Source organism: Papaver somniferum, chromosome 10 (assembly GCF_003573695.1).
Source record: "Papaver somniferum cultivar HN1 chromosome 10, ASM357369v1, whole genome shotgun sequence".
Lineage (NCBI taxonomy): Eukaryota > Viridiplantae > Streptophyta > Magnoliopsida > Ranunculales > Papaveraceae > Papaver > Papaver somniferum.
The window spans coordinates 86,164,269-86,236,357 of NC_039367.1; the positions used below are offsets into that span (position 1 = coordinate 86,164,269).

The following is a 72,089-nucleotide window of genomic DNA, read 5'->3' on the forward strand; positions in this document are numbered from 1 at the left end:
TATGTATCACTCCCCCTTAGTCAATACTCCATCTCACATGGAAACCACTCCCCCTTACACAATGATCCGAAAACCATATGTATTTGTAGTGTGAACTACATATTAATTCTCCCCCTTTTTGTCAACAAAATTGGCAAAGGTATAAGAACGGGATCATAATGAAATTTCCGAGAGAGACATTTCATGACAAAAAAGAAAAAAATACATACCAACTAATTTAGATGCAATCATAAAGTCGAAGCTAAATGCATTCATCAAGAAGGAGTTTAAAGATACGAGATAACTCCTCTAAAATTCCACAGCCGCACACTCCTCAAGAAATGACCATTAAGCACAAGTTTAAAATAACTCTCCCCCATTTGATGTCCTTCCCGAAGGAACAACAAGAGCGACCTTAATTTCGAAAGAAAATAAGGATTTTTATTGGACACCAAAACCATAGGAATGATTTTTATATCCAAAAACTCAATCAAATTAATCACAAGTAAACCCATAATTAATTTAATCGGAATAAACAATCAAATTAAACACAAGAAGTGATCAATTCAATTGATTATGCTCAACATAAGAGAACTTACGGAGACACGAAAATACTCAACTAGATTAATTACAAGAGAACCCATAATTAATCTAATTGGAATACACAAGCAAACTAATCACAAAAGTAATCAATTTAATTGTCATTTTTTTTGCTGGACGTAAAAAAACTTACGGAGCAATAACTAAATAACCAAACAAGATGATTAATTTAGTTCAATATGCTCGACATAGCATATCTCACGGAACACCAACTACGCTAAAAAATCAACTTGGTTGTATAGTGCTCAACATATGATACATTACGGAGCCTCACAATAATACATAAAATATGGATCAGGGATGATCAATACTGCGGAATACACAAGGATTCATTCTGTTTTCCGCCACTATTTGCATAACGATATTAATAGACATAATCCTTGAAAACAAAAGATTTTAACCTATCTTCCATCAAATATTTTCCAATATAGGCTTAACTTTTGTATTTGTCAAAAGTCCATTCATTCTTTTATCAATACGTGAATACTGATCACGAACGACTGTACTTTTGACAAAGTATGGGACAAACATAGTTCACGGACGTAAACACACATATCCCATAAAAATTGCAATATAACAAATCATAAAGATTAATACTGCAAAACATCATCCTCCAAAAAGTTTTTAGAATTTAAACCAATAAACTTAAAAAAAAAATTGAAAAATAATAGCTATGTGTAGTCATAATCATTGCTATTCAAAGCACTAGTTATTCTTCCAACTAAGCCAAAGAGAAGACATACTAGGAAACAATGTCTTTGAGAAATTCCTTATCATTCGCGAACTCCTTGTCGTCAACAGCCACTGGGATATAAGGTTCGTGGATGAAGGAGTCAATACCAACAAACTGTCTTGGCTGATGATGTCGAACCAGTCCCTTCTGAATTTCCAAAGATCTTAACACGCAATCCTTTATTTAAAAAATATCCTTTCTTGCTTCCTTCAACTCATCAAGAACATCAGGAAACTTCTAAGAGTTAGAAGGAACGGCTCTTGGCTTTCTTGCATTCCTCATTTTTCTTTTCAAGGAAGGAGTTACTGGAGATTTCTCTTTTTCCTTGATTGATGGCTTAACAATCATATTGACATCTTTTCCATCCAAATACATGATGCTTGGAGAACAGTTATAAACAACTGGTTTTTAGTGAGTGGAATTCACAATCTCAACAAGCAGTCTTAAGATATAAAGGATATCAGAGAGGAAAAAGAAGTGTAGGGTTCGCAACCTGTAAACAGGTTCGTGGACGTCCAACTCTAAACCCTATAAAGAGTAGAATTGTCGATAATAACCCTTTATTTAATAGACAGGAAAAACAAACCTAAAAAAACTTTTCCTAAAGCCTGAGCGTTACAAAATTCTTATCTCTTTTGATCAGGCACATGAGACAAGATTTACCAAACAACACAATTAATTTGTGTTGTGGTGAACGACAATTTGTACACCATTTTCCTCTTGAGAGGAATCCTCTGGCTTCTGTCTATCAAAGAAATTTTACCATACCTTCTTCTCTAATGGTCTTATTTTTTCTTTGGAAACCAACTTCTTAGACGAAGATAAAATCCTACATACCTCAGCAATCTTCTGAGCAAGTTTAAGCTTCCTTGCCAATCGATTTGCTCTTCGTTGAAGTTTGTTGGCGTGCTTCACTTGATGTTTGTATTTGTAACATCTTGATAGTTCACGACCCATCTGAGAACAAAACCAGCACGTCAATCTTGGATAATATTCAGGCATCTATGGTGTGAAAACAGCTAGACACATAGTAGATCCTGAAACATTACAAACAGAGTTTCCAAAGGATGGGTCAATTGATTCTTCCAGCTTGATTGGATTCTCTTCTTCACCGAAACCATGAAGGTTGATATATGTATTGCTGCAATTATCAAAATCAATGTTTTCACATAATAGACCAACACTTGATTTCCTATCTTCATCAGAATCATAGATCTCAGACATCTCATTAAGTGTTACATCAATACCTTTGTTCCCAGTGTATTTTCTACGATTTGGGCACTCGTTTGCAAAATGATCAAAACCTTTACACTTAAAGCACTGTGGCATATCCTCGTCATCAGCCTCGTCAAAATCCCTGTTTTTAGGAGGAATGCGATTGTGAAGTTTATCTGACGACCTAGGTTTGTCTCTTGAAAACCGTTTACTTCTCTTCAATAGAAGATACCTAAACTGTCTTGTGATAAAGGAGACTTATTTGTCAAGATCTTCATCCGAAAAATCACCCTCAGACTGATTATCCTCAGAGACATAAACACTTTTACTTTTATCAAGTAACTTAGTGTTCTTATGTATTTTAAAGGCAACACCCTTTCCGTTTTTGGATGTATGCTCATGATCAAAGATCTTTAGCTTTCCAACCAATGTATTTCTGGAAAGATTATCAAGGTTATTTCCCTCAACGATGGCATGCTTCTTAGACAGCGATCTGAGAATTTTCATCACAATGTCCTTTTCAGGAATAGTCTTACCCAATGCAAAAGATGCATTAACAATTTCAGACACTCTGTGATTAAACTCATCAAATGTATCTTCATCTGCCATACGAAGGTTCTCCCAATCGGAATTAAGGTTTTTAAGCCTAGCTTCCTTTACAGTGGATTACCTTCAAATACGGTTTCTAAGATATCCCAAGAATCTTTAGACCTAGTGCAATTTGACACATGGTGCTGAATATTTGGGGTAATGGCATGTATGATGGCATTCAAACCGTCGGAATTTTGCTTTGCAGCAAGTATCTCGGCAGGACTGTATTCACCAATATTCTTGGAAACGTTTAAATCTCCAACTGCCACAACGGGAGCATAATAGCCATTAACAACATATACCCATGATTGAAAATCACACGCTTGAAGAAAAGCTCGCATAGAAATTTTCCACCATAAGTAATTAGAGTCGCCTAAGACTGGTGGTACGTTAATAGAGATAACACCTTTGTCAATAGAGTCATATCGCTACAAACACAGACTTGTAAGGTCTTAAACGTGTTTGCCTGCTCAACACCACCCAATATTTATCTTAGAAATATGTATGGACAAACTCGAATACACTTTTAAGAGAATCAACAAGACTCAATCAATTAAAAGTATATCAACGAGTTTGTATCTCTCTTCTTGATTTGATTTACTCAAGCAAGAACTGCGAGTTATAATCAAATACAAGGAATAACTTGGATGGTACCAAAGACCAATATCCAAGGATCAATAAATATCAATCAACAACCAAAGGTCGGATTTCCAATTGATTGATTCAAATGCACAACATGTATTATTTCAATTATATAAACAAATATAATACGGAAATAGAAATAACACAGACACCAGAATTTTTTTTTAACGAGGAAACCGCAATTGCGGAAAAACCCCGGGACCTAGTCCAGATTGAACGCACACTGTATTAAGCCGCTACAGACACTAGCCTACTCCAAGCTAACTTCAGACTGGATTGTAATTGAACCCCAATCAGTCTCCCACTGATCCAAGGTACAGTTGTACTCCCTCCGCCTCTGATCCCAGCAGGATACTGCGCACTTGATTCCCTTAGCTGATCTCACCCACAACTAAGAGTTGCTACGACCCAAAATCGCAGGATTTGACAATAAACAAATCTGTCTCACACAGACAAGTCTATCAAAGGATCAATCTGTCTCCCACAGATAAACCCTAAAAGGTTTTGTTCCATCTTTTGATAATAATCAAGGTTAACAGGAGCCAATTGATAATCCTGTCTTATATTCCCGAAGAACAACCTAGAGTTATCAATCACCTCACGACAATATTAATCGTATGGTAGAGAAACAAGATGTTGCGGAATCACAAACAATGAGACGAAGATGTTGGTGATTACTTTTTATATCTTTCCTATCGGAGATATCAATCTCAAGCCAATCAATCTGATTATACTCGTACGATAGAAGATGCAAGATCAGATCAGACAACTACGATAAAAGTAGTATTGGTCTGGCTTCACAATCCCAATGAAGTTTTTAAGTTGTTAACCTGGTTTTAGAAGAAGAAAACCAAAGGTTAAAGGAGAACCGACTCTAGCACGCAAACTAGTATCACACGTGAGGTGTGGGGATTAGTTTTGCACAGATACTAGATTTCCCCTTATATAGTCTTTCAAATCAGGGTTTGCAATTAAGTTACATTGGTAAAAAAGGAATCAATATCCACCGTTAAATGAAAACCTGATTTAGATTCAACCTAATATTTCTCAACCGTTAGATCAAAAACTTAGCTTGTTATACACACTTTACAATGCACGCTTCTAGGTTTGTTAACCATACCAAAACGTATGCACTTGTTGGTTCAACAATAGTTAACCAAAAGGTTATCCATATGAGCATTCCATATCAACCGTGTTCTTCTTCACCATAACTAGTTCAAATGATTTCAAATGAACTAGTTATAGAGTTGTTCAATTACAAGGAAATCTCATGTACTACACAAGACATAATTGAAGCAAAGATGATTTGATTCACTTGAATCGGTTCATGAACTTTTATAGCCACGGTTTGCAAACTGCATTCCTTAGTCTTTTTAAGTTTAAGTTCAGAAATCATCTTTAGATATATAACCTTCTCAAGTTCGCAGACTAGGTTCGCGGACTTAAGTTACCGGGTAGAGTTTACAAACTCCCGCAGAAATTCTCAGGTATGAGAACTTCGCCGGTTCGTGGACTTAGTTTCAGCAAATAGTTTGTCAACTCCAGCAGAAATTCTCGGGTTTGAGAACTTCGACAGTTCGCGGACTTGGTTCACGCCATTCTTCCAGTTCTCTTAATCAACAAAGTTCGCAAACTTTGGTTCAAGGAATAGGACTTATACATAAATGTGTTCCCACAACAATGCTTATGTCCACCATTGGTTATGTAATCTAAACTCTCATTTCAATCATTTAAACATTCTTAGAGGACGTTATATAGTTGTTACACCATTTCTCGTCAAAGCAATTTTCAAGATGATTGAAGCATATCATGACTTTCGTCACATGGTAAAGATAAACTTGGTTAAAGCGAAAATCTTACCAACTCATATTTCGAGATATAGATAGGTGAGGTATACTTGGCTCGAAATACCAAATGTATATAATCAAAGTCTATATATATAGCATACGACTTCTTGTCTCAAAGAGTAGGAGATAGAGTAGATAGACTTTTGAGTGATAGATAAGTTCAAGTCTTCACATACCTTTTTGTCGAGAAGTTCCACCGGTTCCTTGAGTAGTTCTTCTACTTGTATGATGAATCGCCATGAAGTCCTTGAGCTCAACTACACTTTCTATCCTAGTATGAGACTTAGCTATAATAGACTAGAAATCAAGACTTATAGTTTTGATCACTAACATTGACAAACATGCTTGAGATAGCAACACATGCGAGTTCTACCGAGCAATGCTCTAACATTAACAAAATCTTGTTGTGTGCTTTTACTTTACTTTGCGTATTATAATTATTATTTAGTTATAATAAGGTAATTGCACTTTATATTAACTGAACACTCCGGTTTTGACCCTACCAATTTGGTTCTGTTTTGATACCTTTTCTATATACTGAGTGTCAACTTGTTGAAAAATAATCTCCTTGATAGTACTTGTTTGAATTAGATTACACAACATGTGTCTCAAATAGGTTGTTATCGAAAAGATTGTGATGTACTTGGTACCCTCGTCATTTCAGAATCGATAAGTTCATACACTTAATCAGTCTAATCCACTAAAAAATACCTAGAAAAATTCCGGAAGTGCCTCCTGCATGTGTCTTCTTCTGTAAAAGTATAATAATGCATATAAGTCCAGTAACCTGCTTTGAGCATTCACTAATTCTCTATGGACAATGCCTCTATTCGTGATATCCATCTTCATAGTTCTCGCAGCGTATGGATGCTTGAGCTACAACTCAACAAGCGTCTCCGGAGATTGAGAAGAAATACCATTCAAACTAAGGACCCTAATGGCATAAGTGAAGTTTCCACAACTAATCTTCTTCCGGATTGCATTCAGATTCATCTTATGTTTCTTCTTTGGCTTCTTGGATGCGGACCTGTCAGTGTGCGAAGACAACTCGAGTATCCTGTGAATCAAAGTCCCACAACCATTGGTTTCCCACTATATACTCAGTTCCTGATTAATACCGGCAATCTGCATCTTCTTACGATTGCCAGACCTCTCCCTTGAAGCTGGTGGAATGCCAAGACTACACATAGGGAGCAGGAGAAATTGAATCCATGGGGTTAAATCCAGAGGTCTAAGCAGCACACTATTAGTTGCAGAATTTAAAGTTCATGAGAAATTGAGCCTACATGGAATAGGTATGCTAGACACATTTTAAATTTGTTTTTGGTACATGAGGTTATGTAATTCCAGATTGAGTATATTAGAGTTACCTGCGTCGAAAGTGTCAGGAACTAAGCTACGTAGTACACGCCGGTCTGTCAATATCATGAATGAGAACTCATTCGAAGGTCCTGAATTAACATCACCAGCGTGTAACCTACAAACTCTGCTCAAAGCATGTGGATGCATGCAGTCAGTGCAAATTCACATTTGCAGCTGAGTTAAGACCTCCTCCAAATCACAATAAACCCCTGCCAAATTTGTAATCCTCTTCCTATATGAAGCTTTTTATTCAACAGAAGCAAAGTGCCGAGAATTTAAATTCCCAAGAATAGAACCTTTAGCAAAACCACGTCCTTCAACCCCATTACGGCATCCATCAAAATCTTTAAATGAACAATGAAGGATCGTGGTATATTTGGGTATCCATAAAATCTTTAAATGGAAAATGAACTTTTTCCATACACGATTAAACAAGATATCAGACTTATAGGTTAATAAGAAACGATTCTGGTGCATTTGGGTACCCTCCTCATTTTAAATTGCACAAGACTTGACATTGCATTTTATGTCTACTTACTACCAAGATACAGTTTTGCATCAACTAAACGCCATTTGGATTGTGTTAATCATCTTCTGCGTTGCCTTAGTGGAACAATTGATTTAAGTTTATTTTCAAAAAAGCCTAACTCAAAGTTAGTAGGATATGCTGATGCAAGTTATCGTTTTGATCCCCACAAAGGTCGATCACAAACAAGTTACTTTTTCACATATGGTGATACAAGACACTAGAAACTACCTCTTCAAATCATTTTGAACTTTTGGCAATACCATGCATGAAGTAAGTCGTGCGTGTGTATGACTGCAAAGTATAATTCATTATATCCAGGAATCATTTGCGCTTCCTTCGACTAAAAGCACTCAAACAGTATTATATGAAGACAATACAACATGTATTGTACAACTCAAAGATGGTTATATCAAGGGTGATCGAATAAAACACATTTCTCCTAATTTTTCTTCATACATGAACTTGTAAAGAATAGAGAAGTTTAAGTAGGTACGATCAAGTGATAATCTTGCCGATTTATTCACGAAAGCATTACCAACCTCCACATTCAAGAAGTTGCTTCATAAGATTGGAATGAGGCAACTCAAATACTTGTCAAGTTAAAGGTGTTATAGAAGCTTTAAAGAGAAAGTTTCCAAACTACACTCTTTTTCCTTCGCTATGGTTTTTCCCACAAGATTTTCCTAGCAAGGTTTTAACGAGGCAACATTTTTACGTGGTAGACATCTAGGGGGTGTGTTGTGAAATAATTATTTGGATATGAACCACCGCTCCACCAATTCATATTAATTAGGAACTTAATACCCACTATATGGATGTTAGTTTTATAACTCTTGTAACCCTCTCATTCTAGGTGTAATTGGTGATTTAATAGTGTAATTATTTTCTTAATGGTAGAAATCCTATATGAGAGGTCTCTTCCTCCTTTATACTACTATATTGTTCTTACTATATTGTTTATTCTATAATTCAACAATTATCTAATTACCGATTATATAGTTAATTATATTTCGAAATCTTGTTAGGCTGAATTTGACGCACATAAACTTGTGGATCTCATATAAATAATTTTTAAGTTTAGTTTAAAGTGAAGTGGATTAAATAGTAATTACTAAAATTAAATTTTTCTAGTTAAATTGTTTTATCGTGTTATACCACTTTATTTTCGGTGAATCAAGTCAAAACAACATAAGCTCGATCATTCCTGTACTAATATACATTATCTTTAAGATTGTATAATGGGTCCATTTAACAACACTTAGCATTTTAATACCAATTTATTTTAATAAAAAAAATATAAATCATTATTATTTGGTCGACTCGATTATGAATTCTTACGTGTTATTTGTTTTATCTTGAAAAATAACTTTTTTATCCATTTCTCGTTTCTTCCTAAAAACTTACAAAATAAGGAAGGAAAAACTTGATCAATAGAGAAATTCCGAACAACATTACAAAAAGGTTTTTTTTTTTTCAATTATACTTGATTGACAAAGCTTGACTAATTTTGTAAAAACATAATAATGTAGATTTTGCCATGTTTATAACCGTAGATGACACAAAGAATACTCTTTAAAAAAATCCTCATTGAATTTGTTTTATTATAATAATTAAGAAATCTAATCAATGTTAATTCGTAATATATATTATGAATTTTTTACGACCCTGATTACGAGAGAACCAAATCAATTCAAATTCATAATAAAAGAGGTTACAACTCTTACATCTGTCAGATGTCTTTGGTTAGGATGAGACCGGGATGGTCAGATGTAACATTTATCACTCAAAATGTTATCTGTTTGTACAAAGCTCAAAACCCATGTGTTTTGTATTATGGAAGAAAATTTGGTCTTGGTTCGATTTGGTAATTTAGATGATTTGATCTCTTCTTACAAATTCCTGATCTTATATTAGAAAAAACAAAGAAAAAGGAAAAGTATGACTAAAATCTTATTAGTAACTGCTTACAATATGCTCTAGTATCAGTTTTTTTTTCTTTTTCTTTAAGTTTTCTTTCTAGCGTTATTAAAACCTTTTGACCTAATTTACTTCTCTATGTAATGGAAATGATTTCGTTTTTGGTTCATAATATAATATTTTGGTAATTAATTGATTCGATCTTTCTTGGAACATAGTTAGGTTTTCAAAAGATTCCAAACTTACCGATTCTTAGATGCATTTTATTCTTTATAAAATAACAAAAACCGTAACACGATGCAAATCTTCTACAATATTGATGTCATGTTAAGGCATTTTTTTTGTACAACAAAGATATAGATGGAGGAGAAACTCAACTTGAACAGAGAATAAAATGAAGAAGAATAAAAATCAAGCTTGGTAAATGACTCAAGGTAATTTGAGAAGGGTAAAAGGGGATGAGCTTTATAGAAAAGGGGAAAACTTGAAAATTTTGAAAATATAGTTGTTGGATTTTTGAATTAGTCATCCAAAAACTAAAAGGGATATTACCATGAACGCACTCCATCCAGTACATGTATAACAGTCCTCTAATTGAACTCAACTGTGTGATTTCATATGAGTCACCGATGCACGGCGACAGAGCCGGCTCATTTACCATCTATAAATCGTGGACGGTAAGTTCTTGCACTAAGTTTGTGGTAGGCAGCTAGGATGGTTTCCGCAAGCCGTGCAACCACACTGGAGCGGAAGAATATATTGGAGAAAAGAAGGTGGTGGTAGTGGAGCCCAAAAGATAATCCCAAATTAGATCCCCAAAGCTGCTAGATTCTGATTAGGCATAAAAACATGTGCAAAACCCATCACTAAGAACAACAAAACCGGCAACGACAACTTAGTTCAACAAATTCATTATATAAATTTTCCATATTTCCTTTTTTTTTTTTGAAGCATGATTTCCTTGTTTTTTGCTGTGGTGACTCCGAATTTAACCAAACTTAACATCAATTGAAACAAATCAAACAAAACTGATTTTAAAAATTGACATCAATTGAAATAAATCAACCAAATTCATTTAGCCAAATTAAATTACACTAAAAACATGTTATTCAAGCTTAAATAAGTATTTGATCCATTTCAAAACTTGCATCATTAACAAAAAAGAAAAAAGAAGAAACTAAACTAGTGTAATGAAAATTAAAATTAAAGTTGGATTACTTCATCATCATCTGAATCATTAACGTAGGTTATATTCAATCTCTCCATTTTTTGTTTAATAATAATTCGTTCTTTTGGGTTGAGGTTACTGAGTTTCATATAAATTAAAACGGCATCTTCATCTTCTTCATCATCTTCTTCTTGCATTATATATATCATTTGTTGGTTATGTGTCAAAATGTCATAAAACTGAGCTTCTGGATGTGTTCGTTTTGTTTCCTTTTTTAGTTATTTTTGTTGGACATGCATATTCCATTATTTTGTCACTTTGTGAACCGGTAACAAATTCATCCATTGTTCTTGAACTACTTCCTTAACGATATTCTTATTTTTGGATAATCCTCTTCTTTATATCTTTTCGACGTTTTACTTCTCACTTAACTGCTTTATTTCCTATGGGCATGTCCTTCTACTTCCAATGAATTGAGTCATCTGGTAGTATTTTTATCCCAACAACCTCCAATTGGTGCATAATTAATTTTGGCTTGGGTTCACGTTATGTTGAACATGACTTCATAATCAAATCCAGGAAGATCGTCTCCCAAAAGTTCAAAACAAACATCAAGTTTAACGAGTATCTGAAGTTGCCTTTGATATTGCTCCCGACCTTTACGAGTCTGAAAATTGTGTATTATCCAATTGATTGAATGAAGAATTAACTTATTGAATAACTTACCAAGTCATCATATGAAGCAACGGTCTTACTTGGAGATATATAGTGGTAAGAATTCTCACGTACTCGATGTATTCTTTTTTTATTGCACCAAATCAATTTTGTAATGATCTATTGTCTTTGTCATGTTAATTTATGTTAGTTTGCATAAAGACTCCATGAATTCATTCATGAAAAACTGTCATTGGTTTCCCAAAAGCTGCAGCTCTGTCAAAAACTATGCAGATGTAAGCTTTTGTGCGATCAATATGTTAATAAGTAGTAAAATTCCTCACCATATTGAACTAAAATGAGTGACAATTTGAATTTGAGAAAAAATAAAATCAAATAAAACTCATTTGATTGAGGTAAATTTTATTTAAGAAAATTGGATTTTTACCGTGAAAATTCACAATGGCTAGATTTCTTATAAAAATACGCGCTGAGATTGAACAACTTGGGAAATAAATTTGTTAATGCCAAATAAAAGGCCGATATCGACCTTGGGAGGAGTGAACCGAAAAAAGGAAAAACATGTATTGAAAAGGCAGAAACCCAATCTACTTTACTTCATGGATTACCAGAACTACACATCGGTAATTCTGGTAAACCATGGACTAGTTAGCTACAATCTCGCAAATTTTGCTACCATTCTTTGCTAGCATATAGAGATGGACTAGTTAACTACAATCTCACAAATTTTGCTACCATTCATTGATAGCTTACAGAGAAATTTTGCTAAGAGCAAGGATATGGAGTGAGAGTTCTCATTCAAAACTAAGAAGTTTAATCAAATTCGATTAAATTGGGTGTTACCATCCGTAGTGGAGAAGTTTTCTTTCATCCAAACTACTTCACAAACTCATTTAAATAAAAGAGTGTCCAACAGTCGAGATTAGGAGGCAGATGTTAAACCAAGTGGGAAAAAAATGACTGATGTTCAGCCTCTTAATTCTCTTTTCTTTTTTATCCATTTAAAGATCTTTAATGGGTCCCGCACTAATTTATTATAAAGAAAATCCTACATATATCTTTTGGCAGATAAAGATCAGCTGCCCAAGTGAAATTTTAAGAGGCTGATGTTCAACCTCTTAGTTTATTTTCTTTACCATTCTATAGTGAAAAAACACCCTTTCACCCATTCTCTCGTTGGATTTTGTATTTATCCTATAAGCATCTTCAGTTGGTGGATATTCATTTATGCTTGGGTTCACGTTTTGTTGAACATGACTTCATAATAAAATCCAGGTGTTTGAGGGTGAAAACAGTTTCTGCTGATTTCGGTAATTTCGTGTGTGGGTAAGAAACGAGTCTAAACCCTAAACAATGTACTGCACGAGAGTACTTTAGATTCGAGAGATCAATCTGTACAAATCCGGCCTAAACCAAGAAATGGCCGTTCTAGACTTGCTTCGGTCACAAAAGTGAAGGAAAAGGGTTGGTCTTAAGGAGAGAAGCGAAGAGAGTGTTGAAGCCAGAATATTTGATTCTGAAAGGTGTGGTTGTTTTGTGACTTGTATTAGAAGGTAAAGATGGATAGCCAAGATGGAAAGCTACCAGGTGATTTCTGAGTGTTGTAGTGTTCTCCTGACCAAAACCTGTTGTTTGGTAGAAATAGGTGAAACCTATTTATATAAGTCGTAATAAAATGTACCCTGGCTTCGTAAGAAGTGGAAGTGGTTGAGTGGTGAAAGGAAGTGGTAAACGGGTAACGCCTGGAATTGATGAATCCATAATGAGGATAAGTTTCACCACTTATTTCTTGCCATTACTAACCGCCTCACCTTTATGACACTTTCTTGTAACGGGCGTATCGCATGCCGCACGCTGTAAACCGCCAGACCAATACCCTAATGAGCATCCCCCAGTTTGTGACATGTTTTGATGTCACGAGTATTTTCATGGAAAACGTGCAGCATGTTGCTAGCATATGGAAAGTTAAGATTGAGAGGTTTCCTGATTCGGTGGAGGCCTTCGACGGCCGACATTTGCATCTCAAGAGGAAGGGTAGCCTTTGATCATGGCTACCCTATGAGCCAGCGGAGTGGCCGCGGCATGGCTTGCGCATGCTCTTGGCGTGGCTAATTAGGGTTTGGTGTCGTGACCAAATAATTGGCATCGTAGCCAAGAGTGTGCCGTGGTCAAAAATTGGCAGCGTAGCCAAATTAGGGTTTGGTGGCACGGTGGCGAACTTGTACGGCTGAGATCTGCATCTCAGGAGGAAGGGTAGCCGTTAATCGTGGATACCTTCCGTTTGGCAGCCAGCGACATGGTGGCACGACCGGCATGTCTTTTGCGTGGAAAAATTAGGGTTTGGCACCATGACCAAATAATTGGAATCGTATCCAAGAGGTTGCCACAAGTCGTTTGGTTTGGTGGCAAGCTTGTGCGGCTGAGATCTGCATCTCCGGAGCAAAGGGTAGCCGTTGATCGTGGCTGCCTTCCATTTGGAAGCCAGCGGAATGGTGGCATGGCCGGCATGGATTTGGCGTGGCCAAATTAGGGTTTGGCACCGTGACCAAAGAATTGACATCGTAGCCAAGAGGTTGCCACAAGTCGTTTGGTTTGGTGGCAAGCTTGTACGGCTGAGATCTGCATCTCAGGAGGAAGGGTAGCCGTTGATCGTGGCTACCTTCCGTTTGGCAGCCAGCGGCATGGTGGCATTGCCGGCATGCTCGTGCATACTTTGGGCGCGGCCAAATTAGGGTTTTGGCGTAAACCGTGGAATTTGGCATTGCGGCCTAAAGTTGCCACAAGTTTGGTGGCGAGCTTGTACGACTGAGATGTGCATCTCAGAAGGAAGGGTAGCCGTTGATCGTGGATACCTTTCATTTGGCGGCCATCGACATGGTGGCATGGCCGGTATGCTCGTGCATACTTTGGGCGCGGCCAAATTAGGGTTTTGGCATAAACCGTGGAATTTGGCATTGTGGCCTAAAGTTGCCACAAGTTTGGTGGCGAACTTGTATGGCTGAGATCTTCATCTCAGGAGAAAGGGTAGTCGTTGATCGTGGCTACCTTTCGTTTGGCGGACAACGACATGGTGACATGGCCGGCATGGCTCGCATACTTTAGGCGCGGCTAAATTAGAGTTTTGGCATAAACCGTGGAATTTGGCATGGCTTGGCATGAAATGGAGATTCAAGCATCGTGCGGAGTGGCTGGCTCGGCTTGGAGCCACTAGCAGTGTGCGGCTTGGACGGAGCGTGATGCGGGTTGGACGGAGCCGCTGGCATGGTGCGGCTGAGCCGCTCTTGTGGTGTGGCTTTGACGGAGCCGTTGGCATGCCTTTGGCATAGTGGTGTGGCTGGCATGGTTGACATGCCTTTGGCACAGTGGCGTGGATGGCATGGTTGGCATGCCTTCGGCACGGTGGCGTGGCTGGCATGGCTGGCATGCCTTTGGAACAGTGGCGTGGCTGGCATGCATGGCATGCCTTTGGCACGGTGGCGTGGCTGGTGCATACCTTTGGCACGGTGGCGTGGCTGGCATGTCTTTGGCACAGTGGCGTTGCTGGCATGGCCGGTGCATACCTTTGACACAGTGGCGTGGCTGGCATGGTTGGCATGCCTTTGGCACAGTGGCGTGGATGGCATGGACGGTGCATACCTTTGGCACGGTGACGTGGCTGGCATGCCTTTGGCACGGTGGCGTAGCTGGCATGGCTGGCGCATACCTTTGGCACTGTGGCGTGGCTGGCATGGTTGGCATGCCTTTGGCACGATGACGTGGCTGGAATGGCTGGTGCATACCTTTGGCACAGTGGTGTGGCTGGCATGCCTTTGGCACAATGGCGTGGATGGCATGGCTGGTGCATACCTTTGCCACAGTGGCGTGGATGGCATGGTTGGCATGCCTTTGGAACAGTGGTGTGGCTGGCATGGCCGGTGCATACCTTTGGCACGATGGCGTGGCTGGCATGGTTGGCATGCCTTTGGCACAGTGGCGTGGATGGCATGGACGGTGCATACCTTTGGCACGGTGACGTGGCTGGCATGCCTTTGGCACGGTGGCGTAGCTGGCATGGCTGGCGCATACCTTTGGCACTGTGGCGTGGCTGGCATGGTTGGCATGCCTTTGGCACGATGACGTGGCTGGAATGGCTGGTGCATACCTTTGGCACAGTGGTGCGGCTGGCATGCCTTTGGCACAGTGGCGTGTCTGGCATGGTCGGTGTATACCTTTGGCACGGTGGCGTGACTGGCATGGATGGCGCATATCTTTGGAATTGTGGCGTGGCTGGCATGGTTGGCATGCCTTCGGCACAGTGGCATGGCTAGCATGGCCAGCATGCCTTTGACACGGTGGCGTGGCTGACATGGCTCGTGCATGCCTTTGGAACGATGGCGTGGCTGGCATGGCTCGTGCATACCTTTGGCACAGTGGCGTGGATGGCATGGCTCGTGCATGCCTTTGGCACATTCGGCTGGCATGAGAGGATATGATTCCATCCAATACTAAGGGTTCTGCTGCGGAATGTAGTATGTATATATATAAAAAAAAGGTACCCAGCGAGTCTTGCATTGGCAAGGTGCCGAAATTTATAGCGTATACGAGACGGTTGTCGCATCCGCGAGTCTGGGTAAATTTCACGTAGACATATTGAACGACTTAATAAATGTGCTAGTGGGGATATTGGTATTCACGGCTTCGTTTTCTTACGGAGTGACGTCATGTCAGACTAAGGTTTTACGATTTTGACCCTAAGCTAAAAACCACCATTAACATTAAGTCCCATGCTTAGATCGAAACAATGGCATTGTTGCGAGGTAAGCATAAGATGGTGACAAACAAGGATAAAATCGAAACGGCAAATCATGAAGAGATTTTCAGGAGGATCTGGCTAACCTTTTTCAGGAGGTAGAGAGAATCTGCGACTCTTGCATTGGCGACTTTTCGTAAATTCGGCTTGTCCATGGGATGTTGGAATCAGTGCTGGGTATTTAGCTACTGATCGTCAGAGTCAACATTGCAATTTAGCCCGTGAAGCGGTGCTATGGCTAGCTATGGAAAGGTGGATGACGCTGCTTTGGCCGACTAAGGAATGGCCTATGGCGCTGCTGGCTAGGATGCGGGCTGTTGGCGTCGGCTTGACATGGAGTTACTGGCTCGTCTTGGCTTGGCCGTACGCCATCTTGGCTTGGCTTGGCATGGAGCCGTTGGTGTTGGATTTTAAGTGGAGCCGCTAGCATTGGCTTGGATTGGCCTGGTCGTGGAGCCGTGGGCTTGGCTTGGGACGCGGGGCTGTCTTCAGTCCATGAAATGGTGGAAACTGGCTTTAGTTCGGTGGAATGATGGTAACTGGATTCAGTTCCGTGGAAGGATGACGACTGTCTTCAGTTCCGTGGAATAGTGGAAACTGGCTTCAGTCCCGTGGAATGATGGCAACTGGCTTCAGTTCCGTGGAAGGATGACGACTGGATTCAGAACTTCGACTACCGAACGGTGGTGATGGCGCTGGAAAATTGGCTACCAAACGGTAACGATGACATTACTTTTTTGACCACGGAGCGGGTGGAAAACGACGTTATTGGATCGACCACAGAACATGCGGATATGGCGCTGCTGGCTAGGTCCGTGGAAAAGTGGAGATGACACGGCAACTTCGGCCATGGACCATCGATGTTGGCGCTGCAACTTTGGCCACAAACTGTTGATGTTAGCATTCAGAGTGTTGGTGCTGGCTTGACCAAGGAGTGTTGCAGGTTGAGTCATGGAGCACAAGTGTGGTGCGCCCAGTCATCTATCCTCGTTCGTGGAACAAGAAATAATCCTTATTCTATTCAAACTCTAGAAACTCCGTCCGCATGAAAAGAGGTATCAACCCTCTTCTATTTTCTGTCGCTCGTCCGGATTTGTGCTTTTGTCTGCAGTGTCTCTCCAGTGGATTCCAAAATTTACCAAACTCCATCGCATTCTTGGGACGTATGGATGAAACACATGCTCGACAACGATCATGTCAGGGCTAATCTTGGATATTGTGGTTGCTTTATCGGTCCATCCTTGAATTTAGGTTGTTTAGTGCCTGGACCTTCTGATCGCTATGAAAATATGTTGTGGATGCTTGTATGGTCGAAATCTTCCGGAGCCACTGGATGAAATAGATGAGTTGGGAGATGTTCCGTTGCCGATGTGCTTCTATTAAGTCTTCAAGGACTTTGTTCCAAGCGACAGCCTTCGAACCATCTTCTGAATCTTGGACTATCATATGGAATGAGATGCGGTGAGCTGTCCCGAGTTATACTTCTGTTAGATCCGATGGCTCGACCGAATATGTGAATGTATCTTTGTGGCGTGCTTTTGGAGTTTGGTTGATGGGAGTGAAAGTGTCCCATGCTGGTTGTCCCCATGTGTAGCCTACTTTCATTGCATCGCCTTGAATCCACGTCCACGAGATTTGATACAAGCTTATTGTACTCTTCTGGATGTGACACTGTGATGCTCAAAATATCACATGGACGAAACATTCTGGATAGCGAAGAGGTAGAAATGAGAGAGTTATGTTGTTTATCGTGGCCCCTCTGTTTCTTCAAGAAAATGTTTCAGCCGCGTCTCCGGAGTTATCTCATGAACCTTTGATGGTCGTCGGGATGGACTGCAATGAGCAGTCCTCAGTCGCACTTTTCTTTAGTTTCTGAAGTTGTTTCCTCTGAGAAGGCTTGGGATCCACCGCGGCCTCGTAAAGTGTTGCAGGCGTCTTTTAGACAGAGAGGTGATGATATTCTTACGCTACACCCTTGAAGAGTAGATGACCTTGTCGTGGCTATGACCTTTGGTTGACCGTTTCTTATGAGTTGTGACAGTGAAGGGATTCCGTGTAGATCCTCAGTCCCCAAGTGCAGTTTACATGTTTCCATCTTGTATGGTCGGTGGGTTGACCGTGATAAAGATATCTCCATCGTGCGTTCATACTTGTGATTTTGTTACTTCTTCCACGTGAAACTAAAATATGGAGGAGTACGGGTTACCTTTGTAGTGATTGTTGCCATGATGAAGCTCTGTCTGGTATCAACAAACGGGCGGCAACAGTTCTTGGCAGCAGATGTGATAAGAAGAGACTACATTGTCATGGGAACAAAGTAGGTTGGATGGAATTGTATGGGCGTCCATGGAAGTAAAGGGATTGGCTGGATGCGTAAGCGAGCAAACTGTCCATGACCACGAGATTTGGTGGGATGGATCAAAAGGCGGCCACGACTAAGGAAATTGGCTGGCTGCGATCATGATCCTTGACATGGGGAGTGTGGTGGCACGACCGTTGGAAGGAAGGAGTGGAGGCTACGGCAAGATCCTCGGCAAGGGAGAGCGGCGGCTACGACACGATCCTTAGAAAGAAAGAGTGGCGGCTACGACACGATCCTTGGCAGGAGGAGCGGCGGACACGGGCACGAACCTTGGCAGGAAGGAGGCGTTGAAGCGGCTTCGGTTCTTGGAGAGGACGTTGAAACTTATAGAGCAAAACGCTGAAGCTTCGTCTTCGGATCCTGGAGCAGCTTATGGAGAGAACGCTGAAGCGGAGCGGCTGCTGAAGCGATAGTTGAAGCGGAGCCGCTGCTGGAGGATGTTGAAGCGGAGCGGCTGATGAAGATAACGTTGAAGCGGAGCGGCTGCTGAAGCGAATGTTGAAGCGGAGCCACTGCTGGAGGACGTTGAAGCGGAGTGGCTGCTGAAGCGAACGTTGAAGCAGAGCCGCTGCTGGAGGACGTTGAAGCGGAGTGGCTGCGCCAATCAGCGTGTTGTCAAACTGGACACCCTTCAAGCGAACAGTGGTTAGGAGTCCCCAGTTCCATCTATCAATCGTGCTTTCCAGGAGAGGTTGGGGTTTGGCAACGACTTCTCTGGCTGGAAACAACTGCTTTCCTGATGCAGTGTAGTTGAGGGCTGCAAATATGTCTTGACGCTTCGCCTTGGGGAAATATAGAATCTCACATAAATGTTTCATCATAGACTGCATGATTTTATGGGCGAAGTCCCCGGAAATCATGCAGCTCCTGACAGGAAGAGAGTCTTTGTGAACTCAGGAGGGTTGCTGATTTTCTTTGCCTCGATTATGGTGAAGTCGTTCCTGATCTTCACGTGTGATGAAATTAGATTGCTGATTCCTTTATACTGGGCGTTCAAGAGCGACGCGAGCCTCTTCGTCTATAAACACGCTTCCTGCTGAAGTGTCTGCACCGGATGTCAAAAGTATTCCTTGCCATCTCCATCTGGGGTTGACGTGACTCTTGTGGTGGCCGCTCTGTGAGTGTCTTGAGGAAAATAGGTATCTCTTTCTGAGTTGTAGCCATGTCTATCTGAGCCTTACGAGATACTTTTGTCTTTCCATCAAACCAACAATGGTAAGAGGAGGTCGGCTTTTTCTGGCTTCTCCAGTCTCTCGTCCCGATGGTGGAGTAGCAGCGGCTCTAGTGACGGTTGGACCTGTCACACTTGAAGAAACGCTGGGGGTGGCGTATTAATGCCACTGGAAAGAGCGTTAGTACCGGGGATGATTTCAGCGCTGGTGTTCTCAGGGCTTGTCGCTGATCCAGACTTGAGTTCTACTATCTTGAGATAGGGTTGAAAATGAAATCGGAAAATGGAAATCAATATTGTAACCGATTGTTTGAGGGTGAAAACAGTTTCTGCTGATTTCGGTAATTTCGTGTGTGGGTGAGAAACGAGTCTAAACCCTAAACAATTTACTGCACGGGAGTACTTTATATTCGAGAGATCAATCTGTACAAATCCGGTCTAAACCAAGAAATGGCCGTTCCAGACTTGCTTTGGTCACAAAAGTGAAGTAGAAGGATAAGGGTTGGTCTTAGGGAGGGAAGCGAAGAGATTGTTGAAGCCACAATGGTTGAATCTGAAAGGTGTGGTTCTTTTACGACTTGTATTAGAAGGTAAAGCTGGATATCCAAGATGGAAAACTACCAGGTGATTTCTGAGTGTTGTAGTGTTCTCCTGACCAAAACCTGTTGTTTGGTGGAAATAGGTGAAACCTATTTATATAAGTCGTAATAAAACGTACCCTGGCTTCGTAAGAAGTGGAAGCGGTTTAGTGGTGGAAGAAAGTGGTAAGAGGTAATGCCTGGAATTGATGTTTCCATAATGAGGATACGTTTCACCACTTATTTCTTTTCATTACTAATCGCCTCACCTTTATGACACTTTCTTGTAACGGGCGTATTGCACGCCGCACGCTGTAAACCGCCAGACCAATACCCTGATGAGCATCCCCCAGTTTGTGACATGTTTTGATGTCTCGACTATTTTCATGGAAAACGTGTAGCATATTTCTAGCGTATGGAAAGTTAAGATTGAGAGGTTTCCTAATTTGGTGGCGACCATTCGATGACCGAGATTTGCATCTCAAGTGGAAGGGTAGCCGTTGATCATGGATACCCTCTGAGCCAGCGGAGTGGCCGCGCCATGGCTTGCGCATGCTATTGGCATGGCCAATTAGGGTTTGGTGCCGTGACCAAAGAATTGACATCATAGCCAAGAGTGTGTCGTGGCCAAGAATTGGCAGCATAGCAAAATTAGGGTTTGGGGGCACGGTGGCGAACTTGTACGGCTGAGATCTGCATCTCAGGAGGAAGGGTAGCCATTGATCGTGGCTACCTTCCGTTTGGCAGCCAGCGGCATGGTGGTACGACGACATGTCTTTGGCGTGGCCAAATTAGGGTTTGACACCATGACCAATGAATTGGCATCATAGCCAAGAGGTTTCCACAATTTGTTTGGTTTGGTGGCAAGCTTGTGTGGCTGAGATATGCATCTCAGGAGGAAGGGTAGTCGTTGATCGTGGCTACCTTCCGTTTTCCAGCCAACGACATGGTGGCATGGCCGACATGGCTTTGGCGTGGCACATTAGGGTTTGGCACCGTGACCAAAGAATTGGCATCGTATCCAAGAGGTCGCCATAAGTCGTTTGGTTTGGTGTCACGCTTGTACGGCTGAGATCTACATCTCGGAGGGAAGGGTAGCTGTTGATCGTGGCTACCTTCCGTTTGGCAGCCAGCGACATGGTGGCATGACCGGCATGCTCGTGCATACTTTAGGCACAGCCAAATTAGGGTTTTGGCATAAACCGTGGAATTTGGAATTGCGGCCCAAAGTTGCCACAAGTTTGGTGGCGAACTTGTACGGCTGAGATCTGCGTCTCAAGAGGAAGGGTAGCCGTTGATCGTGGCTACCTTTCGTTTGGCGGCCAGCGGCATGGTGGCATGGCCGGTATGCTCGTGCATACTTTGGGCGCGACCAAATTAGGGTTTTGACATAAACCGTGGAATTTGGCATTACGCCCAAAAGTTGCCACAAGTTTGGCGGCGAACTTGTACCGCTGAGATCTGCATCTCAGGAGAAAGGGTAGCTGTTGATCGTGGCTAACTTTCGTTTGGCGGCCAACGGTACGGTGGCATGGCCGACATGGCTCGCATACTTTAGGCGCGACCAAATTAGGGTTTTGGCATAAACCGTGGAATTTGGCATGGCTTGGCATGAAATGGAGACGCAAGCATTGTGCAGAGTTGCTGGCTCGGCTTGGACGGGGCCGCTGGCGTGGTGCGGCTTAGACGGAGCCGCTGGCATGCCTTTGGCATAGTGGTGTGGTTGACATGGTTGGCATGCCTTTGGTACAGTGGCGTGGCTGGCATGGTTGGCATGCCTTCGAAACGGTGGTGCGGCTGGCATGCCTTTGGCACAGTGGCGTGTCTGGCATGGTCGGTGTATACCTTTGGCACGGTGGCGTGGCTGGCATGGCTGGCGCATACCTTTGGCACGGTGGCGTGGCTGGCATGGCCGGTGCATACCTTTGGCACAGTGGCGTGGATGGCATGGTTGGCATGCCATTGGCACAATGGCGTGGCTGGCATGGCCGGTGCATACCTTTGGCACGGTGGCGTGGCTGGCATGGTTGGCATGCCTTTGGCACGGTTGAGTGGATGGCATGGCTGGCGCATACCTTTGGCACGGTGGCGTGGCTGGCATGCGTTTGGCACGGTGGCGTGGCTGGCATGGCTCGTGCATTCCTTTGGCACGATGGCGTGGCTGGCATGGCTCGTGCATTCCTTTGGCACGATGGCGTGGCTGGCATGGCTCATGCATGCCTTTGGCACGATGGCGTGGCTGGCATGGCTCGTGCATGCCTTTGGTACGTGCGGTTGGCATTAGCGGAGATGATGCCAGCCAATACTAAGGGTTCTGCCGCGGAACGTAGTATTTATATATATAAAAAAAAGGTACCCAGTGAGTCTTGTATTGGCAAGGTGCCGAAATTTATAACGTATATGGGACGGTTGCCGCATCCGCGATCTGGGTAAATTTTACGTAGACATATTGAACGGCTCAATAAATGTGCTAGTGGGAATATTGGTATTCACGGCTTCGTTTCCCTACGGAGTGACGTCATGTCAGACTAAGGTTTTACGATTTGACCCTAAGCTAAAAACCACCATCAACACCAGGAAGAGCGTCTCCTGAAAGTTCATAACAAAAATCAAATTTAAAAAGCATTTGGAGTTTCCTTTGATTGCTCCCGACCTTCTCAAGTCTAGAAATGTGTATCATCCAATAAGTTAAATCATCACCGATAAGTTGATTGAATGAAAAATTAACTCATTGAATAACATTCCCAGTTATCGTACGAAGCACCGTTCTTGATTTGGCGATATATAATGGTAAGAACTTCCACGTACTCCCTCTCTTTTTTTTTTTTAATTGCACCAAATCTATTTTGTAATGGGATGGTGTCATGTTAATGTCTGTTAATTTGGATAAAGATTCCATGAATTCGTTAACGAAAAACTTTCATTGCTTTGCCAGAACCAACAACTCCTTTAACAACTATGTAGATGTAAGCTTTTGTGAGATCAATATCTTAATTAGTAGCAAAATGTAGATGTGAGCTTTTGTGAGATCAATATCTTAATCAGTAGCAAAATTCCTGATCATACTGAACTAAAATGAGCGGTAATTCGAATTTGAGGAAGGAAAAAAAAAATCAACAAAAACTCGACTGACTAAGATAAATTTTATTTGAGAAAATTGAATATTTTTTTTTGGTCACAGGAAAAAATCACACTGGCTGGATTTTTCATAAAAATATTCGTTGAGATTGAACGGCTCGGGAAATAGATTCGCTAATGTCAAATAGAAGGCCAATTTAGAACATGGGAGGAGTGTAACAGAAAAAAGGAAAAACAAGTATTGAAATTATAGGTAGAATCCCAATATTCGTTACGTCATGGCATACCAGAACTACACATCTGTAATTCTGGTAAGCCATGGGCTAGTCTATTGCAATCTCGCAAATTTTACTACCATATTGATTGCTCATTGCTAGGTTGTAGAGAAATTTTACTAAGAACAAGGGCTATGAAATGAGAGTTATTCAAAATGAAGGAGTTAAATCAAATTCAATCGAATTAGGTGCTACAATTAATATTGGAAAGGTCCACTTTCTTCCAAGCCACTTCGCAGACTCATTCAAATAAAAGAGTGTCCCAAGACTAGGAGGCAGATGTTAAGCCGCTTGGAAAAAAACGGCTTCCGGAGCTACCCAAATGATTTTTTCTCTTCAACGGCTGATGTTGAGCCTTTTACCATTCCATAGTGAAAAAACACTCTTTGGCCCATTCTCTCGTTGGAATGAGTGCAAAAACACTAATTCCATAGCCTTGCACCAACCCACGCAGGATTATTCCGGGCACATGTTTCCCCACTCCACCAATTATTACGGCAAATACCCAAAAACTATAAATACAAATCAATCTAAATCAAACTCATAGATCACTAAAATTCCCTCCCCCTCTTTATCCCTGGTCTAGGGTTCTGTTTTGTGTTTTTCAGGGTTCAGCCATGGTTCCTTTTTCTTCATCGATTTCTCTTCTGAAAGCATACTTATTTCCACTGATTTTACTTTCTATAGCTATTTTCTTTCAACTTTTTATCATCCCTTCTTCTTTTCCTACTTCACATTATGATGGTAAGTTTTTATTTGAGATTTTTCTGATCATCGAAATCATAATAATTTTAGTTAAGATTATTACTGTAAAACAAGTGTGGTTTGATTATTTTTGTTTTTATGTGTTTGTTAGTTCTTGGAATTAAACATTACAGCTCAATTGAAGAAGTTAGTGAGGCTTATGAGAAGTTTTCTTCGAGATGGTAGTGATTCGTTTCACTTGATTTTACTGAATTAAATTGTAGCTTAAGATTATAACTGCCTTTGGTTATGTAGATTGATTAATTTTGCTTTCTGAGTTTGGATAATTGAAAATTTTCAGGAGCTCAGGAGAGGAAGAGCCCGCCGTAAAGGATTTCATTAAGGTTAGAAGGATTCTTAATTCAACATTTTTGGAAGATTACATTGCAAATTAGGTTACACCGATAAGTGCAATTTTGAACTCGAATGTTATTTTAGCAACAATTTGTAGGATGACTGGCAATTAGGTTAAATCCATTGACAAGTTTAAACTTGGTCGAGTTTTGTTGAATTCAGTGTTTGAACTTTACGATTTTTTATGTATATATTCCACGCAATTCTTACATTTTTAAGCAGTGTTGGGTATTTTACTCTGTAGCTTTACTCTTTTGCTGTCTTGTGATGTTGGATCCTTTGCAGATACGTTATGCCTATGAGCTTCTAACAGATCCATTGTGGAAGAGAGACTATGATGCATTTGGCGTTGATGAGCATCTTGTAAGTTCTTACATGAAAGAGATTAAGTTTTGTTTTAGTTTACGTCATTGGCCTTACTCTTACTTTATTTTTGAATGTTTGATCTCACGTTATTTGTATGAATTACTTTAGCATACTTTGGAAGAGGTGAAAGCAAAATATGCCGAGGAAACATTCTCGAAAGTTGTGCTACCTCTACTAAATGCTTCTTCCTCTGGTGGGTATACTTGTCTCTTTTAAATGATTTCCTTCGGTTGATAAATTTGTAATTATTATATGGAAAGTGCAACTAGTCAGGACTAATTTATCTTTATGCTTGTTTTCATTTAACCTTGCAGTCCATGATTTCAATGTACTTACTACTGAAGACTTCAAATATGCAATTGGGAGCTCAAAGGGGTTGCTAGTTCAGGTTTACTCATCAGGGAGCAGCCGTTCTGACAAGTTTTTGTATAACTGGAAAAGAATCAGTATGTTTGTCATGTACTATGAGCTTATTACTCCATTGGAAGTAAATTTTGCCAAAGTTCTATATTCTGCTCACATTGATTGCTTATTTGAATAACTCTTCATAGGCATCAGATTAGGTGCTCGTAATCTCAGTTTCGGTCTAATGCATTGTCTCTATACCATTGCTGTTTCTAGTTTTGAGTTCTTATAGAAGATTATGCATGCTTCATTAAATTCCATTTGATTTTTAATCTTTTCTGTAGTCCTGCCTGCCAGTAATAATGCATGTAAATATATGTCTGTTCCAGCTAATTTATTGGACGGGATTGCTAATACTGGTATGGTAGAACTTGGTGAAAGAGAGCTTGCTACTTACCTTGCCGAGAGGACATCCACAGGACAACCCTTCTTCAGAAACGGTAGGAATTCTCTGCTATTGTATGCAAAATGATTAGTGACAGTTGTATGTTACTAATTGTGTTTTCTGGTGGTGGCTGATTAAGGTTCATGCCGTGCGCATCCCAATTCATTTTCCTAAGCACCACTTTTATTTAGATTCTATTCAGTAACTTCTTATTATGTGATAATTCTTACAGGTATCCCTTCGCTTGTTGCATTCCCCCCTGGTTGTAGAAATTCAGATTGTCTACTGAGGTGAGTCTCCGAATGACTGAATTAAACGGATTATACTTGTTTACGATGTTTCATTTTCATTGCCTATTGTGGCCTCTGGAACCTCTCCTACTAATATTTCAGTTACAAGCGATTTCCCTGCAGGAAAGACAACATTACCTCTTACAGTATCTTTCTTGGTTGTAGGTATCATGGGGATCTCTCAGTGGATGCAGTTACTGATTGGTTTGCGACAAGAATACTTGGTTTACCTCGCATAAATTACTATTCAAAGGAGACTCTGGTAATTCATGGTTCCTTTGAAGTTTCATGTCCTAGTTTTCCAGCATTTGTTTTCTATTCTTTTAGGCAAGAGATGATCTGTTAAGACACTCTTTACATGACAGTTGCACACCACTTACAATTAGGAAATGTGTGAAAACCCAAAAACGTTTACTTACTATAGCACATTAACCAACCTATCAGAGTTTTCAAACTTAAATGTTTTTTGTTATTACATCTCGAGTGGACTACTCTTTTCGTTATGCCAAATAAAGTTAATGATACGGAGTTAATATTTCAATTTCAGGGGAAGAATTTTATTGCAAAAAGTGGACATCACAAGGTAAAAGTTTGTTACTATGGCTATAGCTTGCTGCTGATTTTCTTTGTCTATATACTATAGCTTCAGAAAATTAAACGTGTTAACTCTGGGGTAAAGTGGATATGGTGAACAAGTATAGGATGCTTATATTCAGCCAATGTGTTTCTTTTGATAGCTCAAGTTTTATTTTACATACTAACAGTGTTCTCTTTACCCAAGACGGCTGTCACTTAATTGGTTAATATATACAGTATTCAGTTCATTCAGTTTCCTGATACTTAATGTTCAAATTTATGTATGGACTACAGGTAAAAGTTCTTTACTTCTCAAAAACTGGGGAGCGCGCTGCTCCATTCTTGCGTCAAGCTGCAAGAGATTATTGGGCATATGCCTCGTTTGCTTCTATTCTATGGAGGGAGGAGGAATCTTCCATTTGGTGGAACAAGTATGTTTACCTTTTCATGACTGAAGTGTGCTCTTGATATACATACAATACGTCTATGTTAGTTAGTACAAATTAATGGTGACACAATTTTGCAGGACTTTATTTCCAAAATATTCCTTCTTCCTTCCACTTTTGATGATGCTTCCAGTCTTGCCCTTGTTAAAGATCTTTTAAAATCTCTTAGATTTCTCTTCTAATTTATGCTGGATAACAGTTTTGAGGTGGAGTCTGCCCCAGCTTTTGTGTTCTTGAAGGATCCGGGTGTAAAGCCTGTTGTGTTTCATGGTAAGTTACTCCGTTTCTGGATGTGCTGACTTTTCGTTTTCAAGTTCCGTGTCTGTATTCTCAAATGACACAGTGAATTCTCTTGTTCATCTCTGCAGGAGCCATGAACAGCACATCATTTTCAGAAATCATGGAGCAAAATAAACAACAAGGTAATTCAACAAATGCTGATTTCTCCGTGTTCTTTAGATTTGACCAGTCAGCACAGTGGTGACTTTACCTGACTTTTGCTATGCTCGACGTTTATTACACATGTTCTAAGGACCTTCTAAATGTCACTTATTAATTAGTTTGGAGGGTTGCATCAATACTTGTAGAATTGTATAATCATCAAAAGATTGCTATCAGGTTTCGCAGCAATGAAGACTTCCAGTGTTAAGAAACCAACTTACGTATGCTGTTCTGTTTGTCTCCTTTTGTCTTCTTTTGGTCAGTTCTTCCCCAACTAAGGAGCATAACATCCATGGACTTGGGATGTGATGCACGAGGCTACTCTCGTGCAGGATATGAGGCAACGACATGGTATTGCGTGATTCTTGCAGGAAGGCCCAGTCTGGAACTTAACAAAATGAGAGAAGTAAGTTTTCTTTTCCATTACCTTGTTAGATAATGAAGCGGTATTTGGTAGTCACTGGACTTTGGACTTGCTATTAGAAAACAGTAATTATTGCTTACCACTAGGACTAATCATACAATATCATAGACCATGGTCAGGGTACAAGATACATTATCAAATAAGGGTGATTCAGGTGCTGATGACGAAAATAGCACTTTAGCTCCTCAAGCAGCTGCTGCCCTAAAAGAGAAGCGGTTGACATTTACTTGGCTTGATGGAGAAGCTCAGCAGGTGAGTTATTTAAGCACCAGGATTCGAAGGTCTTCATTGTGGCCGAATTTATTTTGGAAGATAACTATAAATAGAATATTGGAACTAATGTTGGTATTTTTAATTGCTGAAATAAGCATGTTATTTTTAAAACTAAATAACCATTTTCCAGTCATCTACAGTTCTGTGTATGTGCTAATCGCCTAATACTGGTTTCCAGAAATACTGTTTCTTCTACATCCATACGGAGACCAGTTTTGAAACTTGTGGGCCAAGAAGAGATATGACAGATGTACCCCAAATAGTCATTGTGCGGTACAAAAGAAATTCTACTAAGCAGGATGAACCTAAGGCTCCCAAGAGACAACCCAAAACCATTTGGGATACATTTGAGGAGGATAACGAGGATCTTGCGTCTCAGCTTGTGGCTAAGTATGATGGTGCAATGGAGACTCAAGAGGTAGGGATAGGGATGTTGATCTAATACTTAATGGGTGCATTTTCAAATTCTTTATATTTCAGCTCGTGGCTGCATATGACTTTAGTGTTTTGGATAAACTTTCTCGCAGATAATTCAATGGGTCTCCAAAATTATCAAGGATGGTGACTCAACAGACCTCCCTTTCTTTGTAAGTAAACTCATTACCAGGTTTCTAAGAAACGACACCAAGTTTTATCAAATCTATTTCACATATTGTTGTTTACAAGTCTTGACAGGCATTCACTGTGTGAGAATTGAGTCCCAATTCTGCTTATAGCAGTTCCCGATTCATACATCCCTCAGTTTTTCTAAAAGATATTTTTAATGTATTACCACTTTGCTTACTTCATGACGTCATCAATTTTTGTTCTTATATGTTAATTCTGGTCTTCATACAGAGGACAACGACTCCAGATCTTACTCCCGAGGAGTCAGATGCAATCTGGTCGAGAGGCAGTCAAACAGTTTTGTCTACAGGCCAAGGACTGAAGCAGAGAGTTCGGGGAATCATAACCAATATACATGATCATATCGGAGATCCAAGGTTGGGTCCAATCTTGCTTCTAGCAGCAGTCCTCTCTTTTGGTTCCATTTATCTGCGCAGGAGTCAATCAGGTCTAGCAAATCAGTCAAATGGGACTAGCCAATCAACTGAGCCTAACCAGTCAAGTCAGCCTACTATGGAGGTATGTTAAATTTTGTGTTTATTTAGTTGTATTTGAAATGATGTTTGGACATGAAATGAACCCATGCAATCCTGCGAATGCATCCATGTTAAGCATTAGTAGGAAAACAATTATCACGTAGTAGGAGAAAATTTGTGTTCAAGATAAACATCATTTGAAGGAAAAAATGTTTTCCTTGGCCTTGAGCGCTTACCCCATCACAGAACTGAAACTTCTCAAGTTCTGGTATTCGTCCAGTTCTTTTAAAGCCTCTGGCTCTGCACTATCTCTATGTTTGTAATAACAAACTTGTATTTGTTCTTGAATTCATGTGAGATAATGACTGTATTCTTATTCTTTCTGTGACTACATTTTTCCAGGAAAAACCCAATCGCGAAAAGAGAACTCGCAGAAAAGCAGTATCGAACAAAGATAAACCTACTTCCATCGCTGATGATGTACCTAAGGATGCTTATAACCTGTTACCTTCAGATCCAGATTCTGACTAAAAGTTTCAGTTCAAGAGCAGTTTCACCCGCTCAACAGCTACTAGATACGCATTGGGTGGCTAATTTATAGTCTCATACTAGATTTTATATGCAGTTTAACACACATTGTCAGAGGATCCTACAACTGGCCGTTGCGAGGATGACATGGTTTTGTAGATCATCGTATAAAAATAACCTACAGTTGAAATTCTTTAACCATTTAAACTTTTCAACTTATGAATCAATCGTTGTAGATTTGTACACAAATAATCGGTTAAAATTAAACTTCGTGTAAATTAAGGTTTAGAATGCGCCAGTAACGTGGAGCTCTGATTCATACATTTTACGGATTTTATTGGGGTTAGTTCTTTGAACAATAATGTTGAATAGAGGATCTGAGCAAAGTTATTTACCTACTCCTATAAATTTCTCAACAAAATAAAAATAAATTTGATACGAAAAAATTTACTAAGATTAGAAAGAATAGTTATTCTACCGGGTGGCTTTGTGATGAGTTCAGAGGTGGCCTTGCCCCCCTGCGATCCAAGATATCTCTTGAAACGAGACATTGAGGCAAAACTTGTATCTTTGTTCCATGGTGAAGCTGTTCCATGAGGAGGCAGAGTCTAGTGTCTGATGGTATTGCTAAGGATGATAGTCTGACTGATTTTAGCTGTTGCATAACTAAACTTGGGATTTCCATTGTTCCCTCTAAATAGCTTTTTGCATCTGGCTTTCCATAGCATTCAAGGGTCCCTGCTCCTGCATCCAATGTTCCATTCTCAGTTAGATGTATATAAAAGTGTCCAAAAACCCTTTAGCTTAATTAAGATGTCGTGCTTTAAGAAGTAATTTCGGCGATTTAATAAAATGGAAAATCTTAAAGCCAATTTGGAAACAAAATTTTAGAACGAGTTTTAAACATAAAAATGTTATTCCTTTCTTAACGTTAAACACAAATTTTAGAACGATTTCCGAAGAAGTAAAAGTTAACAAAAGCATTTCTGTTTTTGATACCCAGACACCCAAATATCGTTAAAAATATTTCTCTAAAAGTAGAAGTCAATTTAAAAAATCAGAAACGAAAATAATTTCTTCATGAAAGGTAAACTTTTTCCTCTTAAAGGGCAAATTTGAAATGATATTCCCGGACTATCTTCTGGCTTTTCGACTAACTTTTTAGAAGCGTCGAAGCCCTTATCAGTCAACTAGTCAGTAGATATAACTCACCTGTCTGCAATCTGGGTCCACTAAATGAACCACTTTTCTTAAACCCTAGAAAACTAAAGTAGATCGAACTCTCTCTCACTGTTCCATTTTCTTAGAACTTACACAAAAACCAAAACAGAAAAATGAGAAAAATTCCATCAGAAACCCTAATAACAAATCTCATCTACTCCTCCTCCCGTACCAGAATTCTCCATCATCTATCTCTCAGTACAGCAACAGCATCTTCAACAACAACAGAAACTCAATCGCAGAAGCTTGAAAGAATCGCAGACCAACTAATCGACTTAACAAAGTTCGAAAAACATGATTATGGGATTTTGTTCAGACACAAATCAGGGTTAAACAAATATGGTCCAGCAATCTCAGGTCTTAATGCATCAGCAGGTGGTGGTGGTGGAGGTGGATCAACAGCGGCAGCAGCAGCAGAAGTTGTTGAGAAAGTAGCATTTGATTTGAAACTTGAAAAGTTCGATGCAGCTTCAAAGATTAAGATTATTAAGGAAGTTAGAAGTTTCACTGATTTGGGATTGAAAGAAGCTAAAGATTTGGTGGAGAAAGCTCCTGTTATGTTGAAAAAAGGACTTACTAAAGAAGAAGCTAATCCGATCTTAGAGAAACTTAAAGAATTGGGTGCTACGGTTGTATTGGAATGAAATCATTGATTATCAATTTTGATTTTGTAGAATAATAATAACTTTTTTTTTTTCAATTGAAAATTATGAAATGAAGATTTAGGTTATTTCTAATTGGGGATCTGTGGATGTGGCTGATTATTGAATTGTTTGATTATGGCGTATTGATTTAACAATGTCTCCGTGTCTACATTGCGAAGCGAGTTCCTGTTTGTTATTGCAGTAGAGAGAGTGGTTGAAGAAAATGATGCACAGTCTCCAGAGAGGGGAGATTTTATTTGGATCCAAAGAATTCTGATTTTAACAGGTTTGATCTCGATTTTACATTGTAATGTTTAATTGCTTTGTTATCTGGCATGAATTTAACCTGGTAGTTTGTTCTTTTAGTATATTGATGTTTCAAATTTCAATTAACTAAAGAAACTAAAACATAGATACTTGCCACTTAGTAGGAAATCCTAACTTGCTTGAGACTTAGAGAATGTAATTCATAGTTTAGTGTTGAGAGTATATTTTCTGAATTCTTTTGTTTTTATAGGGAGTCTTACTTCCATTATCTGTTCCGTCAAGGGAGCGTTATTAAATTTGCAAAGTGTAGTTCTTTTGCCATCTCAATGGTTTCTTTATATCTTTTGGAGTACCTAGCATCTTCATTGTTCAGCAATTGCCACATTGATGGGCCAAATTTGTAGGAGGTTCAACTTGGACCAAAAATGCACTCATAATTTAATTCAAAAAATATATTGGAAGTTTAATACACGAAAATGAGCTATTTGGATATATTGATTTCAAACTGGCTATTGTGATGTTCCCAATCCTTAAAAACTTGTTATCGTGTCACTTTCGAACTTCAGATCAAATTTGACCTATTTTGTTTCAACTAGTTTTGGTGTTGTCTATGTATGTCTGATTTCTACTTCTAGTTTACAAGTTATGGCTGCTAAAAAGGATTGGACAGAATTTCCATTTATTGGAACTTCTTTGGTTACACGATTGCTGAAGGTCTTCTATGTTGATGTTACCCTATAGCCTTACACGTTGTTATGTGGGTATAATGGCAGGGAATAAATTGTAGTTTTAGTAAATATTGTATATGTAGTTATAGTTAAGCACAGTACGGTCTTACATGATGATAGTTTGAGGTCTGATCTTTATGTACATGATGAAGAAATCATGTTTTGAAATATGGATAATGTCCACGTGGGCCGAAGGAGATTAAGAAAGTAAGTTAGGAATGACAGGAATTTACAAAAATAAAATAAATGGCATTGTGCAAATGCAGCTTGTATGACATACTTGCGGCATCAGTGTATGACATAAACACAATAGGAGTTTATGTGTTTAGGAACCAGCCGGTTGGACTGATCTAGTTGCCTTAAGCAAAAATCATTCTGTACTCGAGCATTATGATCTGAAGAAGAATAGTCATCCCTTAATGGTTGAGAACTTGAGATTAACTGTATTTGGTTAGTGGTGTCTCTTATCATGTTTAATCACAGGCGGTGATGATGGACTTCTACCATGGTGAACTGGTGATAAATTACAGTTACCAATGATTGAGGACTTGTAAACCAAGCCTTGGTGTTTTAGTTTGGAAACTGTCTTTAAGCTGGTAAGGACTTGTAATATGTTAGTTGTAGAGTTCGATTAGGGTAGTTCAAGATTTCAGAGCGCTGGAAACCTAATGTTTGGACATTTGACCTTTTAAACCCATACAATTGATTGAGATTAAAAGTATATCTTGTTTTTTCTTAGTTACCTTTTTAATACTTTTTTTCTTTGCTAATGATTTGGTCAATGTAGAAGAATTTAGTGTTTACTAATTTCCTTCACTGCTTTCTTTTTTCAGAGACTGAGCAAATACACCGTGTGTTTGAGCAAATTGTTCTGGAGTTTAGCCATCGACGGAGGTTGGTGGTCCACTCTTTTCGTTAACATTAGTCCATTTAGCATAATTAGTTGAAATGGTACACATTGCATGTGCCATGTGATATAATCTTGGAACTGAAGATAACTGGTAATTCAATGATATTGCATGACTCTTGAAGCTTTCAGCTTGTGTTTTTTATGCTAATCTCATGGTTCTGAAATCTGGTAGCTGTAGATCAATGTTGCTATTGCAAAAGACTGATTGCATTAGAATTAGATGCTAGATGAGTACTTGATGTTTATACACTGGCATCACGAGATATAATATTGAATTGTTGATCCTAGCGAGGGTAGTTACCTCTGAGGAAGGCGTCATGTGCATGCATTTTGTTGAATATGAATTCCGCTGTGTTAATATATTTCCCAATCAGGTGGCCAGAGGATTAGTTGATTTGTGAGACTCCAACAAATTGGAGTTTCAACTTTGGGCTGCCATTTATTTCCCATGTTGGAGAAACGGAGTGCTAATAGGACTGGCAATGGCGGGAGGGGATCTGATCTAGTTAATTTAGTGGCCGGTAGTTTCTTCTTTTGATATATTGATGTTTCAATTAACTAAAGAAACTGAAAACATAGATACTTGTCACTTCATAAACATAGATACTTGTCACTTCATTGGAAATATGAACCTTGCTTGAGACTTGACAATGTTATTCGTAGTTTAGTGTTGAGAGTACATATTCTGAATTCTTTTGTTTTTATAGGGAATCTTACTTCCATGATCTGTTCCGTCATGAGAGTACTATAAATGTTGAAAATGTAGTTCTTTTGCCATCTCAAGGGTTTCTCTATATCTTTTGGAGTACTTAGTAGGACATATTAATGTGCCAAATTCTTAGGAGGTTCCAACTTAAACCAAAAAAACGCGCTCATAGTGTTGCTTCTAATTGTGTAACTTTTTTACACCAGAATGTATCTGCATTGACCCAGTCGGTGGTTTGGTGAATGCTAGTGTGTCTACTAGGATATCGTCCCTAGGTGCTGTTTCGATGCTTTATGTGCTAAATTCTTTTTGGCTAGACAACATTACACAACAATTTAAGAGCTCATAACCAGGTTGCATACTCTGTCCAAGAACAATGGTTACTTATTTGTTGGCATAATATTTTGAGATTTCAAATCTGCAGTGCCTTAGGTTCCTAGTCTTTCTTGTTTTTTCGGGTATTCTGCAGTTATGTGCCAAAATATTTCATTCTGGTGTAATGTGGTATAGAACAAGGAGGTTATATTGTCTGAGTTTGGACGATACTTTTTGCAAGTTAAATGTAGAAATTGTTCAGTTGCCATGATTTAAGCTGTGTACTTTGAACCTGTTGAATTGTCTATTCTCTAGCTAGTCTTCCATTCTGGGTCTTTTTTTATTTCACTGTGACTGCTATAAATGGCTTTTGGTTTCTGGAGTGTATAAATAGTTTGGGTTATCTTCAATAGTTTGGATTATAGTTACTAGATGGCTGTAGTATTTCTGGTAATATTAATGTGGTGCAGGGTTATGAGCATATACCTCTTGTTGATAGTCATATAGCATGGTATTCAATATTTACTTGTTGTTCGCTAACAAATAACTGGTGTTTGAACAAGATGCTTTAAGAGTTGAGGCCGCTGATTTTTTTCTGTATCGTAGAATGTGAAATTTTATTCTTGAATCTATGAGCCTGTTATGGTGCAGGGTCATGAGTAGGCATATCTTGTTATATACGCCTCGAATGTTGATTTGCTGCCAGGAATTTTGTAAAATAAAAGTTTAAGAAAATAGGAATGTTGGGTTCCTGGATATGAAAGTCTAAGATCTTATGAGAACAGCAATGCTATTCTCGCATAATTTCGGTAAACAATACATAAACAACTTTTTTTTAAGCAATAAAATTTCTAATGAATGAATTTTGCAAAAAATAAAATTAAAAGATCAACTTGTACAAATATCAAAACACGAATCAGAGTGTGCTAAGACACGGCACGATACTTGCATGACCAAGTCTCCGCCACATCCCACTCTGTCTCTCATCTCCTGTGCAATGCCTGCCTCTTGGGCACAACAAAGTTATTCCGTCTCCACTGCAACGCGTGCCTCTTGGGCACACCAAAGTTATGTTTTGGAATGGTGTCAACTCAACTACAAAAAGAGTGCCTGTTTTCAACTTAATTCAACTGACCTGTCTCTCAGCAAGAGCGGATTAGAAGGATATAGAGGTTGAACACTGGACAGACTCCTGCTACAAACTTAATCTAATCAGTTAGATGGGTTTTGCTTCAGAGCTTATATTTAGGAGTTGGTCACGAACGAAAAAATATTGCTAAAATAAGCAGGACATTATCCGACAAGATTAACATAGCAGTAGATACATAGCTTAATAACAGGCCACGAGAATAATTCATATATTCTACTACCATATCAGTACACATTGTCAATTGAATTATGTTTTTGTGACCTGCGCAACCATAACGGCCAAAGAGTCTCTAATGCTCCGGTGCGTTTCACTGGAGGGGTCATTACCTCGTCTTTCTTTTTTCCTGGAGTAGCTGGCTGCACCAATACTGGTGTTTGTTCTAAAGTCGCTGCAAGAGACTCCTGCAATTGGAGTAGGTTTTAGCTTTTAACCCACTTACATTATCTAGCACTATAAGATTTGGGAATAGCTTTTCCCATTTCGATCCCAACTGGGAATCCGAGAGGGAGATTGTTGTAAAGGTTTCCAGATCCAAGTCTCTGAATATCTATAAATAAACAACCACATCTATCATAATATACACAGTTACATTCTTTCTTGTTTTCTTTCTTTCTTTGTTTTAAGAGTACGTACTCTTTTCTTGTGTTGTCTTGCGATTGCAACTTTTTATTTGTACAGAAAACAAGAAGATGCTAGGAGGAAGGATCGAGACTGCTAATAAAGTCGGAGATACTTTTTTTAAATTATTCAAAGAAAAACATCGCAGGATGAAGCGTGTTTGCGATAATCAAAAACGGAAACATGCAGCAGGATTATGTGCTGCAGCGGCAGTATTAATTGAAACACATAGGATAAAAAGTTCACAAAGGAGTAAAGCTACGTCTATATTGAAAGAATTTGAAGCAAAGTGTGCGACACCAATGGGGAAACTTAGACAAGTTGCTGATGATATGACTGCTGAGATGCATGCTGGTCTTGCAGTTTCTAAAGGTGGTGCTAGTAAGCTTTAAGATGCTTAACAGCTTTGATAACCTCCCTACCGGTGATGAACATGGACTCTTTTACGCTTTGGATCTCGGAGGCACAAACTTCCGTGTGTTGCGTGTACAGTTGGGTGGAAGAGATGGTCGGGTAGCTAAACAAGAATTTACTGAAGTCTCAATTCCTCCTGAACTGATGACGTCTGCCACTTCAAGCGAACTGTTTGATTTCATCGCGAAAGAACTCGCAAGGTTTATAGCTACAGAAGGAGAAGGTTTCTTCCTCCCTGCTGGTAGTCAGAGGGAATTGGGTTTTACTTTTTCGTTCCCTGTAAAGCAGTTGTCGATCGCATCTGGAACTCTTATCAGGTGGACAAAGGGTTTCTCCATCGACGATGCGGTTGGTAAAGATGTGGTGACAGAACTAAATAATGCCTTAGACAGGCAGGGCATAGACATGCGTGTTGCGGCTCTGGTGAATGATACAATTGGTACATTAGCTGGAGGCAAATATTTGAATAATGATGTTGCAGCTGCAGTTATTTTGGGAACTGGAACAAACGCAGCATATGTAGAGCGTGCACACGACACTCCTAAAACAGGAGAAACAGAAATCAACATGGAGTGGGGTAACTTCTGGTCATCACACCTTCCTGTGACTGAACATGATCGGGCTTTGGACCAGGACAGTCTTAACGCTGGTGAACAGATCTTTGAGAAGATGATTTCTGGGATGTATTTGGGAGATATTTGTTAAAAATATAATTTGTGAAAACCCAATAAGTAAAGCCCAAATAATCATCTACACTAAGTAAAGTCCAATACTAGAATCTTTTAGTCCTTCTTTACATCAAGTATTATCTAGAGAATTCTTTTCTCTAGAATTTTCTTGTAATATCTAAGTTGTGAGTGTAAAGAAGAGTCTAGATAGAACTATCTAGAGAAGTAAGTAGTTGGTCATGAAGCGTATAAATAGGCATAGGATGGATTCATTTGGGATCATCCAACAACAATCAAAAACTCAAGTGAGTAAACAAGAGTTAGAGTGAGAGGTAGAGGTTAGAGTAAGAGCCAAAGTGCCTCTTTGTAAACAACTAGTGTAAGCCAAAGTTGCTACACAAGCCTCTTGTAATATTTTCATTTTCATATTAATATAAGCCTCACCTTTCAATTAACCAACCTCTCTTCCTAAATTCATTTCCATAAACCCATCACATTTCCGCATTGCGCCAACAAATTTGGTATCAGAGCAAACCTAACCCAGTAATCCTAAAACTTTATCCATGGCAATTAACCAAAGTATTCAAGGTTTCAATTATGCCCAAAGTCTAATTCCAATTTTTGATGGTGAGAGTTACGATTATTGGAGTTTACAAATGAAGACATTATTCATTTCACAAGACCTATGAGATTTTGTAGAAGAAGGTTATAAAGTACCAGAGTCAGTAGAAACTCTGTCGTCATGGACGGACGCAGAAAAAAAGGGGTATAAGGAAAATAAGTAGAAAGATGCTAAAGCACTACTGTTTCTACGACAGGGCGTAAGCAAAGCTATTTTTCCTCGAATTTTGGTGACGAAAACTTCAAAGGAGGCCTGGAATATTCTCAAAGTAGCATTCCAAGGATCAGAAAAGGTAATCTCCATTAAACTACAAAATTTATGGCGAGATTTTGATAATTTACTTATGAAAGAAAATGAAACTATCCAGAACTTCTTCTCAAGAGTTACTGGCATAGTAAATCAAATAAGTAGTTATGGAGATACCATTGAAAATAAAAGAGTGGTAGAAAAGATATTAAGAAGCTTAACATTCAAATTTGATCATATCGTCGCTGCCATTGAAGAATCAAAAAATTTATCGACTCTCTCGGTACATGAATTAATGGGTTCACTCGAGGCGCACGAGAAAAGAATAAATAGGTTCGCGGAGCAACCATTGGAGCAGGCATTTCAATCAAAAATAAATTTCAGTGAGAAGAAAAATACAGAAGCCAGAAAATAAAGCTCCAGAGGGGGATCGTCATCCAACTCGCAGTACGAGAAAGGGTCGACGTCAACTCAAGGACCCAGAAATTTCTACCACGGACGTGGAAAAGGAAAAGGAGGTTATAGAAACAACAATCAAAAGTACGGAAAAAATAACTCCTCAAATTTCCGATGCAATGTTTGCAAAAAGTTTGGACATGTAACTGAAGATTGCAAGTATAAGTGCACCAAGTGTGATAAATTAAATCACATGGAAAAAGATTGTTGGCTCAACGAAGCTAACTATTCCGAGAAAAATGAATCTCAAAATCAAGTATTTTATTCCTGCCTCACCTCACAACAAGAAGCGCAAGGTATATGCTACGTCGACAGCGGATGCAGCAGCCATATGACAGGAAACACAGAATATTTCATAAAATTGGAGGAGCAAGAGATTCCACCAGTCAAACTCGGAGATGGAAAGTTCCAAATGTTGAAGGAAGAGGGGTTATATCCGTCCGTACAAGGTCAGGTAAAACTCGATACATATCTGATGTTCTTTATGTTCCCGGTCTAGCTCCAAATTTATTAAGTGTTGGACAACTTATAAGAAAAGGGTACTCACTACATTTCGAAGACGGAGAATGCACAATTTATGATAAAATTAATAAACAATTCGTGTCAAAAGTAAAAATGTCAGGAAATTTTGTCTTTTCTTTATCTATGCCATCAATTGAAAATTGTGCAATGAGTACCAATCATATAGATGAATGCAAGCTATGGCATATGAGATACGGGCATCTCAACTACAGATCCTTGAAGGTTCTAAAATCAAAGAACATGGTAATTGGTCTTCCTAATATCAACGGTGGAGATAAAATATGTGAAGGTTGTATTCTTGGGAAGTTCCACAGACTTCCATTCACAAACAAATCGTGGAGAGCAAGAAGGCCCCTCGAATTGGTGCACGCCGATATCTGCGGTCCGACAAGAACAACTTCACTCAACAACAGAAGATATTTTCTCCTATTCGTGGATGATTATACCAGGATGATGTGGGTGTATATTCTCGAGCAAAAGTCCGAGGCATTCCCTAAATTCCTAGAGTTCAAGGCGTTGGCAGAGAAGCAAATTGGTCACCAACTAAAGGTTTTCCGTACAGACCGTGGTGGAGAATTTACCTCAAATGAGTTTATCAACTACTGCAAAGATAACGGTATTAAGAAAGAGCTTATTATCCGATACACTCCACAATAAAACGGCGTCGCGAAAAGAAAAAATCGCATGATCGTTGAAATGGCTCGCAGCATGTTGAAAGCAAGGAAGCTACCCAACAATTACTGGGCAGAAGCAGTCAACACGACGGTCTACATCCTTAATCGTTCGCCAACAAAAGCAGTTCTCAACAAAACTCCATATGAAGCTTGGCATAAAAAAAAGCCGAGGTAACTTCCTTCAGAATTTTTGGTTGCTTAGAATACTCACATATTCCATCCCAACATAGAGAAAAGTTCGATGAAAAGGGAGAAAAGTTAATATTCATCGGATACATCGAAGAGTCTAAAGCATATAGAATTCTAAAGTCAGATACAAAGGAACTGGTAATTTCAAGAGATGTTATTTTTGATGAATTCAAATCATGGGATTGGAATGATGAAGCAGACAACCACGAGTTGCCACTACTCATCGAAGACGAGCCAGATCAGCCACGTCAAGAAGAAAGTACTCCACCAGCAAGCCCGCGATCTCCTAGTCCAACACAACAAAGTCCAAGTTCATCGGAAGCAAGTGCCCCTCCTAGAAAGGCGCGTTCTCTAAGAGATATCTATGATACATCTAATTGTGCATTTATAGCACTAGAGCCTCAAAAATATGAGGAAGCGGCGAAGGAAGAAAAATGGAGACATGCCATGGACGAAGAAATGCGAGTAATCGAGAAAAACAAGACATGGGAGCTTGTTCATCATCCAAGTGACAAAGAGATCATTGGTCTGAAATGGGTCTACAAGAAAAAGTACAACGAAGATGGTTCGGTTCAAAAGCACAAGGCAAGGCTAGTTGCAAAAGGATATTCCCAGCAACCAGGAATCGACTACAACGAGACATTCGCCCCAGTCGCTCGCATGGAAACAATCTCGGATGGTGTTAGCTTTGGCAGCTCAACTAAAAATGAAGGTTTACCAATTGGATGTAAAGTCGGCGTTCCTAAACGGAGAACTTGAAGAAGAGGTGTACGTCGAACAGCCTCAAGGATATGTCCGCAAAGGAAAAGAAAAAATGGTATATCGTCTCCGCAAAGCACTATATGGTCTCAAGCAAGCACCGCGTGCATGGAACAAAAAAATCGACAAGTATTTCCGAGATAATGGATTTGAGAAAAGTCCAAGTGAGCCATCACTCTACATCAAAAAACAAGGTACAGATTTTCTAATCGCCTGTCTCTACGTCGATGATTTAATTTATGCCAGTACAAAACAAGAGATGGCAGAAAAATTTAAGAAGGAGATGATGAAAGAATATGAGATGACAGACTTAGGACTTATGCGATATTTTCTTGGGATTCAAGTAAAACAATCTCCAGAAGAAATATGCATCTCCCAAGAAAAATATGCAGAAGACTTACTGAAAATGTTCAACATGATGGATTGCAAATCAATTGCAACTCCAATGGGTACCAATGAGAAATTGGTAAAAAATGATGGAGCGACAAAAGTTGATCCAACCTTATTCAGAAGTCTAGTCGTCTCACTGATCTACTTAACAAATACAAGGCCAGACATCGTCAATGCAACCAGTATTGTTTCTCGGTTTATGAGCGAGCCAAGCAAGTCACACTATGCAGCCGCAAAGAGAATTCTTCGGTATATCAAGGGAACGAAGGATTTTGGCATCAAGTATACAAGAGAAAAATATAATGATTTAATTGGCTTCACAGATAGCGATTGGGCAGGTTCTAATGAAGACCGAAAGAGCACATCATGCTATGTTTTTTGTATGGGAACAAAAGTTATCTCTTGGAGTTCTAAAAAACAAAGTACGGTGGCACTATTGTCAGCCGAAGCAGAGTACATAGCATCAACAAGTGCAGCATGTGAAGCAGTATGGTTGAGAAGAATAATGACCGACCTACAACAAATGCAAAAGCAGCCGACGACTATCTACTGTGACAATATGTCTACAATTGCAATGACAAAAAATCCAGTCTTTCACGGACGGACGAAGCACATAGAGCTACGACATCACTTTATCAGAGAGCTGGTCGAAAACAAGGAAATTGAGCTCCAATTTTGTCCAACACAAGAACAAAATGCTGACATCTTCACAAAAGCAGTCACAGTGGACAAATTCAATCATTTTAGAGAAAAACTTAACATTACAAATTAAGAGGGGGTGTTAAAAACATAATTTGTGAAAACCCAATAAGTAAAGCCCAAATAATCATCTACACTAAGTAAAGCCCAATACTAGAATCTTCTAGGCCTTCTTTACATCAAGTATTATCTAGAGAATTCTTTTCTCTAGAATTTTCTTGTAATATCTAAGTTGTGAGTGTAAAGAAGAGTCTAGATAGAACTATCTAGAGAAGTAAGTAGTTGGTCATGAAGCCTATAAATAGGCATAGGATTGATTCATTTGGGACCATCCAACAACAATCAAAAACTCAAGTGAGTAAACAAGAGTTAGAGTGAGAGCTAGAGGTTAGAGTAAGAGCCAAAGTGCCTCTTTGTAAACAACTAGTGTAAGCCAAAGTTGCTACACAAGCCTCTTGTAATATTTTCATTTTCATATTAATATAAGCCTCACCTTTCAATTAACCAACCTCTCTTCCTAAATTCATTTCCATAAACCCATCACATTTCCGCATTGCGCCAACAATATTGTACGTAGAGTCCTCTGCAAAATGGCTGAAGAGGCTGAGTTTTTTGGTGACATTGTTCCGCCAAAACTTAAGACTAGATTCATTTTGAGGACTCCTGAAATGTCAGCCATGCATCATGACACATCCCCAGATTTGAGAGTGGTTGAAAGCAAACTGAAGGACATCTTTGGGATATCTTGTACTTCCATTGAAACAAGCAGACTTGTTGTAGATCTCTGCAACATTGTTGCCACACGAGGTGCCCGTCTTTCAGCCGCAGGGATCCTGGGCATTTTGAAAAAGATGGGAAAAGACACGGTCAAGGAGGGAGAGAAGCAGAGGACTGTTATAGCTGTGGATGGAGGATTATTTGAGCACTACACCGAATTCAGATCCTGCTTAAAGAGTACCCTGACTGAGTTACTCGGAGATGAAGTTGCACAAACCGTTGTTATTGAGCATGCAAACGATGGCTCTGGAATTGGAGCTGCTCTTCTTGCAGCTTCTCATTCTCAAAATCCCCAAGTTGAAGAATCCTTATAAGAATTGTGTATAAGAAGTTAAAGTTGTACTACGTTGAACCTGTTGAATTGTCTATTCTCTAGCTGGTCTTACAATCTTTTATTTTACTGTGCTATAAACGGCATCTGGTTTCCAGAGTATATAAATAGGGTGGCTTATCTTCAAGAGAGTGCCTATTAGGATTATAGTTACTCCAGATGGTTGTGCATCATGAATCAGTTATTCAGATAAGTTTTTCTGGTAATAACAATTTGGTGCAGGGTTATGAGCAGACACCTCTTTGTTGATAGTCTTATAGCGTGGTTTTTGTAACCTTGATTGTTGTTCTTGTTCGCTAAACAAATAACTGTCTTTGAATAAGAATGTTTAAGAGTCGAGGCTTTATCTTATGAGCCTATCGTGTAGTAAAATTTGGTTCATTGAAAGCAATAATTCAAGACACGTTTTCCACTCGAAAGAATCATTATCCAGAATCATCTGTCGACCGTTCCGGCATGGTACAATATTGTTATCTGTATGTTGATGCCTGCAAAGCTTTCTTGAACTAGCTTCTTCCAATGGCAGTTTTCCCACGTTCCACACCATCAGATGCTCTACTATATATATAGTGAATGAACATCCTAATTTCTCTTTTGCGCTAAAGTTTTTTTTTTTTTTTTTTAATATTACCCGAAAGATGTATCGGGGTGAATGCAAATTGCTAGAGACATGAAGGGTTAAATACATTGCGCGGCCTGCCACTAAGCAAGTTTTGTTTTCTTTTCCATTTTGATTTCCCAAGCGGATTTCAACTTCAAAAGATAAAGCAACCAACTTCATGTAGTAGTGTCTGTCAAATTATTGGAGGGATGCATAAAAGTGGGCATCGCACTATACTGTGGCGCCTACGTTAATATCGAGTGGAGGACATCAAGCGAGCTCATGCCCTCTTTATCACTCATATCATATCCTTCAAAAAAAAAAAAAAGTTCCAAGTCTGCTTTATAAATATTGAACTAAGGTACATATACAGAAGATGCAGAGATAAATTAAGTAGTCATTGTTACCAAAATGGTGAAAGTTTACGAAATTAGTACTTTCTTAGTAGTACTTGTACTACTAGAAAATGTGTTCATTGTTAGTAGTAATATTGAACCTACAAAGTCTAATACTGATCTCTATAATTAATTCTTCTTCGGTCTTATCAATATCACCGTCACAATCTTTATTAAGCTATGAAGATGAAGAAATGTCGATGGATTCTGAGATCAGCAGAAGATTTCTTGCTCAAACTAAAAAATGCATCAAAATTCCGGTTTTAAAAGCGGATGCTACACTTTGTAGCAATACACGATCATACAGGGGTTGCATGGTGATAGACACATTTTTGTGTTCTCTCAATACTATATATTGTTGGCACTCGAGTTTGTACTAATTTTGGTGTTTTATGTGTTTGTAAACACCTTCGAAAAATAAACATTTTTTGGAAAATTCGGCTCAAAAAGTTGGTAAAAGCCCCGGAGGACACGTGTTATTCGGACTCTCACCGTTGGATAAGGGGCACCTCAATTACTAAGGGCACCCCAGGTCACCCTAAAGGCAGCTGCTATTCGCACCCCAGTTCTGGTTAGGGGGGAGGACATCTTCTTCCCAAATTCAAAAACCAAAAATTGGCGGGAAAAAAATACTATCAACTGGCAGATGTTTTGTTGGAATTTTTGAACGTGTTCTAGGGCGATGCAATGGCTGATTTTTGGTATGAAGTTGTGATATGTCCTAGCAAACACGTTTTGGGATTTTGGTTCGATAAAATTTGGCCAGAATTAGCTGGATAATTCACGGAATGCAAAACAGGGAAACACGGGTTGGACACGGGATTGGAGAAGATTTAAGCATGTTCTGCTCATGTATGAGGGCTCTAGCAACATTGTGGGTCGTGTATAAACATTTCTAGAGTCACAAGGATGTAAATCTACGCGTGAGAAGCTAAATCAGGGAAGAAAATATTCCCAGAATATTTTTTCATCAAACCGAGTTAAGAGAGAATTATCTCGAGTTATAGCGAGACTTCTTGATCCTGTGGAGTATATATAGAGTGCTGGGGACTCATAGAAGAGGTGTCGAGAGTTTGGGGTCGAGAGAAGGTCCAGAGAAGCAGAAATCAAGAGTTGATGAAACTCTGTTTCTGCTGCTGCTGATGATGAAGAACACCAAGAACACGAAGAACAGACTAGCAAGGACAGTGGTTTATCAACAGTGTTTAAGACGCACAGCCGTGGGTCGTAGTGCAGTCTAAACATCAGCGCACTTGTGTTTTATCGTTCATTCTGTGACGCTTTTTGTGCGTCGCAGATTACAGTTTTACACCATTTTCTCCTTTTCTCTCCATTGTAAACACCATTTGAGCTATAAATATATATTCTGAGCGTGTTTTCATCATGAGGATCTAAAACCCAACACTGGGATGACGGAGGAGGTCGAATTTCATCCATGTGGTAATTTCATTAATTCTTTTATTTACTTTTTGCACTAATTTTAATTGAATTAAGATTTTAAATTAATTACTTGTGATTTCATTTGATGGAGTATGCTTAGTCCTAGGGATTTTTGATATGCCATGCTTAAGAATTACAAGTAATATTTTATAAAATCTATCTTGGCAATAAACTAGAGTTAATATTTGTTTTGTTTTTGAACTATAATTGCTAGAATTGATTTCTGAACCATTTGAAAATAAAAAAAAAACGGCCGAATCTTTAATCCCAGTACTCTTGCCCATATTGTTAATATTTTTTGTATACATTTATTTTCTATGAAGTCTAAAAAATTATCCTTCACAAGTCGGAGAGTTTGAACCTCATTACTAAAACCCACGAAAAATCATTAATCATTTTGGCGACGCCGACGCGGATTTGTGATTAGGTAGAATTTTTAGGTTTTTATTATTTTTTATTATTCCATTTGTTCTTTTTACGTCTCTTTGGTTGTATCTTTGTATTACAGGTTTGAAGTTGGATACTAAAGACCTTGGAATCAAAGCTTAAAGCTAAAAGAGAAGGAAAAAAGACGAAGCAAAAAAATAAAGAAAAAAGAGAGAAAAAAAAAAGAGAATTATTTATTATTTTTTTAAAGAGACTTTCCATTTTATTTTATTTTTGTAATTATTATTATTATTTTTTGTATTTCTTTTCATTTGACTGGACTGGACTTTGGACAATTTATTTTAATTTTAAACCCTACGGAAGGGTTATATAAAAAAAAAATATAAACTGTTTGCAGGGAAGGACGACGATTACAATATCGTCTCGGCCCCTCGGGTTCGCACACTGACACCGGAGTCAGTGTCCCGAGTCGACTACAGCGGTTCTTCGCCCGTCTGGTACGGGAGGTAAACTTCTAAACACCCGCGAATCTCCTGTCAGCGGGTTTACTGTATTCCTTAAGGTGATTCATTGATTGAGGACGAATTTGGACTGTTTTTAAATTCCTAGTAAAGGGCAAGGCCTGGCCAATACAAGATAAGGGTTCGGATTTCATCACCGCTCCCTTCTTGCCCGCCTTAGGAAAACGAAACCTAACGCGAACCCAAGCTTAAAACTTGACTAGAACGAGACTGATAGGGTAACGCGCTTATTAGGAAAAAATTTCGAAGGATATTGGTTACTTTCTTAAGCACACCTCGAAGTTCATGATGGTTTCTGTGAGTTGAATGCGTGACTGCGCCGCCTTGTGATAGCGGTGAGGCCTTGGGTATCAAAGCTCCACTGAGCTTCCCTCGCCTCAATTCAACTTACTTTGACTCGGATTGATTCCATAGGGGTTTGCTTAAATTGTAACGAATTACCTTTCGAAGGATTAGAATCTGATCTAGAAACAATCTAAGTGGAGCCATATTGCTTTTTGTTTGCTAGAAATCAGTAGGTTTGATTTGGTCGAGTCATCCTTGTTTGTGATTGTATAGAATTCCCATGCAATTAAGAATGTCGAAATGGTATGATAGAAGCCAATACAATGATTATCGACCTGAATTTGAATATGGACATCATCATTTCTATGACCATGTTGGGAATAGTGGTTGGGAATGCCATCCTTTGGAAGGATATGGGTCATACCCTGGTGAGCCCAATTATTATCCACATATGCACCAGTCTTACGAGCAAGAAGATTATAGTACTAGTTCTTCGTCTCTAGAGGATACAATCAAACTATTGAAAAGTAGTTCTTTTTATGATCCCTCTGTTCCTATTCCTCCTTTAGAAGAGTCCCTCAGGAAATTAGCTGAGTCGACGCGTAAGTTAGCCGAGATGAATAGTATAATTATAGACGAAAGAACTACAATAATGAGTGAACCTTCTTTAGAAGACCACCTCAAGCGGATAGCTGAGACGAACGAAAGAATTGCTCGAAATTACTTGAATTTCCAATATAGTGTATCCAATAATACCCTTGAGAATGAAGATAGTTATTTACATAATCAAGATGACGAGGTTAAAATTGGTAACACTACTTGTTTTGATAAGGTTCGATCATTTTCATGTTATTATAGTGATGATTATGATGAGGATAGTATTGATGAAGAACATGAAATATGTAGGCATAGTGATCAGGAATTTGTTACTCCGATTGAGCTTTATAATGATAGTGTTGTTTCTAATAAAAATCCAAATAATTTTAATAATTATTCACCTATTCAAAAGGATGTCGATTTGACTAGAGATACCACCGTTTTAGAATATGTAGTTCATGATCCTTTAGCCTGCAGTATGTTGGATAATCCATTATTTGATGTGCCTATCAGTGAACCGGAGGAGGTAACTATGATTAAAACCTTAGTTGATGAGCCTTTATATGAAACTTTCTCTGATAATCATTTATATGATTGTGATGATGGTTTAGAGGAAAGAGTTTACCCTGAGAATACTGTTTTAGAATCTAGCGATTTAGAAACACTAGTCTTAGAAGATGATAAACTCGTAGAAATGAGTGAGGATGAACCCAACTTAGAAGAATCTATTGACCATTTCCAGGAATCCGATGACCTAGAAATTAGGAAAGTTGTGATTAGTCTTTCTAGAGACACAAAAAATTCTAAGTTTGGGGGTGATTATCATTCTCCGTGTGCTTTAACTCTTAAGTACCCTCCTGTAGGACTTGACATTTGTGCCTCAACCATCTTACAAGATTATCTTCATACACGTTTTCCCGAACCTAATGATGTCCATAGAGAAGCTCAATTGTTAGAAACCCATCCTCTGGTTGATGTGGTTAACCCAGGCTATGATACCAAGATTGACTTTGTTTTCCCACCAAAAACTTTTCAACCAATTGTGGGAATATATGATTTTCAGATGTGTCGGTTATTAATTTTTGAGACTAAACCTAATTACTTTAGGATATTAGGGTCGACACATTTTCTTAAGGAAGACCACCTCTCTCATTGTGGTCAATTTTGTAAGTCAAATCTTATTGACTTAGAGGATCCTCAGTTATTTAGGATATTATTGTGCGCTTCTAAGATCATATTTGAGTTTTTCCAGACTCTAGGACCTAATGATTCGGATCCCACCTATGAAGAAACGCAACCAATGAAAATATTTTATTTAGACCCTGTCTTAGAACCTGAACCTGAACCACAATTAGATATAAATATCTTAACAGGAAACTAGATAAGGGCATGCTATCCTTGTTCACTTTCTTGGGTTATTGTAGTTTCCTTTGGTCAGCTCTTTTTGGTTTTGAAGACCCACAGTTATTTCGGATGTTACTTTTTGATTCTATGAGGTGACTAATTCCTTCCGATGTCTGGCTGAAGACTTTAAACTTAGAACTTCTTGGGAGGTAACCCAATCTCATGCGACACGGTAATATCTTTCCTTAACTCTTTTGCTTCAAATGGTAACAGTTTCTCCTTGTTCATATGCTTTTAATTTTATCTTTAGAATATTGAGGACAATGTTAGATTTAAGTTTGGGGGTATGTGAGAAACTTTTTAGTTGCATTTTTGAAACTTCTAGTGTCACATGGTATCCGGTTAGCTAAGTTTACATACTGTTTCTCACCGAAAAGATAGAAATTGGAATGCTAGAGATAACAACTTATTGAGACATTAGATAAAAAGACATTGATATCCTTGAAATTCAGGAGAGAACTTGTTCCTTTTAGAGGGTAACCGTGTTGGACCTAACCATACATGATGGAAAGGCAAGTAGGTCAGGGAAATGCCAGAAAGACAAAGCAACCTCACAATGTAGTCTTAGTTACTGGATTGCGACTCTCTCTCAGTAGAAACTTATCATCATCAACAAATGGAGCGACATCAAAATCTATGAAGAAAGTTGAAGACGTTTTAGGTTTAGCAGCAACAATAGAAGAGAATAATTCAAAAATCAAATTTGAAGTTATAAGAGCAAATGATATAAGTTGTAGAATCCATGATACCAAGACATCACAAGTTGCGAAGATCCAAGTTTTGAAAATCCTTCTCTCATGGCCATGTAAATTTTTGTCTTGTAATTTCTTGTTTTCAAAAAAAATAAAATAAAATAAAAATGAAACATCATTACGTTCTTTTTGTTCAATAAGGCCATAGGGAAGAAGAAATTTATAAGTCAAGCAAGAAACCAAAGAGAAGAGTTAATTGTCAAGGTTCTATGAGGTTCGAGAGTTTATCATCAACAGTTGAAGACCGAAGAAGAAGTTATTTCTACTGAGCACTGTGAGAGAGTCGAAGAAAGATGCATTTTGGTTGCTTTGTTAGTCTGATTTCAATCTGGCACAAGATCTTTCTAGCACTGGTTTAACTCATCACACGTAATTAGTCCAGCTGTGTAGCAGATGTACCTCTCATTTTTATCTCTCTCCTAATATTATCCAGCTGTAAAGCAGCTGACGCATCTTACAATGTTTATCTAGCTGTGTAGCGGATATCTCTTTATCTAGCAGTGGTGCGGATGTGTCTCCCCTTTTCTTCAGTCAGCTTTAGAGCTGACACCTTTAATTTCTCTAGCATTCTACTTACTTGGAGATAGGTTGAGAATATGTATGTCCTCATAGCTCTTTGGATACTTGTGACCAATTAGGAGTAAAGGTTTTGTGGGTACACCTCTGGTAAACCCTCCGGAGACAACACTCCGCCGCTAGGGCCACCTAGCGGTTTAACGGCCTGCTGCACGTGCTAAGTGTAGTCTTTTTATCTTTTCAAAAATAAATTTTGCTCGAGGACTAGCAAATAATAAGTTTGGGGGTATTTGATAGACACATTTTTGTGTTTAATTTGATCTCAATACTATATATTGTTGGCACTCCAGTTTGTACTAATTTTGGTGTTTTATGTGTTTGTAGGCACCTTTGGAAAATAAATATTTTTTGGAAAATTCGGCTCAAAAAGTTGGTAAAAGCCCAGGAGGACACGTGTTATTCGGACTCTCACCGTTGGATAAGGGGCACCTCAATTACTAAGGGGCACCCCAGGTCACCCCAAAGGTAGCTGCTATTCGCACCCCAGTTCTGGTTAGGGGGGAGGACATCTTCTTCCCAAATTCAAAAACCAAAAATTGGCGGGAAAAAAATACTATCAACTGGCATATGTTTTGTTGGAATTTTTGAACGTGTTCTAGGGCGATTCAATGGCTGATTTTTGGTAAGAAGTTGTGATATGTCCTAGCAAACACGTTTTGGGCTTTTAGTTCGATCAAATTTGGCCAGAATTAGCTGGATAATTCACGGAATGCAAAACAGGGAAACACGGGTTGGACACCGGATTGGAGAAGATTTAAGCGTGTTCTGCTCATGCATGAGGGGTCTAGCAACATTGTGGGTCGTGTGTAAACATTTCTAGAGTGACCAGGATGGAAATCTACGCGTGAGAAGCTAAATCAGGGAAGAAAATATTCCCAGAATATTTTTTCATCTAATCGAGTTAAGAGAGAATTATCTCGAGTTATAGCGAGACTTCTTGATCCTGTGGAGTATATATAGAGTGATGGGGACTCATAGAAGAGGTGTCGAGAGTTTAGGGTCGAGAGAAGGTCCAGAGAAGCAGAAATCAAGAGTTGATGAAACTCTGTTTCTGCTGCTGCTGCTGATGAAGAACACCAAGAACACGAAGAACAGATTAGCCAGGACAGTGGTTTATCAACAGTGTCTAAGACGCACAGCCGTGGGTCGCAGTGCATTCTAAACATCAGCGCATTTGTGTTTTATCGTTCATTCTGTGACGCTTTTTGTGCGTCGCAGATCACAGTTTTACACCATTTTCTCCTTTTCTCTCCATTGTAAACACCATTTGAGCTATAAAAATATATTTTGACCGTGTTTTCATCATGAGGATCTAAAACCCAACACTGGGATGACGGACGAGGTTGAGTTTCATCCATGTGGTAATTTCATTAATTCTTTTATTTACTTTTTGCACTAATTTTAATTGAATTAAGATTTTAAATTAATTACTTGTGATTTAATTTGATGGAGTATGCTTATTCCTAGGGATTTTTGATATGCCATGCTTAAGAAATACAAGTAATATTTTATAAAATCTATCTTGGCAATAAACTAGAGTTAATATTTGTTTTGTTTTTGAACTATAATTGCTAGAATTAATTTCTGAACCATTTGAAAATAAAAAAAAACGGTCGAATCTTTAATCCCAGTACTCTTGCCCATATTGTTAATATTTTTTGTATATATTTATTTTCTATTAAGTCTAAAAAATTACCCTTCACAAGTCCGAGAGTTTGAACCTCATTACTACAACCCACGAAAAATCATTAATCACATGGCGCAAGCAGCAAACCTTTATGATAGAGGTTGCAAGCCATCTTATGGGTGTAGGGTCAAAAAACATTAAATTGGATTTGTAGTAGGTGTTGGTGCTTTTTGTTGGTGGTGGTAGTGCAGCTGTTTTCATCGGTGGATCAGGGTTTCTTATTGTTGACATAATATTTTGAGATTTTTTTGGTTCCTAGGCTTTTTCAGTTTTTGGGTATTCTGCAGTTAGGTGCCAAAAATTTTCCTTTTGGTGTGGTATGGGACTGAACAAGGAGGTTCAACGTGAAAATTGTTCAGTTGGCATGGTTTAAGCTGTACTTTGAGCCTGTTGTAGTTTATTCCCTAGCTGGTCTGACATTCTGGGTCTATTCCTTATCTTGTTGTGTATATTGAATGTTGTTTTGCTGCCAACATTATTAATCCTAGCTTGATTGGGTTATATCCAGATTTATTGGGGTATATCTAATGAGACAAAACCCAAGACATTTTGAAGTAAAAGAAGCCACCCCTTAACCTTGTATTTTCTAAATGGCTAATATGCCCTTGTTTAATTAACACTAAAAATTCTGATTAGGTTAATTCATTGAGTTTGGATTGATTGAATAGATTAAAAACTAGGAATTTAAGTTATGAAATTTTATTTTTGATTGAACTTTTGTGGGATGATTTTTCATGAGATTTTTTTTTTTTTGAGAATATCTCTTGCAACGAAAATGAAGCACACAACCGAAACACTTCTAAAAAGGGGATTGCAAATCTGTTGTATGAAATCATACTCAAAATCAAAGAAGAAATCAACACTTTCAGTTCTGAAAGTATGAAAAGTCGGCAAGGTCGACTAACGAAGATCATCCCGACCATTTTAGGCCGGCAAGGTCTACGAATGAAGTAAGTGCCGACTTAATATGGCCGTCAAGGTATACGAATGAAGAACATGCCGTCTTTATTATTTTTTGACACACAAGAGACTTTTATAAAATGCATATGAAGTTGGCATGGTATTGATTGATTACCTTGCCGGCTTTATGTAGTCGGCATTTATTAACTTTGTTACCTTGCCGGCTAGCATTTAGTCGGCACTGTAGTAATCTTACAACCTTGCGGACTTTGGTTATCCCAAAAAAAAACTGAATTCTAATAGATGCAATTCACTTTATTCATGCAATTTTGGTTATTACATTGATTGAAACATAAAATACAACTCCTTGTCGACGGAAAAACGAATGCACTTAGCATGTGCATCAAGCCTTTGAACCCCTAGGCGACCCTAGTGGACGAGTTATAGTCTCATGAGGGTTTACATAGAGATTTATCCACAAAACTTACATTAAAACCATCAATCTTCGTTGGAGGAATCCCAGTCATCTCCGGCCTGCATGAAGTCCGGGGCATACTCCGGGATTTTGGAGACCATGAATTCATAGCTTGCATCGAATGTGAATGCTTCCCCCTTTTCCTCCAAGTAGCGCGCTTTGACAACTTCATGCTACAAATACAAAACACAAACTTATTTTGTTAGTGGTGTTTAGTAGGAAGACCAAACAACATGGATCACGTAAAATAAACCACAAACATACTTACAAATTGTTCAATGGACAAGTTGAAGTTGGTAGCATTGAAAATCCGGGGTTGGAGAGATAAAAAAGCGAGTATCGCATTTTCGATGACTAGGTGACTATCATTGACTTGTTGAACACTTCTTCCATTAGGATTCCCAAACTCTTGCCTAAATTTGTTGTGAACCCTAGCCCAAAAGGTTACGACATCCACCCTTGTGGAGGAATCGTGTCTAACCCGCGTTTCCGCGTACCACGCCTTGGTGATTGCCAAATCTTCATTTGAATCAAATGATGCATTGTTGTATGTAGAGAGATATTGGGTGAGTTAGATGGAGTGTATGATGATATGAGCTTAGGAGAGTATATGCAAGTAGTTGTGTGTTGTTTTGTAGAGAGAAGTAGTGCATTTATAGGATGGTGCCCAAATTTGGACGTTAGAGTGCCTAAGTACAAGTCAATCAATGCAATTGTACTTGCAAAAATTTGAATTTTGAATTCACCGGCGAGGTTTTTGTTTCCCCAGTACGCCGACTAAGTCTGGCCGGCAGGGTCGAAATTTGTGGCCATACCGACGTTATGATGATTTTAGGCATCAAGAGAACATTTTCTTCTGTGTAACCGCCAGAAATGTATTTGGTCATTAGCATGCCGGCTATATCATAGCCGGCAAGGTAAAAAATTTGTTACCATGTCGACCTTATGATGCTTTTAGGCATCAGAAGAATATTTTCTTGTGTGTATCCGTCGGAATGGTATTTGGTCACTAGCGTGTGGGCTGTGATTTGATCGACAAGGAACATAATTTATAACCATGCTGACCTTATGATGATTTTAGGCATCATGGTAAGGTATTTTCTGCAACACATAGTCGGCAAGGTCGATAATATAATGCCCTGCCAGCTTCGTAACAGCCGGCTAGGTATTGATCTGATTACTCTGCCGACCCTGGTATGCAAATAACTTCTGGTGTCAGGGCCGACAGTCTAACAGTTCAAAACCTTGACGGCCCTGGTGTAGTTGGCACTGTAACTTAAAAAAGCATGCCAGCATAAGTATTGAAACTTTATATAGCTAAACAAACCATTCATTCAACAACTAGAAATCCAACACTTGTTGTCCAAAATACGAAAACATGTCCCATAAACCTTAAAAAGAAAACATTTGTTCAACCGTTAACCTTAACACAACATAAAGAAATAAACTAGAGACTGCATTCATTCACCACCACGACCACGACCCCGTTTAGGAACACCACCGCTACTACTACCTTCACCACCATGACCACTACGAGACCTCTTTTTGTCAGCATTCATCTTGTCTTTTGATTCCCTCCTGGATTTTTCTTCGCTCTTTACTTCAGCATCAGCTTGCTTGAATCATGGGCATCCTCATTGTCAATATTGCAAGCATAGTCAATGTGCTTGCTTTGCTCCTCAATCGACAAAGGCTCTCCTCTGTCTTTCGCGCAAGACATCACCTTCACATAAGTCTTCAAATGCTCCTTATATTTTTAATTAAACAACAAACAATTAATATAATGATTCGATAATGTAATCTTAAAACAGTAAAGAACAACTCTAAAATACTTACAAAGAACTTAAAACTTGTTGCCGGGTCTTTCGCTGCCAGCTTCCTCTTACGATCCAAATCTTCAGCAGTCATTTCCCTAATCACGGTAGGACGATCCCAACCCAAGTACCACGACATGTATCTCTCACTAGCTTCATGACATTTGGTCACCTCGTCCAAAAGACTCACATCGATGCTACAACCACATCTATCATCCCAATGTTCTAGAGCTGGCGCTGGAACGTAAGCGAGGACAATACTTTTTTGGGACGTGCTGAAGTCCTTCCTTAACACATTAAAGAATGGCCGATCTTCATCGAAATGAGGTTCTTCTTGGACGTAACCCAACTGTCGCATTACCCGATGTGTATCGTACATAGAATATCCATGGGTGATCATCAAGGGACCGTAGTATAATGCAACATCATCTCTCATTTGGATCAAACCCTGATTTCTAGCATCTCGATACGGATCAAATTTTACCTCATCCGCAGTCAAATTTGAAAAAGAGGGGGGTCTAACAACACCATCCAATATTTCGCTTAGCAATCTGTATGGACAAACTCGAATATACTTTTAAGAGAATCAACAAGACTCAATCAATTAAAAGTATATCAACGAGTTTATATCTCTCTCCTGATTTGATTTCCTCAAACAGAAACTGTGAGTACTAATCAAATATAAGGAATAACTTGGATGGTACCAAAGACCAATACCCAAGGATCAATCAATGACAATCAACAACCAAAGATTGGACTACTCTAATTTATGATCTAACGCGCAACCGGTATTACTTAAATTATAAAGATAAAACAATATAATACGGAAACTGAAATAACACAGACACCATAAATTTTGTTAACGAGGAAACCGCAAATGCAGAAAAACCCCTGGACCTAGTCCAGATTGAACACACATTGTATTAAGCCGCTACAGACACTAGCCTACTCCAAGCTAACTTTGGATTGGACTGTACTTGAACCCAAATCAGTCTCCCATTGATCCAAGGTACAATTGTACTCCCTACGCCTCTGATCCTAGCAGGATACTGCGCACTTGATTCCCTTAGCTGATATCACCCACAACTAAGAGTTTCTACGACCCAAAATCGCAGGCTTTGACAACAAACAAATCTGTCTCACACAAATAAGTCTATCAAAGGATCAATCTGTCTCCCATAGAAAAACCATCAAGTTTTTTATTCCGTCTTTTGATAATAATCAAGGTGAACATGAACCAATTGATAATCCGGTCTTATATTCTCGAAGAACAACCTAGATAAATCAATCACCTCACAACAATCTTAATCGTGTGGTAGCGAAACAAGATGTTGCGGAATCACAAAAAATGAGACGAAGATGTTTGTGACTACTTTTTATATCTTGCCTATCGGAGATATTAATCTCAAGACAATCAATCTGATTATACTCGTACGATAGAAGATGCAAGATCAGATCACACAACTACGATAAAAGTAGTGTCGGTCTGGCTTCACAATCCCAATGAAGTCTTTAAGTCGTTAACCTAGTTTTAGAAGAAGAAAACCAAAAGTTAAAGGAGAAACGACTCTAGAACGCAAACTAGTATCACAAGTGAGGTGTGGGGATTAGTTTTGTAGAGATGCTATATGTACCCTTATATAGTCTTTCAAATCAGGGTTTCACCTTGGTCACAAAGCAAACAATAACCACCGTTAGATGAAAACCTGATTTAGATTCAATCTAATATTTCTCAACCGTTAGATCGAAAACTTAGCTTGTTATACACAAATGAAATGTACGCTTCTAAGTTTGTTAACCGTACCCAAACGTGTACATTGTTGGTTCAATAATAGTTAACCAAAAGGTTATCCATATGAGCATTTCATACCAACCATATTCTTCTTCACCATAACTAGTTCAAGTGACTCAAATGTTAGAGAGTTTTTCAATTGCAAGGAAATCTTATGTACTACACAAGACACAATTGAAGCAAAGATTATTTGTTTCACTTGAATCGGTTCATGAACTTTATAGCCACGGTTGCAATTTGCATTCCTTAGTCTTTATAAGTTTAAGTTCAGAAATCATCTTCAGATATATAACCTTCTTAAGTTCGCACACTAGGTTCGCGGAATTAAGAAACCTGGCAGAGTTTACAAACTCCAGCAGAAAATCTCGGCAAAGACTTTCCGCCAGTTCGCGGACTGACACTCACGTAAAAAGTTTGTCAACTCCAGAAGAATTTTTCGGGATGAGAAGTTCGGCAGTTCGTGGACTTGGCAACAAGCCATTCTTTCGGTTTCTCTTGATCAACAAAGTTCGCAAACTTTGGTTCAAGGAATATGACTTATGCAAAAATGTGTTTCCACAACAATACTTATGTCCATCATTGGTTATGTAATCTAAACTCTCATTCCAACCATTGAAACATTCTTAGAGGACGTTATATAGTTGTTACATCATTTCTCGTCAAAGGAATTTTCAAAGTGAATGAAACATATCATGACTTTCGTCACTAGGTAAAGATAAACATGATCGAAGCGAAACGTTTATCAACACATATTTCGAGATATAGATAGGCGAGGTATACTCGGCTCGAGATACCAAATGTGTATAATCTAAGTCTATATATAGCATACGTACTTTTTGTCTCAAAAAGTAGGAGATAGAGTAGATAGACTTTTGAGTGACAGATAAGTTCAAGTCTTCACATACCTTTTTGTCGAGAAGTTCCACCAATTCCTTGAGTAGTTCTTCTTCTTGTATGATGAATCTCCATGAAGTCCTTGATCTCAACTACACTTTCTATCCTAGTCCGAGACTTAGCTATAGTAGACTAGAAATCAAGACTTATAGTTTTGATCACTAACATTGACAAACATGCTTTAGATAGCAACGCATGAGAGTTCGACCGAGAAATGCTCTAACAAAATTGTCAATGGCGATTCGGAGTTTGGTAAGCTGTTGCGGAATTTCCTTATCTTGACCACCCTTAAAATTGTATCTTTGTGCTCTTGGATTATCAATCGCAACATTCTCATCCACTTTGATGTAGGAGTTTCCTTTGAACAAGTTAGGGAAGTGCTCATATATCCAAACCTATGCAAACAAAAATTTTATTAACAATATTATCTTCCAAGAGTTTTGAAAATATAAATGATTTAGACAATAAAATTACCTGGAAGAGACATATATTCCCGTTAACTTGCGCAATGAGTGCCCTAGAACCCTTTGTCAACTCATTGTTCAAGAAGGCGACCACCGCAGTACCCCAAGAATACTCATGCATCTTATCTAAGGGATCCAATAGTTGCATATAACTGGCGTCGACCAAGCTTCCGGAATTGTCGGGGAAGATACATTTGCGCAGGACGTATAACAAATAAGATGACGCGGTAGCATTGGTTCGCACCGAGTTCACCTTTCCTTCCTTATCAAAGATTTTCTTGGTCTCACATAATGTGTCCCTCAACTGCTTCATATTAAACTTCTTTCTTAGACGACCATCCTTCTTCACAAGCATAGGCTCCGTCTCAGCCTGATCCCAACCGAACATCTTCTTGCTCAATTTGTAAATCTTCTCCGAAGAAATCTTATTATCGAAGCCCTCATTGATTGCTTTTCCCTCAACCTCGAGGCCTAGAATTTGATGAGCACCATCGGGAGTTATCACCATCTCACCCAATGGGAATAACATTGTATCAGTCTCTCCGTAGAACCTCTCACAGAATGAAAATATGGTAACTCTATCATGCTTAGTATTCGAACTCTCCACCGCAGGCCACAACCCGGAGTTCTTGACAATCACTTTCACCTCCTCACATTCATCCTCAAGATCCCAATTCTTAGTCACTGAACATGAAGCTTGGCACCTCATGAGACGGATGGCATGCTTGTGATCCTAAATACCAAAAAAAAAACAAAATGAAAATAAATACAAACACTTGACGCAAGTTTAATATAGATACACACTTGAACAAAAAACAAAGACGGATTGAGATTACTTACGATAGTATTATGGATCGCACATGCCCATGAGTCTTTATATCCAAAAAGAACATTTCCACCATCTTTTGGGATCCCCTTTGGAGGCTCACCTGGTTTCAGTCTAACCATCAAGTGACGGGGAGGCATGTGGGAAATCAGCTGGTTTAGTGATAATCCTCTTCGGTCTTCCGGTTTCAGTTGAAGTTGAAGCTTGGGTTTGTTGAAAAATAGCTAGAGTTTGTTCTCCTTCTTCTTTTTCTCCTTCTTCTTCTTCTTCTTCAACATCCTTATCTTTATCTCAATTACCATCATCACCATCATTATCATCATCATCATCATCATTACCTCCTCCAACATTAGGCATGTCCTGATCACCATCATCATCATCATTGTTATCTCCTCTAGCAGCCGGAGTTCTTTCATCAACATCATCATCATCATCACCTCTTCTACCATATGGAATTGATTGGTCTTCATCTGGAGTCTCATCTGAATCACTGGGTTCTGATGGTGGTTCAGAATCATTCGGTATACGGATCTTGAGATTTCGCGGCACAACGTATGCCCGTCGATGTGTTGAAGTCAAGAGTTTTTCACCAACAAGAGGAGGTCTTAAAGGAGGACTAAGAGCTTTCAGAGCTTTGTTCTTTGCCTTTTGTAATGTGAACAAGAAAAATTAAGAAAAAAATTATAAGTCGGCAGGTCGGAAGCGTCAACTAAATAATGCATGTTGGCTAAACAGCAGCTGGCATAGTATTATTCACATAACCTGCCGGTTTATAACAAATATGAACACAGTAGACACAAGGATTTTCCACAAAACCAGTCGGCAAGGTCCATTGCCCACACATTGCTGGCTAACAAAAAGCCGGCATGGTTTTATCCAAATACCATTCGGACTTTTAAAATTCAAGGCATCAGGAGACACAAAAAACTTGAAATACAGCCGGCAAGGTAAAAATTTATAACCAACCCGGCTAACAAAAAAACTGACGCCGGCAGGGTCCTAGGTTGAATACTTTGCCGACTCTGCAAGTAGAAGTTACAGATACTAAATAGCCGGCAAGATCTTCAACATAAGAGCTTGCCGACTAAACCTAGCTATGAAAAGTCGGCAGGGTCGTGAAACAAACACCTTGCCGACGAAAATAACTGAAAAATCAAAGATTCGATTTTTCTGACCTAATTTGACATGCAAACATGAAATTGAAGTACTGGAGTGAGTTTAAGTAGTCTCTTACTTTCTTAATCGCCCCATTTCTCGTGTTTCAGCGGCTCCGAATTCTCCTTCTTCGACTGTTTTTTCTTCTCTTTTTGTTGAACTAATCATGCAAATCCAGGGTTGTATTCATTGGGTTTTTCTATTAGCGTCTTTCATACGAGTTTCCTTCCGCCGTGGTGATTCCATTTTTGAAGATTAATCGGAATTTTTGAATCGACGATCCACTCGATCTAATCGTCGAGTTTTGATGGTGGTGGTGGGGGAGGTCGGTATGGTATGGAGGAGAAGAAGAAAAGAAGATGAAATGAAAAGAATAAAACTGATTTAGGGTAATTAGAATTATATAGGATAAGGATAGTCTTGTAACTACACCCATATTTGACCTCCCCTTAATAAGAGCACTATGTCCATATAAATCTGGGTATACCCCAGTTAATCTGAGTATATCCTAATCTCATAGGCTTGTTAATGAACCAAAATTGAATAAAATTATTTGTTGAGCAAAAAACAAGAACAAAAAAATATATAGTAAGCTAGACTTGCGCACTCAGTAGACACAAGTCTCATGAAAGTTCTAGCCATGATTTTTTTTTTTTCTTTTTTTTGATTTCTCGCTTCAATTTAATTTAGCTTGCATTTGATTATTTCAAAAATATGCGCAGCTTCTATTTATAAGGAGAACAATCACTGTACCCTAGTTAGTAAGTTCGCGAATGATTCGCGAATCATTCGCGAATTTTTCCGTATCACGAATTTTACCGTCTTATTCGCGTACGTTTGCAACTCCGAATCCAAGTCGCGTATTATGTGGCATTCCCGGATTATTCACGAATCGTTCACGAATTTTACGTATCCCGAATGATACGTCCGCTTAATTCGCCATAAATTCTTTAGCTTTTACTTTTCAAAGACTCCACTTTTTGGGCTTTACTGCCTCCCGAACATACACGACCGAATATTAGACGTGTTGTAATTTTTATGAAACAAAAACGACTGAAGAGATTTGAAGGTGAAGGTGAGAGAGATCTCAAACTCAATAACCAAGCATCTAAACCACCATACGACGTCCTTTTGGATAACTAATGTTGTATATATTATTAATATCATCATATTGAGTTTATTTTTTCCTTAAATAACTCACACATATGCATAAAAATTGGTCTATGACCTTATAAATACAAATTATTTGTTATATATATACCGAATTTTCAGAGCCGAACTCACATTTATAAATCGAATTATACACGTACGTATGCCGTTCCGAATTAATGACGAATCACGTCCCGTTGACCGAATTTTGGACCGAATCTGGATTTTACAACACCGTATAATACTCATACGTTTGCCGTTCCGTACGTTTACCGAATCCCGAATTGTTAACTAGGCACTGGACTGACTGGAGAGTGGACATTTGCCTTTGATTTGCTACTTATTATATTATTATTACTACTTCTATAAACACAAGGCAGCCACGTCTTGCACGATTACATTTACATATTTTAGAAGCATAAAAATCAAATAATCAAAGACAGCCATCAAATCAAAGACTGTCATTTTGATTGGTATGTATACTTTTCATTCAAAATGATCTTTTTAGATATCTTAGAAGTTCGAAGGAACTCTAATAGTGGAGCTCAGGTTTATTTTTTCAGATAAAAGAAAAAAATGCAATACCAAAATTGTTGTTCGAATCCTTCTCCCATTTCTTCAAAGCTGGTGCGTTGAAAAAAGAAAAAAAGCATTTGCTAAATGCCGTTATCATATGAGAACCCTGCCGCTAGCACAGTGCATTATATCCTTTCTTTCTTTTTTTTTAATAAGAAAAACAGAGAGAATGCCCAAACGAGAGCAACAAGCTCTAAGTTACATAACGGTGTTCAGATAAGCTAATTAAGAATAACACCATTCTGAACAATCACAGTTGGATGAGAGTCATAAATAAACGTCTCAGCAGTCAAAACATGAACTGACTTGAGAGTATCAAAAAATTGTTGGAGGTCAGGACCCTTCCAATTTAAGTTATGTAATAAGTTTGACTGAATGGAAATTTTGCTAATCTAATAGCCTAGAGTTCTGATGAGGAGATACTTTAATTAAGTTGCCTAGGACAAAATCGATAGCTTCAAAATTTCCTCCATGAGTCTGGTTGAATCCTACTTGGAATCTTGCTTGAACCTCCATCTAATAACCCTTCTTAATGGCATGTAAAGTTTCACCATCTTCTGCTGCAAAGTCTATGTTGGATTTCTGCATATCTTTGCTCCATTTCAGTGCTAGATGAGCTCCCCTGTCTGTCCTTGTTGCTCTGTTAAGTCCAGTTGTTGTGTCCTTGTAGTTCCTTGCTCCCACACATTGGCATGAGAAGGACATAGCAAATAAAGCAAAGTTAGTATAAGAAGGTAAATCACCATTAGCATTGTTAGTATTCACCTCAAATATACTAATGCTAATGGTGAAATTCCAAACTTATCCTTATGATGGTTTATAAGCCTAGCATTTCTTGCAAGGTGTTCATTGTTGGTATCCTGATAGTACATGTTGTTCAGAATGTGCCCTGGATTATTTACCACTCTGTTAAAAGAGAAAACATGATGAGTTATTTTCAATGCAGTACTATCAGCAGAAGGGGTAATATTCTTGAAAACCAAACTCACATCTGGCTTTCCATATAAACAAGCAAATAGTGGCAAAAACTGCATTCCAGCTGGTAGTAGAGTTGTAAGTAGTGAGCCAGCTATTAAGCCAATCATGAAAAGAACAGAAGTTACTGAATAGCTGATAAGTATTCCCAAATAATTTTCTCCAGACATCAGAAGCAGCAAGGCTGGAGAGGAGGACATGAGTAATATCTTCCTCAACACTCTTGCATATATTGCAGATTAGATCAATATAAGACAGAATACTGGCATTCTTAGCATTGGTTGGAAGAATGCCATGAACACATTTCCATATGAATAACTTAATAGCTGGAGAAGTATCAAGTTTCCAGATTTTATCCCAAGGAAAAGTGAGAACATCACTGATATACTTATAAGCTACCTTCTTATCATAAAGAGAGCACAGAGAAAATCCCTTTGTTAGAAAGTCTCCAAGTTATTTTGTCTTCAGTATTGATGTTGTCTTGAGTACGTTGAATAGACTATTGAACATCCTGGATGCATCATAAAGCTAAAATATCCATATCCTAATCTCCATTGGTGTTGAGAAGTTGATTGACAGTGTTAAGGTTAAAAGGGTAGTTAGGTGGTTTTGGAAGGATGTCAATTTGACCATACTATCCTATGAGAAAAACTTTAGGATTCAATATATCAATTGATGTTGGAAGTTTTTGTTTAATTTGGATGTATTGTAGTATACGGTGTTTAAGCCTTTAAGGTCATGGTTTCTTAACTTTACGGCCAGATATAATAGCAATTAATGTTAGGAATTCTTAGTTCCATCGTACACTGTCCTGAATTTTTATAATCTGTATAACCTAATTCTTAATCAAATATCTTATCAATGGCTTAAATTTGCATCACTACGGGAAAAATCATCATTGACGACACAAGATAAGCGTTGTAGTACCCCTACGACAACTCCATTTCATGCATTGTGGAATGGGGGTATTGTAGAAAGACCAAGTTTTTCTACAATGGTTGACACGTGTTGTAAAGGGTGATGTGATTCATGGTTCGACAATAGTTTGTCAATGTTGTGATTCTCCTTCGATTTTTTTTGATAACCTAACACAACTCTTGCTTGTATTGTAGAACAATCGTGGACAACATAAGTAGCATATCGTAGAAATTTTTAACACAACACTTATTAGTATTGTGAATATTACAGTTAGTACACTTGTTAGCATTGTAGAAGTACCTTGATACAACTATACTATGTGTAGTAGGACTATCTTGGACAACACATAGTTATGATTGTAAATAAACTATTTTACAATACTTGTGAATAAGATCAAACCCATATTTCAGAATATATATTTCACTTTTGTCACTACTATTTGTGAAATGTAAAGAAACAACTAGATTAAACTGAAATGTAAATAAACAATTGGATTAAACTGAAAGACTCATTCAAATTAAACCAAACCCAGAATTAAAGCATTCACATACCAATGTGATATACACAAAACATACAAAAAAGTGGCAGTGATATGTTTGTTACCAAAAGTTAAGTCTCCAAAAAGATCACAAAAGATTAAGAAGTCTATTGGTAGATTATTCTATCTTTGGGCCATGTGATAAAATTTGAAACAGCATCATGAACAGTTCTGACTTCTGAAGTAGCTTGGTAGACAAGAGCATCATCCACATAAGAAACCTTCACACATACAGTGTACACTGACATTTGATAAAACCTTCGCACATTTCCAAAAGAAGTAAAAAACAAAAGAGACTATTAACTATAAGATGGTGAGATATAGCCTGCTTTGCGTTACTATGAGATTCTAGTCCCTTCTCCGAGTTGAATGTCCTAGTAAACAACTAAAATAAAATATGTCAGATACCATAAGACATAAGGGGCAGTACTAACTGAGAATTTAATTTAAATGCACATTACAACATACTTGCTACAAGTGTTGCAAGCGACTGGAGTAGCAGCAGATTTTGGAGTTTTTTGTTTTATTTGTCACTCTTACCAGCCTTCTTAGCAGGATAAGGAGTCGCTATATGGACCCCAGTTCCCTTCTTTACATCATCACCTATATTCAAAACGAATATTCAAAATCTTACTACAGAAGTTCAAGTATAAACAATAAAAAACAACATACCACTAAACAATATAAGCAACAACAATCTGCTTCTTTCTCAAACAAATTGATGTCGCCAACTGGAACAGTATTTTGAGGCATCCTAACTCTTAACTGGTTACCTCTGACATCTTCTCGATCTTCCATGCCCATTAAAGTATTTTGAAGCATCCTTGCAATGTTGATACACCTTGACCTTCACTTCCAGGGAGCCATGCAGCTACGAGAGCATCAACATCTGATAGATAAGGTTCAATCACAAGAGGTCGTCCATAGATAACAACAACAACACACTTGATAGAGCCACAAACGTTCTTCATAGTGATCAAACCAGGTTCAGGAATTGTTAAGTTAAGGTTGTCCCCCGTTGTCTCTGCATATGGTTGCTCGCCCATCATGAATTTTACCTTCAGAATTCTCTTCACAGCATCGTCAATCCTGCTCATGGGGATTACGTTCTTCCCAAACAGGTAGGTTAGATCATGGATAAAATCAGTGTGGTTCATTGGAATCATGATGTGCAGAAATACCCAAAACATTTAATATGTCAAAGTAACTTATTGTAGTTCTAACGTTGAACTTTTAGTTTATGTCAAAATGGCCATAATACCATGTCAATGTCGGCATTAATCCCAGAATGGACGGAGTAAGTATAGTTGGTGCCTGCTGGTGAAGTAGTCCTGTCAATACCTTGCCAATCAGAAATGACGAATCCCTAACACATAATTCAAGCAATAGAAACAACAGTCTGTCAGTCATGCCTTCATTTTTCTTGGTCCAAATTAGTTTAGCTAATGCTGGTCTAGTTTAAAGAAGGTTTTCTATATACCCTGAAATTAAGAGTGTCTTTGAGGAAGTTAGTAACAAGATCACGGTTAGCATGCATCTTTTCGCTGTTCCAGCTTGAGTACGAAACCATGATGGTTGATACACCCTTGATGATTGAATTATAATAACCAGGCATATGAATACTGAGTAGTCCATGCCAGTCAGTCACTGTGTTGTTCTCGTTAATACCCTTTGTTGTGCCACCATCACCAACGAAATGCTTTGCACAAGCAGCAACCTTGTTGCTACAACACACCAAACAAAATAATAAGTCAATCCAAATAAAATTATATGATCTTCTTGCAATGAAATAGTAAAAATGATGTGAAATCTTACTTTCCACCAACATAAGGAACTCCTTTTCGAGAATCCGCGGGAACATCTCCTTGTAAACCAAGAATAATCTCAGTCATTTTCTGAACAATCTTCATCTTCTGGTACTTGGCTTCAAGTATGGCTCTCTCTTTAAAAAACATTGCTTCAATTTCATCATGCTTAGTATGCAAACAAGAAACAAAATTGTCAAAAACCCATTGTAGATAGAATCAATTAAAGACCCACAAGTCACTGAACACGAATAAGAAGGAATAAACACGGTAGTTAATCATCACTGGGAACTCAACAATTTCAAATCCTGATAAGAACCCTAATCTCTAAAAGCATTGAATAACAAAAACCCTAAACAAATAATTCAATTAGACCTCTATATCATTTCCAAGATTCAATTAGATTATAAAAACCCTTAAATCCCCACAAAAATACACAAATAAATAAACCATGACTCCATAAACTTACCATAAGATCCCCTTTTCTTCCACCTGAATTCATCTCAGCATCTCTTCTCCACTGTGCTCGAGCTCAATACTTATTCAAGTTTGATCGTCGATAGAAGCAATCAACAGCTATCTCCCATTGATTCAACACATAAGATCTCATTTCTTAATAACTATCTTTAATAGCCAGTGAATACAAACAAAATAAGAACAGAAACCCTAGCTTCTCTAATCTTCATTAAAACTCACACATCAATCACTAATTCTTCCTCATCATACTGTGTTCACAAAACCCATCTTTAATTTCTCCATTTCTAACTCAATTAACGATTCACTGAGAAAACCCTAGTTCTCGATTCATAACAGGACTCAATCTTCTTTTATAAATCCTCACGATTTAAATTTCCTCAAGCCATACCTCAATTTCACCTCTCGATTTTCAACTGAAGAAGAGCAGAGAAGAAGAACGAAAAAAAAGAAAGAAGAAGAGAGAATAAGAAGAGAAAATGAGTTTCAAAGAAGCCATTGCAATTTGAAAGAACCGATCTACAACTTCCGTATGTTTTTTTACATAAGAGAGTGATCGAGAAATATATTCTGTGGTGAGTTAGGGTTTTATTTTGCAAGGGAGGCAGAAGATAAGGTTAGAGATGAAGATAAGAGAGGAAATGAAGAAACTGTGAGAAATTTTCTTTTGATCTTCTATATACCTATATTTAAACGGCCAAGATTTGATTTAAATATGGTCATACGGATTATGGATATCTTTGGACGGTGGAGATTTGATTTGAGACTGTCATACGGATCAAGGAAAGTGTGTTTTCTTTGTGTGTTTCTTTGTGCTTTCTCTATGTGCTTCCGGATTGAATTTCGACTAGTCACATAAGTCGTGAAGTAATTTCGACTATCCATACATGTCATGAAGTAGCTTTAGTTCACACTGGAAGACTCGGGTTCTCAGGATACACCATTGAAATCGATAAATATGAAGCTCTTTGTGTGTTTTTTTGTTCTTTTTTTGTGATTTCGATTTGTGCTTTTGTGCTTTATTTTTTTGCTTTCGGTTTATTTTAACTAGGGTTAGTAAGATACATCATCGAAATCGATAATTATGAAGCTCAGTGTCGACTCGAACTTCAAATGTGGCATAATGGGATACAAACTATGAATCGGGAAGCTCCAGAGGGTTCTGACTTCAAGCTTAGCATAATACATCATCGAAATTGATAAATATGAATCTCAATTTAGATTCGAAATTAGGTATAACGACAAATAAAGTATGAATCATGAAGCTCCAGGAGGGTTCTGACTTCAAACTTGGCATGATACATCATCGAAATCGATAATAAATATAAATCTCAGAGTCGATTTAAACTTAAAATATGGTATAACGACATAGAAACTATGAATCATGAAGCTCCGGGAGAGTTCTGACTTTAAACGTAGCATGATATATCATCGAAATCAATAATAAATATAAATCTCAGAGTCGATTTAAACTTAAAATATGGTATAACGACATAGAAACTATGAATCATGAAGCTCCAGGAGAGTTCTGACTTTAAACGTAGCATGATATATCATCGAAATCGATAAATATGAAGCTTAGAGTCGATTCGAACTTCAATTATGGTATAAAGACATAGAAACTATGAATCATGAAGTTCCGGGAGAGTTCTGACTTCTAACGTAGCATGATATATCATCGAAATCGATAAATATGAAGCTCAAAGTCGATTCGAACTTCAAATATGGTATAACGGCATAGAAACTATGAACCAAAAAGCTCTGGGAGGGTTATGACTTCAAGCTTGGCATGATACATCATCGAAATCGATAATTATGAAGCTCAGTGTCGATTCGAACTTCAAATGTGGCATAATGGCATACAAACAATGAATCAGGAAGCTACAGGAGGGTTTTGACTTCAAACTTAGCATGATACATCATCGAAATCGATAAATATGAATCTCAATGTCGATTCGAACTTCAAATTCGGTATAACGAGAAACAAACTATGAATCATGAAGCTTCAGGAGGGTTCTAACTTCAAACTTGGCATGATACATCATCGAAATCGATAAATATGAATCTCAGAGTCGATTCGAACTTCAAATATGGTATAACGACATATAAAATATGAATCATGAAGCTCCGGGAGAGTTCTGACTTCAAGCTTAGCATAATACATCATCGAAATTGATAAATATGAATCTCAATGTCGATTCGAACTTCAAATTAGGTATAACGACAAATAAAGTATGAATCATGAAGCTCCACGAGGGTTCTGACTTCAAACTTGGCATGATACATCATCGAAATCAATAATAAATATAAATCTCAGAGTCGATTTAAACTTAAAATATGGTATAACGACATAGAAACTATGAATCATGAAGCTCCGGGAGAGTTCTGACTTTAAACGTAGCATAATATATCATCAAAATCGATAAATATGAAACTTAGAGTCGATTCAAACTTCAATTATGGTATAACGACAGAGAAACTATGAATCATGAAGTTCCGGGAGAGTTCTGACTTCTAACGTAGCATGATATATCATCGAAATCGATAAATATGAAGCTCAAAGTCGATTCGAACTTCAAATATGGTATAACGGCATAGAAACTATGAACCAAAAAGATCTGGGAGGGTTATGACTTCAAACTTGGCATGATAGATCATCGAAATCGATAATTATGAAGCTCAGTGTCGATTCGAACTTCAAATGTGGCATAATCGCATGCAAACAATGAATCAGGAAGCTACAGGAGGGTTTTGACTTCAAACTTAGCATGATACATCATCGAAATCGATAAATATGAATCTCAATGTCTATTCGAACTTCAAATTCGGTATAACGACAAACAAACTATGAATCATGAAGCTTCAGGAGGGTTCTAACTTCAAACTTGGCATGATACATCATCGAAATCGATAAATATGAATCTCAGAGTCGATTCGAATTTCAAATATGGTATAACGACATAGAAACTATGAATCATGAAGCTCCGGGAAAGTTCTGACTTCTAGCTTAGCATAATACATCATCGAAATTGATAAATATGAATCTCAATGTCGATTCGAACTTCAAATTAGGTATAACGACAAATAAAGTATGAATCATGAAGCTCCAGGAGGGTTCTGACTTCAAACTTGGCATGATACATCATCGAAATCAATAATAAATATAAATCTCAGAGTCGGTTTAAACTTAAAATATGGTATAACGACATAGAAACTATGAATCATGAAGCTCCGGGAGAGTTCTGACTTTAAACGTAGCATGATATATCATCGAAATCGATAAATATGAAGCTTAGAGTCGATTCGAACTTCAATTATGGTATAACGACAGAGAAACTATGAATCATGAAGTTCCGGGAGAGTTCTGACTTCTAACGTAGCATGATATATCATCAAAATCGATAAATATGAAGCTCAAAGTCGATTCGAACTTCAAATATGGTATAACGGCATAGAAACTATGAACCAAGAATCTCTGGGAGGGTTATGACTTCAAACTTGGCATGATACATCATCGAAATCGATAATTATGAAGCTCAGTGTCGATTTGAACTTTAAATGTGGCATAATGGCATACAAACAATGAATCAGGAAGCTACAGGAGGGGTTTTAACTTCAAACTTAGCATGATACATCATCGAAATCGATAAATATGAATCTCAATGTCGATTCGAACTTTAAATTCGGTATAACGAGAAACAAACTATGAATCATGAAGCTTCAGGAGGGTTCTAACTTCAAACTTGGCATGATACATCATCGAAATCGATAAATATGAATCTCAGAGTCGATTCGAACTTCAAATATGGTATAACGACATATAAACTATGAATCATGAAGCTCTGGGAGAGTTATGACTTCAAACTTAGCATGATACATCATCGAATCGATAAATTTGAAGCTCAATGTCGGTTTGAACTTCCTAAGAACGATGAATTCATTCATCTATAGCTAAGATTCCATTGGAATATTCTCCGAAACCTTAAACATACCACAAATTTGTTAACTTCGACATTGAACCTGGCTACGAGCTCAAAACCTGGCCTTGAGTAGACTACAATAAGTCGGAAACTGCGTAAGAACGATGAATCCACCAATCTACAAGTAAGATTTCATCGGAATATTCTCTGAAACCTTAAACACACCACAAATTAGACACTGAACCAGGATGTGAGCTCGATAGTTGGTCGCGAGTGGACTATTATAAGTCGAAAACTTTATAGGAACGATGAATTCACCAATTTACAGATAAGATTCCATCAGAATATTCCATTTACAGGTAAGATTCCTTCGAGATATTCTACGAAATATTAAAAAAATCATATTTCTGCATATTGTATGCGTACCCGGATCCAAGATCGAAACCTGGCCTTCGAATCCCCCAAACCTCATTTTTTCCGACATTCTATATTTTAACTTCAACAACACTTATAAGTGTTGTTATACGTTTCTATTAAAAAAAAAAAACCTAAACTTGTGAACTGTAAGGATGGTTGATGAGCTAGACATCCATGCATTAGGTTCATGTTCGAATCTCTCCTCTAACGTATTTTTCATTATCATATATTTTGTGTTCTTCAACAACACTTGTGAGAATTGTGATAGGCTAAGTCACTACACTTATGAAACAAAGTTGTTATACCTAAATGTCGTCACAACATTTTTGTTAAAGGAGTTGTCGTTTGTTTTCTTAGCGCAACCCCTTGTTCCTAAGGGTTGGTAGTGATGATATACGACAACTCTTCCTTTGAAACCAGTTGTAAAACATATGACTTTCTACGATGTATAGCGAAGTGTTGTAAATCTCCAGTTGTAGGTGTATATTTTTCCCATAGTGCATGCTAATATACCGGGGTTTTTATGTGATTTCCCTGTCTAGAACCAAGCTATTACCCTAGGCTATGTATGTATAAGTTTGATATATATGTTAATGGCAACTTCGTCGAATAAACATTTTGCTGATAATGCTGAAGGCATATGTTATAGTTTGAGCTGTACGGATGGTTATCCGTTAACAAATGTAACTTTCCCACAAATGGTTTTGCTGCCGAATTGTATCACAAAAGCTTTCTTATTATGTGATTCCGGGGTAGTCAAAGCTATTAGTTTGATGCCTTTGTTCAGTTTTCCTTTGATTTCCCCCATTGATGTTTATGTTGTTTGCAGGTACCCAAATGCAAGACAACCGCTGCATTGCATCCACGGGAGAGTTTCTTTGTTTTGGGATTAGGCATTCATATGTAGAAGAATGCAATCGTTTTCATTGTGATTTTTATCTTTAACTCCGTAGGTGAAGTTCCCTTTTGATGGTTGTGAGATGGTAACAATGCACGAAACTGCATTTTATAGGATCTCTTTTCGAGTTCTTAAATGTAACTGGATATTTTTGGTTGAAAATTTGTCGAATAAATTTTGAGTTTATTTGGAATGAATGGCAGGCGCACCGCGCGTGCGTGTTATACTAGTGAGGATAAAAGAAATAGCACTCTTTTGAAGAGACAATCACGCAGAATAAATTTAACAGAAATCCCTGTATATATCATGAAACCACGATATAT

The 72,089-nt window shown here is 38.5% G+C and overlaps 3 protein-coding genes and 1 pseudogene across 3 annotated transcripts; 3 read left to right on the forward strand and 1 right to left on the reverse strand.

Moving 5' to 3' along the window:
- The first annotated feature begins 23,912 nt into the window (after positions 1-23,912).
- LOC113318948 lies at positions 23,913-30,181 on the forward strand. Its single transcript, XM_026567241.1, has 19 exons — positions 23,913-24,255; positions 24,368-24,437; positions 24,557-24,599; positions 24,895-24,972; positions 25,084-25,168; positions 25,290-25,421; positions 25,710-25,820; positions 25,998-26,055; positions 26,221-26,317; positions 26,603-26,638; positions 26,926-27,062; positions 27,277-27,347; positions 27,446-27,499; positions 27,782-27,924; positions 28,051-28,194; positions 28,394-28,633; positions 28,743-28,802; positions 29,053-29,340; positions 29,700-30,181. Exons 1-19 carry the CDS (start codon positions 24,129-24,131, stop codon positions 29,826-29,828), a joined length of 2,103 nt encoding a protein of 700 aa, XP_026423026.1. The 5' UTR covers positions 23,913-24,128; the 3' UTR covers positions 29,829-30,181.
- Positions 30,182-31,108: 927 nt separating this feature from the next.
- On the forward strand, positions 31,109-33,713 carry LOC113319072 (50S ribosomal protein L7/L12-like). The gene is made up of 2 exons (XM_026567368.1): positions 31,109-31,976; positions 33,519-33,713. The coding sequence occupies exon 1, from the start codon at positions 31,160-31,162 to the stop codon at positions 31,688-31,690; it is 531 nt and encodes a 176-aa protein (XP_026423153.1). The 5' UTR covers positions 31,109-31,159; the 3' UTR covers positions 31,691-31,976; positions 33,519-33,713.
- A 2,958-nt stretch (positions 33,714-36,671) lies between these two features.
- Positions 36,672-43,453, forward strand: LOC113318930 (annotated as a pseudogene).
- A 22,042-nt stretch (positions 43,454-65,495) lies between these two features.
- Positions 65,496-66,593, reverse strand: LOC113315859 (beta-glucosidase BoGH3B-like). Its single transcript, XM_026564107.1, has 4 exons — positions 66,527-66,593; positions 66,068-66,225; positions 65,733-65,976; positions 65,496-65,618 (listed from the first exon to the last, which is right to left on the reverse strand). The coding sequence occupies exons 1-4, from the start codon at positions 66,557-66,559 to the stop codon at positions 65,496-65,498; spliced, it is 558 nt and encodes a 185-aa protein (XP_026419892.1). The 5' UTR covers positions 66,560-66,593.
- Between the last annotated feature and the right edge of the window lie 5,496 nt (positions 66,594-72,089).

Coding starts and splice junctions, on each gene's coding strand:
- LOC113318948 (XM_026567241.1), top strand. CDS start 24,129: ATGGTTCCTTTTTCTTCATCGATTTCTCTTCTGAAAGCATACTTATTT. Junction 26,056..26,220: donor AATTCAGATTGTCTACTGAG/GTGAGTCTCCGA, acceptor TCTTGGTTGTAG/GTATCATGGGGATCTCTCAG. Junction 27,925..28,050: donor AACTTAACAAAATGAGAGAA/GTAAGTTTTCTT, acceptor ACAATATCATAG/ACCATGGTCAGGGTACAAGA.
- LOC113319072 (XM_026567368.1), top strand. CDS start 31,160: ATGAGAAAAATTCCATCAGAAACCCTAATAACAAATCTCATCTACTCC.
- LOC113315859 (XM_026564107.1), bottom strand. CDS start 66,559: ATGAATTCAGGTGGAAGAAAAGGGGATCTTATG. Junction 66,226..66,526: donor GAAGAAAAGGGGATCTTATG/GTAAGTTTATGG, acceptor TTGCATACTAAG/CATGATGAAATTGAAGCAAT. Junction 65,619..65,732: donor AAGACACTCTTAATTTCAGG/GTATATAGAAAA, acceptor ATTATGTGTTAG/GGATTCGTCATTTCTGATTG.